At 35.9% G+C, this 64,677-nt stretch overlaps 2 protein-coding genes and 1 pseudogene across 6 annotated transcripts; all 3 read left to right on the top strand.

Annotated features, from left to right (window-relative positions):
* The first annotated feature begins 6,476 nt into the window (after positions 1 to 6,476).
* On the top strand, positions 6,477 to 28,875 carry GFAT (putative glucosamine-fructose-6-phosphate aminotransferase). Of its 3 annotated transcripts, none has more exons than XR_016082362.1 (12): positions 6,477 to 6,924; positions 7,754 to 7,926; positions 10,576 to 10,687; positions 10,950 to 11,095; positions 11,681 to 11,845; positions 12,918 to 13,278; positions 13,389 to 13,639; positions 13,731 to 13,845; positions 13,947 to 14,202; positions 14,292 to 14,460; positions 24,865 to 25,016; positions 28,497 to 28,875. XR_016082362.1 is itself a non-coding variant. In XM_088897582.1 (12 exons), exons 1-11 carry the CDS (start codon positions 6,678 to 6,680, stop codon positions 27,427 to 27,429), a joined length of 2,016 nt encoding a protein of 671 aa, XP_088753708.1. In that variant the 5' UTR covers positions 6,477 to 6,677; the 3' UTR covers positions 27,430 to 27,463; positions 28,497 to 28,875. The 3 variants fall into 3 exon arrangements, 2 of the variants coding, with proteins under 2 accessions (XP_088753708.1, XP_010244880.1); XM_088897582.1 differs by lacking the exon at positions 24,865 to 25,016 and adding an exon at positions 27,409 to 27,463; XM_010246578.3 differs by lacking the exon at positions 24,865 to 25,016 and having other exon boundaries at positions 6,478 to 6,924.
* LOC148802034 (HMG1/2-like protein pseudogene) lies at positions 18,171 to 24,836 on the top strand (annotated as a pseudogene). The gene has a single exon (XR_016082363.1). The product of XR_016082363.1 is annotated as an HMG1/2-like protein pseudogene (transcript).
* A 6,094-nt stretch (positions 28,876 to 34,969) lies between the features above and the next one.
* On the top strand, positions 34,970 to 45,970 carry LOC104588587 (cuscuta receptor 1-like). Of its 2 annotated transcripts, XM_010246579.3 has the most exons (6): positions 34,970 to 35,467; positions 35,564 to 35,719; positions 35,825 to 35,899; positions 40,018 to 40,164; positions 40,263 to 40,409; positions 43,668 to 45,970. In XM_010246579.3, exons 1-6 carry the CDS (start codon positions 35,119 to 35,121, stop codon positions 45,809 to 45,811), a joined length of 3,018 nt encoding a protein of 1,005 aa, XP_010244881.2. In that variant the 5' UTR covers positions 34,970 to 35,118; the 3' UTR covers positions 45,812 to 45,970. The 2 variants fall into 2 exon arrangements, with proteins under 2 accessions (XP_010244881.2, XP_010244882.2); XM_010246580.3 differs by lacking the exons at positions 40,018 to 40,164; positions 40,263 to 40,409 and having other exon boundaries at positions 34,973 to 35,467.
* The last annotated feature ends 18,707 nt before the right edge of the window (positions 45,971 to 64,677 follow it).

The raw sequence follows: 64,677 nt of genomic DNA, 5'->3' as shown, positions 1-64,677 counted from the left end.
TTGAAGTTGGGCTTTTTCCACAACCATGCCCAACTTGGGGGAAGGGGTATTGGAGAATCCTACATAGGCCGGGTTGGGTTTTTATTCTTCATAAATAGAAATTTGTTAGACAAGCCCGGCCCGACCAATGGGCCTACAATTTGGGCCTGAGCCCGGCCCTGATAAAAAGCCCGAAACCTAACCTAATAAAAAGATTGGGATTTTTCCCTATTCAAATGGAAATTATCTATTTTAATTCAGATGGTTTTTTTTATCAATACTTCAGATGTTTTTTTTTTCCTACAACATGGTTTTTTTTCCCTTTCTTCTACGTTTTAAAGCATAGTTTTACATTCTTAAATTAAAAAATCTATTCAAATGGACATAATCCATTTTAATTTCATTCTTTTTTTCTTACAATCAAATGAATCAACAACCTTCTTGAAGATTGTTTAATACATTCCCTGTTGTTTGGTTGTTTCTATACAATCAAGGCAAACCTGAAATAAAACATATGATAATCCATTTTAACTCCTACAAAGAATTCATTTTAATTTCATGTTTTTCTTACAATCAAGTGAATCAACAACCTTCTTTAAGGTTGTTTAATATATTATCTATTGTTTGGTTTTTTCTATACAACCAAGGCAAACCTGAAATAAAACATATAAGATAAGGAAAACCTGAAAATAAAACACATGAGACCAAATCATATAGCTTCATATTCCTACAAATAGCATGATACACAAAACTAAATTCATATAACTTCAAGTTCATGTTCCTCCAAAATCATAAAAAAAAATCTGAACAAGACAAACAAAATATATAAAACATGTTCTCCATCTAACACTTTCAGCACTTTTGAAAGACAAACTAAGCCAATAAATATCTATAGTGAATCCCTAATGCATCATGTTTTTTTTATCATTCTCTAACAAATCTCTAATAGCATTCAGATTTAGGACAAACAATAGCATTCGACTATGTAAATAGTAAACACTAAACACTAAACACTAAACCGCTAGTGATTGTGTTTGCCGGAGCTGAGTTCGCGGTGAGCTGCAATTTTAACAGTGAAAAACGTGTCAGTTCATGTCAGAGAGAGAGAAGACTCACTACCGCCGCTGGTGCCTGTATTCATCGCCCTGCCGGTGTCTGAGATTTGAAAGAGAAGAAGTGAGAAGAAGAACGAGAGAGAGAAAGAAAGATATATATATATATATATATAGAGAGAGAGAGAGAGAGAGAGAGAGAGAGAGAGAGAAGGAGAGGACTCACCGCCGAAGTTGTTGCGTCGGTGAATGTTCGCCGCTCACCGGTTGTGTGGCTACTTGAGAGTGTGAGGACTGAGGAGGATGTGAAGAGAAGAGAGGTTCGGCTAAGGGAAAAGAGGTGAAAGAGGATATTAGGGTTTTTTAGGTTTAGTCTATAGGTTAGGTTGGGTCGGGTCTGGCTATTTTGGCAAATCCCGAGTCCGGCTCGAATTTGGCCGGAGGTTAAGCCCGTGGGCTCATTTGCGAGTTCAAGCCTGTCCGGGGGCCGGGCTGGCCCATGAACAGGTCTAATCATACATAACGATAAGTAGTTATCTAAATATTCTAGCTAGAATTTTTTTTTTTTTTTGCAAAGATAAAACTGGACTTCATTAAAGGGAAAGTTAAGAGAACATTTGGATTCCTTTACATGGTTCTACAAAAAGATGAGTTCAGTTTACTGAGCTAGCATAACTATTTAAAAAAGGGTTCATATGTCGAGCTATCCTTGCTAGTTTATGGGCTAGCAAAACAACATTCCCTTTTACATACAAGATTTTAATATTTTCAAAAAAAGAAGTTCAAAAATATGATCCTGTAGTGCTTGTTGGTCCCACAGTATCTGCTTGTCTTTCCTTTTGAGCTTCGTTAGCACTGCTTTAGCATCTGAAAACAAAAAACATGTCTTTACACCCATACAAAAAACTTTCTTAGTCTTCTAATCACTGTCCAAAGCTTAGTTGTTGTTGGGGATCTTGCCAAGCATGGTTCTCCTTCTACAAGGATAAGATGAGACCTGTGAGTGAACATATATATACCAGTAGATGTAGTTTGTGTGAATGGATTCCATGAGGCATTAACAAGAATGATCGGAAAGTTTGAGGAATAAGCTTGTTGTAAGTCCCATTTTGATTGAGGATCTGATGGATTGAGGAGTTTATGCCCGGGTTCTTTATAATTGTAGTAATTTTCAACCTTTCTCAATATTTGAAGAGGGTCTGGGTTCACTTTGTTAAATATTTGAGCATTTTTTGCATCCCATAGGCTTCTGAAGATGGCACATATTTTTGCAATGTAGTTATACTTTATCACTTTATTTTCCAAATGGGAGTTATGTTGTCACCACCATTGAATTAGGTCTTCTTGGTCAGAATTCAAAAAGATTTTTGGAACCAAACCAACCTAAGTCTGAATCCAGACTGCCCTAGAGAGAGAGCACTGCAGGAAAAGGTGCTCTTAGGTTTCTAGAGATTCTTTACAGAATGTGCACCCAGTTTTTTTCTTTTCTCCTACAACTCTATATTTCTGTCTTAGTTCGAACATCTCTATAGAGAACCTTCCACATGAAGGTTTGGCATCTGTGGGAGTATGAGCTTTTCCAGATTTTGGGTCAGCTTAGAGGGCTTATTTGTGTTTGGAGTAGAGTTTCTAGGAGTGAGTGATAAGTTGAGTTTACCGTGAATTCTCTATTGCTTGTATTCTTTCAAAGAAGTCTATTGGGATGTTGCATGTTCATCAAAGGAATACTTAGTATTGCTTTGGCACTTCTTTCTTCAAATAGGCTGTTGAGGCGGTCAGCATTCCAGATGTGATGATCCATGATTAGCTCACACACTTTCATGTTCAGGACTCTTAGTTCTTTTAGCCAGGATGTTGCTCTCAAGTTGAGACACCCATGGGTCCACAAATGCTGAGATAGATCTATCATCTCCAAACTTCTAAAAAAAATGATTTTTTAGTTCATTTTTAATTAGATAATACATTTCCACCAAATCATTACATTGTAAATATTGAGTTTTATTCAATGAATATTTCGAGTACTTTTTCCTAACCGAAACAACCATTACATTACTAATCCAATCTCATAATTAACTCAGGTTAATTAGCTGATAATGTAATGGCTATTATTTAGTGGGCTATATATGGAACCAATGAAATTAATGCCCCACGCTAGTATGGGGCCCATAATTCATAGATTGAATTGAATGATTCAAGTCCCGCCATGTATTTTTATGGCTGGTGCGGGGCGTTCTCATAGGCTCCATAGCATGTTAAACTACAATTAATTACATTCAATTAATACAATCTCATAATTAATTAACTCGAATTAGTTGAACACTATGGTAATTAATTTAGCAAGACTGTGGAATCAATGATAATACTCCCATGGGTAGGCTAGCGTGGGGTGCTGTCATAGGTTGTTAACAACCATGCATTGTGTTCAGCTAACCTGATCTCATAAGTAATTAAATTGGATTAGTTGAATCGATGATAATGCCCCATGCCAATTATAATAAAATTCATGCATGGGACCACAAGTGAAAGAGTGGCATGTATTTTTATGCATGATTGGTTGGCGTGGGGTGTTTGGATCTCATAGCTAAGTTCCATGACATGCTAAACAACCATATATTGCATTCATCTAATCACATCGATTAGCTGAAACGTAAACGTGATGGCTATTTATGCCATGCCAATCATAAAATGAATAGAGCCCACGGTGAAAGATGGAATGATGGATGTAGGTTCCATTCCATGTATTTTTATGGTTGGCATTGGGGCGTTTTCAATGATATTGGTTTTCACATCCCGTTATACAACCAACCATTGTGTTGAGCTAATTCCATAGTCATTTCCGTACTGGGCTGACCAACCCTACTTGACATCTCCAACTTTCTTCCTTCAAAATCCTTCCTATGATTTACCTTACCTAGGGCAAAAGCAATAGAAGATATACCCTTTGTTTTTGTTTTTATTTTTATTTTCAATGGTGCTTCACTTTTGCAGCTTCAAGTTTCGCTCCCCGGTGACCGTTGAGCTCCATAGTCCATTCTGTACTTCTAATGCAATATTAATGTTTTTGTTCCCAAACGTCTTCGTTAGTCTCTTTTCATTTCATTTATTGGTGCTTTAATGAGGCACACACACAAACACATGAGAAATGTATGAGCTCCATTTGGTTTTAATATATAGATAATTATAAATAATAGTATTATTTATTATTATATTATAATTTTTTTACTATTTATTTAAACAATATTTATTATTAATTAAATAATAACTATTACTATTTTTTTTAAAGATATAATAATATTTTATATAATAGATAACCTTTTTATTCTTTTTAATATTATCAATTCATTTTCAAGGGTAAAATATTAAATTTCACAGTTGCCCCAACTTAAAGATTATATCATTTTAAAATCTCTAAAACGTAGAAAATGTTTCTATTTTTTTTTCAAATTTCAGATTCAAATATCACAAATCAGACTTCAGATTTGTCAAACGACATCTAGATTGCACATTATAAACATTACTAGCGGGGACCCGTGTGATGCACATAGGGGTGAGCATTATTTGGTTAAAACCGAATAATTGAACCAAAATTTTCGGTTTCGATTTTTTTGGTTTAGCTTTTTCGATTTTTTGTTAAATCGGTTTGGTTTTTTCGGTTTTTGAAATTAGAATTTCAGTTAACCAAAATTTTTATTATTATATGTAATATATAATATAATATATAATATACTGAAATTTGATTTCATAATATATAGTATATAATAGATTATATATTATTAAAAATTGGTTTTAACCAAAAACTGAACCGAAAATTTCAGTTTCGGTTATTTCGGTTTCAGTTTTGGTTTTTTATGTTTTTAATTTCATTTTTAAAATTTCGACTTATTCTGTTCGGTTTTTAACTGAATAAACCGAATGCTCACCCTTAGATGCATGGGATTTATTAAGCGAAAGCTAAATAATAAAAATGGTCATTTACTAAAATATCCCTTATAGTTTCATGGGTTTACTAAAATCTACCCTATAGTTAGCATTTTACTAAAACACCACTTATAATTTGCAATGGATTTAATTAATCTTCCATTAAATGACACTAGAAAATGACAGTGCTAACCCCAATGCTCATTTAAATAAATTTAATCAAAAGAAAATAAAAATAAAATTATCATTTTTTCCATTGACATGGACAATTGTTCTATTGTCTATATTTGGTCAATTTTGTTTTCTATACAAAAAAGTGTTAAGGGTATTTTTGAAATAAAAATCATGGGACTAATGGCAAAACAAACACTCCTTAATGAAAGGTTGATTAAGTAAATAAGTTGTAAAATATATGGGATGTTTTAGTAAAATGAAAACTATAAGATGGGCTTAAGTAAATATGTAAAACTATAAGGTATATTCTAGTAAATGACCCTAAGAGAAACACATAAGAGTATACAATTGTTTTGTATTTTCAACTTTTTAAATAATTAATAATTATTCATATTTTATATACTATTTTTAATAAATTTTTCATAATACAAAAATAACTATAATTAATTTCAGTTAGGTTTATTCATCAAACTGATGAAACTGACCGACCCGATCAATTTGACCTGAGTTGGTCGGTTTTATAGTATTTTAGGTTGGTTTTGGTTAAAAAATTTTCCAATTCAACCAAGTAGGATCAGTTTCACTTTGGCCATTTGTAAACCAACCAAAATTGAATGACCTATATATATTTAAATATAATTTTTAATATGGAAAAGTGAGAAATTTCTCATATTTCTTAGTATAAAATGTTTTACATCTTTATAAATCTAATTTTTAAATTTGTTTTTTAATAATTATGCTGTCATTTTTAAAATTAAATTAAATTTTTAAGTTTAAATATTTTGAACCGACTGACCAAACAAAAAAGTTGACCCAAACCGATACAACTTAAGTGGGTCAGTTTCACAAAAGGTCAGCCGATTTCAGCTGACCAACTCCCCAACTTGGCCGAGTCAATTTGGTTGCCCAAATAGCCTATGACTGAACCAAACCAACTCATGAACATTCATAATTTCAGCTAAATTAATAGTCTCATCTCTAATAAATAACAATAGTTTAATCTCCAATAATTATTGAAAATATATAGTGAAAATGCATAATTATTAAAAATATATTTATAATGAAAAAATATAATAATTATATCTTTTTATATTTTAATAAATATTTTAAATTTATTGTATAATTGTTTTAAAATATTTAAATAATTCTTGAATTTTCTAATCTAAACTTTTTTAGATAAATATAAACAAAAAAAATAAATAAAAATTAAAGATAATTTAGAAGAAAAACTCTCTACTAAATTTCTTTCACTTTCTTGTTTTAATATACATATACATATACAGATGGCGTGCGATGATGACGTGTTTTGAATTGTATGAGAGGTGCAGCTTTTAAGTGCATGCTAAGAAGTGCAGAAGATCCATTCCGGTCTCGTTTTCGTCAACCACTTCGCGCGAAGAAACGTACTGGAACGTGGGAGGAAACCGCCATCGTTTCCCTCTTCCTTTCTCTCCTTTGAATGTGCCTATCTCCCTTTTACTCTTCTAATCTCTCTCTGATCTCTTTTCCTGAATTCGGACAGAAGAGAAGAGCAGAAGGAGGAATTTCGAGAAAATGTGTGGGATTTTTGCGTACTTGAACTACAACGTGGCCCGGGAGAGAAGGTACATTCTCGAAGTTCTGTTCAATGGCTTGAGGCGATTGGAGTACAGAGGCTACGATTCTGCTGGGATTTCTGTCGATTCTTCTTATTTTTATGTGGGTTGTGAGGATCATTGCGGGAATTCATGCAAACCTCTTCCACCGCTTGTGTTTCGCCAGGAAGGAAACATCGACTCGCTCGTTAGATCGGTTTACGAAGGTAATTGCTTCGGACTTCTTTTGTGAAGAAAAGCGAAATTTTGGATTTTGCTTGATTCCCTAGATTGATATTTGTGCTGTTTCTTGAATATGCCGTTTTTTTAATCTCTGTTTACATTAGAAGACATGATTTGGATTTAAAGGCGATTTCTAGCACTTTCGGGTTTCCGTTGACGTTTTATGGCAGATTCTGAGAGAAAAAGGCGATTGGTTTTAACTCTTAAGATTTTTCCCTTTTCAAATTCTTCATCAAGGATTGTTTGGTTGGAGAGAACAAGTTATCTCAGAACCATCTTTACTGGAGAACATTGAGAGGGGAATTTTCGTTTTTTGGTTTCATTACCTTGGTTGAATAATCGGGGGAGAGGTTGAAGAGAATGTTGCCCTATCAGGAAATAATATGCCAAAAAAAAAAAAAGTGGGGCAAAAATACGAATGTTGAGATGGGTGAGTGGAAAACCGGTTAAGAAATGAACTCATATAGTGAGCAAAGATCTATATTCTCATTCTTTAACATAAAATAAGGCCTTAGAGCAGAACAGAAAAGTGCATTTTTGTATTATCAACCCCACTTAGGTGTAACATGTCTGTGATAATAAGTTTTTTGTTTGCATTTTTTTATAAATAAAAGATAGTATATGATAACAACTTTGCAATAAAATCCTTTTTGATAGCTAATAAAATTGTTTCTCTAATTTTACCTTGGGATCTCAAGTTAGTTCTTGGTTTCTACCTAGTATTTATTTATTTTGTTGTTTCTGTTCTTTTATTTCAAAATTCTTTTTGCTGGCCTGGGGATAATTGTTGTGTTTTTTTTTTGGTGTTTTTAGAGGTTGCTACAACGGATTTGAATTTGGAGGAATCATTTCCTATTCATGCTGGAATTGCACACACCAGATGGGCAACACACGGAGAACCAGCTCCTAGGAATAGCCATCCACAGTCTTCTGGCTCTGAAAATGACTTCTTGGTTGTTCATAACGGTGTTATTACTAATTATGAGGTTTTGTGCTTTTTCTCTCTTCTCTTATATAGAAGAACTTGTCTTTCATTAGTGATATGCCTCAAAGCTTCATTTTACTTGATATTAGGATTTTACATGTAAGATATAATGAAAATATTCAGGAGACCAGTTATGCCTCACCAGAGGTTTCAACTTTTTTTTTATCAATAACCGTTGCTTTTATTAATTAAAGAAAGTAAGAAAAAGTAAAAGTTATAAAGTAGTCATTGAGAGATAAACCCTCTTCTCTCTCCACAAGATCTTACTTTTTCTTACAACTTAGCCCAAAACAATTGATTCTCTCCACCCCTTGTTTGGCTAAAGAATCTACCAAACTATTGGCACTTCTTTTGACACGATGTAGTCTCATGTGCTACTCATTTTTGGAAAATATTTGCTTTTTCATTGCTATTCTACATGCAACGGAAACACCATGAAATAACAATTTTCAGGGAGGTGTTCATTTCCTTTCGTTTTATGTGAGACCTAAAGAAGCCTGATTCTAAAATCTGCACTATTTCTTAAACATCAATACCATGTTAAACAATTTATTTTTTAATTTTTTCCTACCTCTTTCTTTTTAGTTTTAGTTTTTTGAATTTTATTGTTAAAGCTTAAATTTAGCAGAAAACAGTAACCAAAAGAACAGAAACAGCAAGGAGTAGTTGACCTCAAAAAATCCATCCCCTCAAAGGAACTCTTAAAATTCCCATGAACACCATCACAACTTTTATGCAAAAGAGGTCCCAAATATGAAGAAAGCCCAACTAAAAGTAGTACCCCTCCTTACCAAAGTCCAGCCACTAAAGACACTCACCAGAACAATGCATGCAACCACATAAGCATGAATAGACAGTCACAGAAGAGCAATCGCCATGCACCTCCTTTAAGTGGGTTTCTTAGATCCCTCTCTCCCTCTTCTCCCTTTGGTACTCTTAGATGACCTTCTCATTTAGTTGACCTAATCAGCCTTATGTGGTGTTTGGGGGGCTTAAAAAGCTTATAAGTTATCAATGAATGCTTCTTCTTGTGGATGCTTTTTGGTTGTAAATGGACAAAGATAAGGAGAGAGAAAAAAAGGGATTTGGGTTTTTGAAGTCTCTGAGAACTTTATTAAATTTGAATATTAACAAACCATTGGTGGGAAAATTTAGAGATTTTAAAAATTTTTTGAGGGGTCAGTAGTAATTTATATTTTATAGTATGCCTTTGAGGCCATTATTGGAATTTATGAAGGAGCCTTAAGGCCTTGGAAAATGTTCATGTTTTTACTGTGACACCAACAATTCAGAAGCTAAAATCAGGAAAAATTGCTTCCCCTTAATATGATAAAATAGATATTATGAGGAGAAATCTATCTGGCATGGTGGCCTGGGTTTTAACTTCTTGAATATGAGAATTCAGAAGCCCAATATTAAATTCAGACGATGAGGTGGGTGATTCTGATTCTGGGAGGGCTGAGGAGAATGGGATTGTGAAGGTTGATGGAGATGTTGGGGAGGGGAAGGTTTGATTGATGCTCAATTTTTTGAAAAGAATGCAATATTTGAATTAGAAAGAATCAATGAAAGAACGGAGGCCTACACGAAGATGGAGAAAATTCCTAATGCAGTAAGAAGATTTCGAAGAGGGAAAACTAATCAAAGGATGCAAGTCTCAAAAGCTTTTGCCAGGTTAAAGTTGGGAGTTTTTGGGACGGGACTAAAGAAGAAGGGGAAGAAGACAAAGAAAGTTTTTCAGATGAGAAGTGAGAGCTACGTTTTAGACAATGGATATGCAGAGAAAATGGATAAATCTTGAGTTGTGTTTTTCGTTGGAAATAGCTGGTGAGGATCGAGAGGTTTTCTTCTGTTTTTTTTTGGCAGGGGTTGGAAGGGTGTTGGACCTGCAGTTCCTGCTTATCTATTTTAGTTATTGGTGGAGGGGTGTGCGTGATATTTCTTTGGGGTTTTTTGTAGCTGTATCTTGTTTGGATTTCTCAGGGTGTACTGGACTTTATAGAGCTGATTTTCTATTTTATGGTTTTTTTTTTCTTTTTTTTTTGTTTCTGACTGGGTTTTGTTTTGGTGGGTGATTTCTTATCACCCTTTTGTATAATCTCTTTCCTTTTTTAATTAATAAAGTTTATTTTATTTTATTTATCTTAAGAAAAAAAAACTCAGAAGCCTAAAAGGGCCAGTCAATTTAGTCTTCTTGTTTTTCCACTACTTCCAATCTCTCCCTATTAAGTTTTGTCTCCACCAGATCTCTACCATAAAGCTCATTCAATTTGACTGTCAAGTTAGGCAATCTTAATATTAAATATGCATACATAGGTGACTTGATTGATTTACTTTCCTCATGTGTTATCATGCAACTCCATCCAACCTGACATTAAGGTTTTCAGTAGGAAAGAGCTAATTTGAACATATTAAAATTAGAAATTGTATGGAGCGAAGATAATTTTGTTGTTGTTCGAAAATTAGGTAAAACTAGTATACACTTGCTTTAGCAAGAGTTTCTTGTGCATTAAATTAAGATCCTGCTGTTTAGAATTTAATGATGTTCTCTTCTTGCTGACTGATCTCATTGACTTATCCATAACAGAAGTTTGAGGTTAAACATGTAAGAATTAATGCTGAAATATTCTTTTATTTTGAACATGATCAGGTTTTGAAGGAGACGCTAGTTCGACATGGATTTACCTTTGAGTCTGAAACAGATACAGAAGTAATTCCAAAGCTTGCAAAATTTGTATTTGACAAGGCAAATGAGGGAGAAGGTAATTTTTATTTGAAAAAGCTTTATGTAGTGATTCCCTGCAATATTTTACTCTCTTGATTGACTCTTGACCATTGGAGGCAAGAGCGAAATATGTGATATTTAACATCAAGTTAGTGGCTTGGGTTCACATCTTGTATGGTCAAAGCAAGCTTTTGGGAATATGGCATTGTTCATCATAAATGTATTCATATAGACAGAATTGTGTGTATACGTTCCCTCATTTATTATCTTGTTTTGCCATTCATGTGTTTTTGTTGCAGGTGACCAGACTGTGACATTTAGCCAAGTTGTCATTGAAGTCATGAGGCATCTTGAAGGAGCATATGCGCTCATATTCAAAAGTCGGCATTATCCAAATGAGTTGATTGCTTGCAAACGTGGTAGTCCACTACTCTTAGGTGTTAAAGTAAGTTATTTTTGTATACTACTATTCTGCTTTGGCAAATATTGAGCCTCATTTAACTTGGATGCCTTAAATAAATCTTTTATGATAATAGTTAGTATTTTTTAGTTCTGTAACATTTTTGTAACCACAATTTGCTTGTCTGTGATAGTAATTTATATGATAAAATTAAGGTTAATTGATGTTGTTTTCAGAGTTGTGTACTTTCTTTGACATACTGAATTCCACATTATTTTTCACAATTTCCTTTACTTAAATGTAGATTGAAACCGGAAATGATATATGTGAATTTGCATCGTAGCTGACTTTTCCTGTTCTTGTAAATGTTATGGTTGTTTTGTTTTTGTATGCCAGGATATAGGCTTTATGGATATGAAACTTGATGTTTTGTTTTGCATGTACCATGTTCTTTTTTTTTTGCTTTTGAAATACTCTTTTGTAGATAGTATGAAGCAATGTGTTCAATTTATTATATATTTTGTTATACAACCCTATCAAAAGGTTATTAACACCATGTTATTTCTTATGTACTTAGAATCACTTTATTGTGGAGATGTTGGTTTTAAAAGCATGATATCTTTATAACAGGAATTAAATGAAGATAAAGGCACTGGTGCATCATTTCATGATGTCAAATTCCTCACAAATAGTGGCCAGCCCAAGGAACTCTTCTTTTCTAGTGATGCCCAAGCCCTTGTGGAGCACACAAAGAAAGTTCTGGTTATCGAAGATGGTGAAGTGGTACATCTTAAGGTAGTCCCTTTTCTTTGTATCAGATGCAAACTTGTTCTCTCTTTTGCTTTTCATGTTGATTTTGAGAATGTTAACATAGCAAATATGCATATAATAAACATATACAATAAATATTCTTTATTGTTGAAAAAAGTTGAATTGCCAAAAGAATGGAAACTTTTGAATGTATTCGTGATTATTTTGATTATATGTATTCATGATTGTTATTTTTTTTTATTTCAAGAAAAGGTAACACCTTTCATCTTGGAGCTATTAAACTAAAAAATGTATTAGAATTCTTGTTATTTGAAAACTTGACCAGCAATAACAGTGTCTTTTTGTGCAATTAATATAAAAAGGGGAATAGCTGGTTGTGAGAGATATAATCTTGCTCTCAATTGACAACTTCGCTCTTCCACGATACATTCTTTCTCTTCTTGTATTATTTTTTCTCATCACATCTTCATTAATTATCAGGTGTATGTATATATCTGTAACCGATCTTCTTGCACCAATTTTATTTGATGGAATCATTTACCTTATTTATATTATTTGAATCTAACTGGTAATGAACTTTTTTACACTTTATGTTTGCCCTGTTCTGAATTTTCTAACTAAGCTTTTATGTAAATATTTTCTAGATTTTTTATTTTTTTGTAGGGAACTATTAACAATAATACGAATAAGATTGCAAATGGTTTATCTGAAAATCAATTTGAAGGTTGATGACTTTATCTTTCTTTCTCTATTTTCAATAGAAGCTGAGGCAATAAAATTGTTTCTTAACTTCACAGAGGAGAGTTTGTTTTGTACATTTCTTATTTAATAATTTTTTAATTTTACTAAAAGAGATGAAAAGACTATATTTTAGTGTCGGTTATGCTTGATGAGATTCGACACATGATCTGTGTATTTTATCCTTAATTCTAAGGTTATAAACATCATGACATAGAAATTGCATGTGCCTTCTCATATGCTGTTAATGAGACCACACTGTATGAAAAATTTCTTCACCTAGCTTTCTACTTTATATTCATTTTCAGGCCATTTTATGAAATCAGGATGTACTCATTCTTGATGATCATAATTGCAGGATGGAGATGTAACTATCCTTAAGTTTGATAATGACAAGGGTAAAAGTAAAGGTGGTCATACTAGACCTGCATCAGTTCAACGCGCATTGTCTGTTCTTGAGATGGAAGTAGAACAAATAAATAAAGGAAAGTATGAGCATTACATGCAAAAGGAAATTCATGAACAACCAGAGTCTTTAACAACAACAATGAGGGGGCGCCTTATACGTGGAGGATCTTGCAAAGCTAAGAGTGTTCTTTTGGGTGGAATTAAGGATCACCTTAAAACAATTAGACGAAGCAGGAGGATTGTTTTTATAGGTTGTGGTACAAGCTATAATGCTGCCTTAGCTTCAAGACCCATTCTGGAAGAGCTTTGTGGTGAGATGTTTGAACCAAGATGTTTTTTTTTTTGTGTGTGTGATTCTCAATTTTGAGTTTATGATGTATTAACTTTTTCTTCTACAATTTTTTCTTTTTCTAAACTGAAGGTATCCCTGTTACAATGGAAATAGCAAGTGACTTGTTGGACAGGCTGGGTCCAATATATAGAGAAGATACAGTTGTATTTGTTAGTCAATCTGGCGAAACAGCAGATACTTTGCTTGCATTAGAGTATGCACTGGAAAATGGAGCATTATGTGTGGGCATAACAAATACTGTTGGCAGCGCAATAGCCAGGAATACACACTGTGGTGTTCACATCAATGCCGGCTGTGAGATAGGTGTGGCTAGTACCAAGGTAAAAAAAAATCTTTCTACATTGTTTGATTTGATTTTTATCCATTTTGGGTTTGTGGATATATAATGTGGTTGGCATCATAATTCAACAGGCATACACAAGTCAGATTGTAGTAATGGTTATGTTGGCTCTAGCAATTGGAGATGATACAATTTCCAATCAAACAAGAAGAGAATCTATAATAGATGGTCTATTTGAACTTCCAAGTATGTTTCTGCAAGCTTCTTCCATTTAAATTGCATACCCTCTGAAACTTTTCCTGTTTATATGCCATTAAGTTGGTTTGTGTTCTCATTTCTTTATGCAGGTAAAGTCCGAGAAGTTTTAAAACTTGACCAGGAAATGAAGGATCTAGCAAAAGAATTAATGTCTGAGCAGTCGCTTCTTGTGTTTGGAAGAGGTTACAACTATGCAACAGCTCTGGAGGGTGCTTTGAAGGTGAAAGAAGTTGCGCTGATGCACAGTGAAGGAATACTCGCTGGTGAAATGAAGCATGGTCCTCTAGCACTTGTGGATGAAAATCTTCCCATTGTTGTTATTGCTACCCATGATGCTTGCTTCAGGTTAGTTCTTCTTGAATCAGGTGAAGAAATATGCAATTGATATTTGTATTTTGTTTTTCTCTGATATTTGCATCTTTATTTTACTGCAGCAAGCAGCAGTCTGTTATCCAGCAGCTTCACGCACGCAAAGGTCGTCTGATAGTTATGTGTTCAAAGGGGGAGGCATCATTAGTTTGTCCTGGTGGATCATGCCGTGTGATTGAAGTTCCTCAGGTTGTGGATTGCATTCAGCCTGTAGTAAACATTGTCCCATTGCAGGTGAGTTGATGCAAAATTCTTTGTTACAAGCCACTAGCATGTGAATAATGATTTCATTCACGAGGGCAATGTTTTCTAACCTCGGTCCTAGTGTGTATGCCTTATTTTAGGATATTTTATTTAAGGTAATGGATTGGGATTTGGGATTACTTATATGGTTCAATTGATGCTCAACTTTTATGCTAAAGTATTTCATTGGGCTACAAGAATTTTACTTCCGAGTGATATTGTAATTAGGTAGTTCTGAACATACCTGTTTTAAATTCTTTAGGAAGGGGTCAACTTGTACTCAATACTTGCAGTTGCTTAAATCTGGTTTGAATTCTTTCATTTGGAAACTTCTAGTAAATATACTAACATTTTTCAAGTTCATTAGGCTCTGTTCCTTGAGATTTCCAAGGATTATCTGGTCTGGATCCGTACCTTTTCATTGGAGAAAATAAATCTCAGTCAATTAATTTGGTAATAAGATTTAGAATGAGGACAGTAGTCGATCTAGACTACAATCAGTCTTGAATTAAAAAGAAAAAAGGATGAAAAATTGAAGAGAAGAAGAGAAGAGAAGAAGAAAAGAAGTACACGAAGAGAGTTTCAGAAAAGAGAGAGAGTAGGTCATAATTTCTGCCGACCCTCTCTTAGTATTTATATAACTATTGGCTAACTTTTAAAGGGCTGAATTGCCCTTATTGCTTACATGGCAAATAGAATAAGAAATAACTAATAATAAAGCTGAAATAACTAACTGAAATAACTACCAACTAGCACTGTCATATCTAACAGAAATATTGCTGCCATACGAACATTGTGGGGACCACATCAGTGGGGTCCATATCAGTGTTCTTTACACTCCCCCTCAAGTTGGGAATAGATATTTGTCATTCCCAACTTGCATAGATCTGCCTCTAACTTCTTCCTTGGAACAGCCTTGGTGAGAAGATCTGCAAGCTGCATGGTGGAGGTGATATACGGAAGATACACTTCTTGAGATGAAACCCTTTCTCTAACAAAATGTCGGTCTACTTCAATATTCTTAGTTCTGTCATGCTGTACCGGATTATGAGCTATATTAATAGCAGCCTGATTATCACAATACAACATTAAGGGCTTCTCATAATCAATACCCAACTTCTCAAATAGTGATTTCAACCATAGGATTTCAGCCACACCATTAGCCATGGACCTGTATTCAGCTTCTGCACTAGAACGAGAAACAACACTTTGCTTCTTACTCTTCCAGGAGACCAGGTTACCTCCTACAAAAGCACAATATCTAGAGGTAGACCTTCTATCATCAATACTCCCAGCCCAATCAGCATCTGTATAAACCTCTATCTTCATGTGATTATTATTCTGTATACCTTTACCTGGGCACCTCTTCAAATATGCTAATATCCTCTCAACTGCAAGTAAGTGAGTAGTCCTAGGAGAGTGCATATATTGACTAACAACGTTGACCGCATAACTGATGTCCGGTCGTGTGAGACAAAGATAGAGGAGTTTTCCAACTAACCGCTAGAACATAGCTTTATCTTCAAGTGGCTCTCCACTCTTTGCACTGATCTTGTGATTTTGTTCAATAGGTGTATCCACAAGCTTAACACCTAACTTTTTAGTTTCTTCCAACAAATCTAGAACATACTTTCCTTGGGAAACAAAAATCCCATCTTTAGATCTAACTACCTCAATGCCCAAGAAGTATCGTAGTTCTCCCAGATCTTTCACCTCAAATTCTTGATGAAGGAGTTGTTTGAGAGACTCAATCTCACCATTATCATTCCTTGTCACTACAATATCATCCACGTATACAGCAAGGTCAAGGAAGAGTTCACTCTCTTAATGAACAATGTATGGTCTGACTGGGCCTTTACACAACTGAACCTTTCAAGGGCTTGTTTGAATTTATCAAACCAAGCTCTGGGGGACTATTTTAGTCCATACAAAGCTTTATTCAACCGGCAAACCTTCTTTCCTGTGTCTGCATCATAAAATCCAGGAGGCAACTGCATGTAGACTTCTTCCTACAAGTCTTCATTAAGGAAGGCATTTTTGACATTCATCTGGAACAAGGGCCAAGAGTAACTGGCTGCAAGGGACAATAAAACCCTAATAGTGGTCATCTTTGCTACTGGAGCAAAAGTCTCCAAGTAGTCTATACCATAAGTCTGAGTAAATCCCTTTGCAACTAACCTAGCCTTATACCTTTCAATGGAACCATTAGCGTTATGTTTCATAGTAAATACCCATCTACATCCAACCAGTTTCTTCCCTTTAGGTTGGTCAACTAGCTCCCAAGTATTATTCCTTAGAAGAGCATCCATTTCAACCTTCATACCATCTTTCCACTCAGGAACTGACAAGGCCTCTTGCACTATTCTGGGGATTTGAATATCAGCAATAGATGTGAGGAAGGACCTGTAAGAGGGGGACAAGTGATCATAGGACAAGAATTGGGAAATGCAGTGGGCTGTGGATGTGGTGCAATGCCGTTTGCCTTTACGGATTGCAATGGGGAGGTCAAGGTCATCCAAAGGAGGTAAGGGCTCAACAGTGGAAGGTATTTCAGTGGGAACCCGGATTTGATAAAGGAACTGTAGTACTTGGATCTGGATCCGCAGAAGGAACTAGGGCTAGCTTGGACTACTGATGACCGAAATCAACCAGCTTCCACCGCCTGTGGTAGACTCTCAAATCCCGACACCTCTGACACCCCTCCCCATTACATCCCTCGTCACTCAATGGAACAGGTAAAGGAACTTCTGATGAGTTAACCCCACGCTCACTACTCTCCCCTTGAGGAGAAACCCCAGGATAATAGGGTACATCCTCGAAGAAAGTAACATCCATAGAGACAAATCTTTTCCTAGAAGTGGGTTCATAGCAGCAATATCCCTTTTGAGTTTGTGTATAACCGAAAAAAATACATTTGGAAGCCTTAGGATCAAATTTAGAACGATGAGGTCTAAGAATCTGAACAAAGCAAGTACAATCAAAGGTTTTAAGGGGAACAGTAAACAAGTCTTTATCAGGGTATAGGAGGGTAAATGGAGGCTTCATGTCAAGAACCCTTGAAGGAACTCGGTTAATGAGATGCACTACTGTAAGAATAGCATCTCCCCAAAAACAAATAGGCACATTGGAGTTAAACATGATGCTTCTAGTCACCTCCAATATGTGCCTATTCTTCCTCTCAACAACCCTATTCTGCTGTGGTGTATGAGGACAAGTACTTTGGTGGATAATCCCATGGTCAAGCAAATAGGAGGCTAACTGGTTAGCAAAGTATTCTTTTGCATTATCGGATTTGGAGATTTTGATTTTGACCCCAAGTTGGGTTAAAATCATCTGATGAAAGATCCGGGTCGAAGTAGGAACCTCATCTTGAGAACTCATAAGGTAAGCCCAAGAAAACTGGGTATAGTCATCAACTAACAACAAGAAATATCTGTGCCCCCCATAGCAGTGATGTGATAAGGACCCCAAACATTGGTATGCACAATATCAAAAGGATTATTACTTATTTTATTACTCAGTGAATAAGATGTTTTACAATGCTTTGCAAGCTCACAACTCTCACATCTCAAATTGGACATCTGAACAAACTCAAATAAATCAGGAAACAAACTCTTCAAAGACCGGAAAGATAAATGACCCAACCGATTATGCCAAAGCATAACCTGACTAACAGATTGAGAAACAAAAGACTTCCTATCTTCCCAATGTGAAATCTCTCCAAGCAGATAGATCCCATTCGTCTCACGGCCAGTCCCAATCACCTTCCTTGTCTCCAAGTCTTGAAAAACACATTGGTCAGGGAAAAAGGTTACTGAACAATTTTGATGTTTTGTAATGCTATTGACTGAAAGCAAATTAGTATTAAGCTTAGGAACATGCAAAACTGAAGATAAGGATATGGCATTAGACAACTTGATGTCTCCCTTTCCAAAAATGGGAACAAGGGAACCATCAGTGATGAACACCTTATCTCTGCCAGAAGATAAGTGATAGGTAGTGAACAATAATGGCAAGCCAGTCATATGGTCAGATGCACCTGAGTCTATTACCTAACAAGGTTTAGTGTTACCTGGAGCTGAATCATTATAAGCTGAGGCCCGAGTACCTGAATGAGCAAAAGCTGATGTGGGAGATGATGGTGGCTGAGATGATTGAGCTGAATTGCCAACTTCCTTTTCCAACTGAGTCAAGGCAGCCCGGACAGCAGCTAGGGTGTCTAGGAGTGTGCCTTTTGTGCCCAATGAGGAGGCACAATTAGTATTAACAGGCATATTAGCATTACCCCTTTTGTTCCTGAGTTTTGCTGGGACTAAATGAGGGTGCAGCTTCCAACAGGTGTCTTTAGTATGCTTGGGTTTCTTGCAATGTTCATATTACTAGATCCCGCTTGTCTTCCATCTTTATATCCCTCTTTGTATCACCCCCGGACTTATGTTTGACTGCTGCCAAGGCTGGTGGGAAGGGCTGATGTTGCATCATAACCTTTCTCCTAGTCTCTTCATTGTGCACTAAGGAGTAGGCTTGTGATAGGGTCACACTGTCCCTTGTCAGTAGTTGCTGTCTCACAATATCATACTCGGGATTTAGATCAGCTAGGAACTCAAAAACCCCATTAGTCTCAACTTGCTTTCTACGAGTCTGTGCATCCTTCTGGCTTTCCCACTCAAGTGTTTCTAGGTGGTCAATTACATGCCACAGAGATTCAGTGTAGAGAAGTAAACCAAGACTGGTTTCTCTCCTTGCTTAAGGTTGTTAACCTCACATTTCAGTTCATAAGCCCTAGCAACATTTAGGGGTTGGGAGTAGGTCTCTTTCATGACATCCCAGATTTCCTTAGCTATTTTCGCCCACAAATAGTTCTTACTGATATGTGGCTGCATAGAGTTGAACAGCCATGTCATAACCAAATAGTTCTCCTGAACCCATTTGGTATAGGTTTGGTCCTCCTTAGTTGGTTCTTTCACATCTCCCAACAAGTAGCTCAGTTTTCCCCTACCCCCAATGGCCATCATGGCCGATTGAGCCCATTCTAGGTAGTTTGATCCATCAAACTTAACTGTTGTAATCTGAAAGGTATTCTCAAACATGTTACCAGAATTGCTAGTCCCAAAAACACCTTACCCTTGACTCTTGAAGTCCATTCTTGATCAAGAATTAATAAAAAACCCTTTTTACTTTATGAAAAAATCTCTGGCCGCCACCTTCTGGCTGATGCAAAACCCTAATCGTGAGGATCTGAAGCTTCTTCTGATTCTTCCTGACTATTGGAACTCTCCCAGACTTCTACAATCTCTTTAGTAGCAGCCACACACTACCAATAACCTCCAAGAATCAGTTGGTCCTCCTTCATTGTTGAAAAAACTTCCAAACCTAGGAGATTTTCATGCAGTCGGCTTAATCAGACTAGCATAAGAGCTCCTAGGTCGGCTCTGATACCAAGTAGTCGATCTAGACTACAATCAGTCTTGAATTAAAAAGAAAAAAAGGATGAAAAATTGAAGAGAAGAAGAAAAGAAGTACACGAAGAGAGTTTCAGAAAAGAGAGGGAGTAGGTCATAATTTCTGCCGATCCTCTCTTAGTATTTATAACTATTGGCTAACTGTAAAAGGGCTGAATTGCCCTTATTGCTTACATGGCAAATAGAATAAGAAATAACTAAGAATAAAGCTGAAATAACTACCAACTAACACTGTTATATCTAACAGAAATATTGCTGCCATACGAACACTGTGGGGACCACATCAGTGTTCTTTACAAAGACTATTTGATAACAGCCGAATTGACTGAACTGATTAACTAAATAAATTGTTAAGGAGGTTTAATGCTTAATGCTTTAGTAACTAGTAAGTAAATTATTAAAGAGGCTGAGTTCCTTAATTACTTAAGTTGGACTAATTTCCATACCCTTGAATATTTTATTATTAAATTATTTTGTACACTAAAAGACAAATCAATAAGTTTTCAGTTTAGCTACTTCAGCTGTTATTGGATGGCTGCTAAAGCTGTATAGGTATGGAGAAGATAACTTTTTTAACAACAAACTTAAAAGGAGGGGAAGGATTATGTGGAGAAGTGCTAGAGTAGCAGTAATATGGACTCTGTGGGAAGAAAGAAACCTTAGAATATATATTTTTTTCAGGAAAGGAGAGATGTAAAGAAGCGACAAGAGATTTCATAATGGTAAGGGTGAGACATTGGCTTAGGACGCTGGATTCTTTCTTGCTTTGGTCCTTTGATGATATCTGGAGAAACTGGGAAGTAGTGGCCAGAACCAGAAGCTCTTCCAAAAAGGAAAATGAAAAGACCTTATGGAAACCCCCGGCTGAAGAACTTGTAAAACTAAATTTTGATGGGAGTAGTCAAAGCAACCTAGGCCCCTCAGGCATGGGAGGGGTGTTGAGAAACAAAGAAGGAAATCTCATTGCATTGTTTTCTGGTCCCATGGGAGTGGGGGATTCCATTAGGGTGGAATTGTCCTCAGGCATAGGAGAGGTGTTGAGAAACAAAGAAGGAAATATCATTGCATTGTTTTCCGGTCCAGTGGGAGTGGGGGATTCCATTAGGGTGGAATTTCTTGCTACAATGAGAGGGGTACAGATTGCAAGTGAGATGGGCCTGATAAATGTGGAGATTGAAGTTCATTCAAAATTGGTGATAGGTTGGCTGAAGGATCCAGAATCTATAACCTGGTGCTTTAGAGATGAGATGAACAAGTTTTAAGTTTAAATGACTAACTAGAAAAGATGAACTTGGATTTTCTTTGTGTTAGGAGAGCAGCTGATGGGTTAGCTAAACAAAGGGTAAATAGGGACAGTTTGTATTGGGTTCAGTTGTAATTGATTCTTGATACTATATTTTGATGTTTGTATGAGAGGTAGCATCTTGTGCCTCTCTGTGGGATGCTTGTAATGCCTATTAAAAAAAAAAAACCCTTAAAAACTGCAGGATAAAATGGTAGTTAGAGTCTCTAGGGTCTTGCCTTAATATGAGTTCTAGATTGTGGTCACTTCATTCATGCAAAATGTCTCACCTTTCTGATGGTTAGTTCTTTGCTCCAAGGAAGAAACAAGGGCTGTAATCATTTTCCTTGTCAACTATCTTTTCCATTTCTTTTTTTTCTTTTTGATAAGTAAGAATTAAATTCAAAAGAAAAAGAAAGAAGAACAATAAGAAGGTGATAAGAAATCACCCGAGAGAAGACAGACACTGAGACATCAACTCAACCACCAAAAGAAAAACAGAAACAATCTAGACCTTAAAACAAACTTCACACCTTAAAACAGACTACAAAAATTGGAACAGAGAACCAAAAAAAACCCTATACCCCTGGGTCAGAAAACCTTTAGGCCTCCATCTTAAGGAGGAGCATAACTCTAACAAGATTGTCCTCTACTCAAACTCCTCTGCGGGCCTTTCCTCCCGACTTTTTTTTTCTTTGTTCCACTTCTCTCCCCCTCCCCTAATACCCACTTTCTTCACTTTCTCTTCTTTCCATTTCCATTCAAATTCCTCAAAAGCTTTCCTAGCAAAACCCTCCCCTCCCCAGAAGAACAGACCAAGCTTTTTGCCAATCTCTACATTTCTATCCACTTTTTCCTCAATTGGTTGAACTCCTTCCCTTGCCGACTTCTCTTTGGAAACATCTCCAAACCTTGCTTAGCATCATCCACCTGAGGTTCAGAGAATTAAGAATCTGAGACCCAAACCCGCCTATGTCGTCTATAACCAGCCCAGCTTTTGTCAGACCTTTTATCTTATAAACCTTCTTGAAATTATTAGGAGGACCTGCCCCCACCAAACCTAGTTTCATTCGAGAGAAGACTTTGTTTACATGGATAATTTAAGTGTTTCTTGAACCTCGAGTTTTCCTGGTGATCACATTCTCTGTGCTGTCCAATGTCTTCATGTCTATCTTCCTGCTTTGTCCTATATTCACCCCTAACCTCCCGATCACCACTTCTTCGAAACTAAAAAGATTGGCAGTTGATGTTGTATCTAGTGGGATACTGCAGACTGCTTGTCTGCCCATAGCATCTTGTTGTACATGACTTTTTTAAATTAACTATCCTTCCGTGTTGCTGATCCAAAAAAAAACAAGATTGGCAGTTGATCTCTCTAGCTCATTACAGTCCCTACCACCTGCAACAATAGGCGATCTCCCTTCTTCTCTTACTTCCACCACTCTTCCCACCTCACCCTCTTTACCCCCCTCGCAGCTTCCTTTTCCTGCGCCCTTAACCCAAAACTCGCTTCTTCACACCCTTCCCCAACAACCTTCATAGGCTTCTGGCTAGGGTTGCAGTCACCTTCCTGAGCTAAAATGGCTTCCACCCCTTTATCTTCCTCTACTTCTAAGATCACCTTGGAGTCATCCGCCAACTGACTGCAAGGAAATGAAACACAATTAGCATTAGAAACACTTTGTAGAGCTTCTCCTACATCAGCTTTCGATTCTTCGTTTGGAATGATCTTCTTACTGTTAAGAGTCATATTTGAAAATCTGCCAAACCCAGCTTTCAATCCTCCCTTCTCGTTTGTTCCTCGAGTTTACTCCTTGTTTCCCTATACTTTTGATGTCTAAAGCAAATGAAAAATCTCCTGCTAAGCTTTAGATATGAGATTCTAGAAACCTTTCCATTATTATTTTTTTTTTTTGCATTCAGGGTGTGGGCCCCATTTGAGACTTCATACCTCCTCCCTTCCTAAAATATCTCTTCTTTTTCTAATGTTTGAAGCTTCCCCACTTAACTTTGGCTGTTGGGACCCAACAGCATAGGCTGTTGAGACAATTTCTGGGTTGGGCACGTTCTGGGCAGTTCACCAATTCACACCTATGCTTTGGTTTTTAGTCAAAATAAATTAAGATGTAATTACTAATTTACCCATTCTCGTGGTAACGTTGCATTTCCAGAAATTTTCTCAACAGTATAGTCTGTTGGCCCCAATAGCTAAAGTTTTTCTCCTTTACCCTGCCCCATGCTTCCTTTCTTTTGGCCCTCCACGTGGCCCACAAATAAATACTCCTCCCTACCACCTCCTCCCTCGAAAGAATCTCCCATTTCAATACTTTTCTCGAGCAAAACCGAATGTGCCCCACCACTTACTTCATTTCCCAAAGACTTACTAGTATTATAATTAGGGTAAATTTCTTAAACTACCCTTATGGTTTAGCTAATTGACTAAGTGTACCCTTACTGTTTCAAAATTGACTAAAACTATCCCTACCGTTTCTGACAATTGACTAATACATCCCTTACCAGTAGTGTCTGTTAACAGAAAGACAAAAATACTATTTTGCCCTTTATTCTTCTTCAAATTTTCAAAATGAAACTTTCGTCGTCTAAGTCTTCGGATCTGAAACAGGGGCAAGTGGGAAGCAACGAGGGTTCTCTATACTTTTTCGCCATTCTCGTTGTCGGTAACATCTTCTTCCACCACTCCCTGTTCTTCCTCTTCTTCTTCGGATGAACTTTCTTCTGTATCTGTGTCCCTCTCTATAACTACTCTAGGAAACCTTGTCCTCCTCCCCTTCTCACACACACGCAACATAACACATCAAACGATAATCTCCTATCTCTGACTCACTCCTTGTGAAACCCTAACCCTAAGGAGGATTCACCATGAAAGGAGGTAAATCGAAGGCGGAAACTAAAAAGGCAGACAACAAGCTTTCTGTAAAGAAGAAAGGCGTCGGAGCCAATAAAGTTAGCAAGAAAGCAGGGAAGCAGGAGAAGGCAGCTAAGGATCCTAACAAACCTAAAAGGCCTGCAAGTGCCTTTTTCGTTTTATGGAAGAGTTCAGGAAGCAGTACAAGGAGAAACACCCTAACAACAAATCAGTCTCTGTTGTTGGCAAAGCCGGTGGAGACAAATGGAAATCGATGACGGAAGCCAAGTAGGCGCCATATGTAGCCAAAGCAGAGAAGAGGAAGAGTGAGTACAATAAGAGCTTTCAGGCATACAACAAGAAGAAGGCCGAAGGAGCAAATACAGCTGAACAAGAAGAAGAGTCGGACAAGTTGAAGTCTGAAGTGAATGATGAGGAGGACGAAGATGAGAGTGGAGATGAAGATGACGATGAGTAGGCAAAGGGGATAGTAGCTTGTGGATGGAAGAAGGGGGGCTAGTTTGTGTAGGGACCTCTGTAGGACTGTGATCTCCATTTTCTGTTACTCTATCATCAACGAAGAAAAAAAAAGATATATGTTTTCTTTTCTTTTTTTTTTGCTTATTTTTCTTAAAAAGAAAGGTTTCTGGAGCTTTTCCCAAAGATTTCAAATCGCCCTGTACTTACTTTTTCCATTGCTTCTTGATCTAATGATTCAATTTTAGGCACTAATTTGTATTTTTGCTGCTGATAAAAAAAGGAAACCTCGTCCTCCTTGTTTGCAGGGGCATTTCTTAAAAACTTCAGGGGATTTGAGGAAGAAGATAAAACACTCTGATGAGTCTGAGAGCCGTGAGTGTGGAAGAAAGTGAGAAAGTAGCTGAATTGAATTTACGCAAGAGGCAAAAATAGTCACAGGTGTTGGGAACTGTCACGGGTGAGGTGACCTCATCGATAATGTGCCTTTGGGTTTTTGTGACGGTGAGGATCAATGTTCAGTGGGTGCTGGAGCAGGTTTTCCAAACGATGCCATGTTGAAATGAAGGGGATGAGGGTAATATTGGGTTTTAAAATAAATTTATAGGTCATGTGGAGTCACATGTGCATAGATCGTGACGGAGTATTAACGGATGCTAACAGTAGGGGTAGAGCTAGTCAATTGTCAGAAACAGTAGGGATAGCGTCAGTCAATTTTAAAATAGTAAGGGTACACTTAGTCAATTAGCTAAACCATAAGGGTAGTTTAGGAAATTTACCCTTATAATTATTGCAATCCATCAAACTGTCTCCAGCAGTACAAACTCTTTGTAATTCCAAAAATGTCCTTCAACCTCGAGTCCTTCAGCCTGTTTATTCATCTTCCCGCCATTTCCAGAAAAATACTGTGAATTCCTACTCACTTCCTCCCTTCTTAAGTCTAAATTTTCAACCCATCTCGATGGATACGAGCCTTCTACTACAAGTCTTAAATCGTAACATTCACCAGCAAATCGGAGGACAAGAGAAGATGGGGCCAAATGAATGTCGTCGACTTCAACTAGAATGCGAGCAACAGCAAGATTCCTCCAAGAAATCGTTCGAGAATCCACAAATCTGTATCTCCCACAAACATTCCTCACAGCTTTAAAGGTTTGGAAGCCTTCTACTACAAGTCTTAAATCGTAACATTCACCAGCAAATTGGAGGACAAGAGAAGATGGGGCCGAATGAATGTCGTCGACTTCAACTAGAACGCGAGCAACAGCAAGATTCCTCCAGGAAATTGTTCGAGAATCCACAAATCTGTATCTCCCACAAACATTCCTCACAGCTTTAAAGGTTTGGAAGGATCAGATGTGCAAAGGGGTTCCAAAAATGTTTAACCATTACCAAGTTTGTGTGACCCAGATTCCTGATAGTGCCAACCAGAGGATTCCAATGTCCGATTCTAAGCTCTGGAGAGCGAAACTGGTTTTGTTATTCTCAAAATATCGCTCGTCTCTGCTTCACAACTGAATGTGAAGAGAAAAAAATCCGGAATTCAGCTTCCTAACCTGGAATGGCATACTTGGATGCCATGCAGTGCTCACCCAGTCACCAACACTTTCTACATCTGCATCAGAATTCACAAATTGCCCAACCAAACTTCTGTTCAAGACCTTAAGTCTTTCAAGAATATCTCATTGGATTCACTGCCACTTCCATATCCCCCCAGAAACAAATCAGAATTTGAGACAAAAACCAATAGAAGACAGTCTGCTCCAAACCTGAAATGCCTTTCTCCGGCACTGTTGTGGAACGCTGGCAATCTTTCCCCTCGACACTCATGTCCTCTAAGAACAGGCAATCAATTGCAAATCACACCTGCATCTTTAGAATATTCCCTTGGCAGGATTGGTTTTGGTTCCCAGTGGGATGAGATAGTCAGACAGAACTTGTCATTGAAGTCATTGCACAGTAAACCTTGTATATTTGTTAGATGTGTTGAAAAGACATCTCAGGCTGGAAAATCACTGTAATTCATTCTTATACAAGTCATCATACAGAACCCATGTCATGCCTTCTTTGTGCATGGGGGCCATTATTTGGTTTAATGGTGAAATCTCAGGTTGGCAAGCATGAGAATGCGGGTTTGAGTCTGAGGGAAGCCACTTGTACAAAAGAATGTCGAAGGTTAGGACTGTATCCAGTCTACCCCTCCCAAGGCCCCAGTTCTTCAAGAAGAAAGGGACAGTTGTAGGAGAAGGCAACTCTAATTGAATTTAGTTACTTTTCTGTCCCTTGGAGACTGGGAAGAGGTGTTGGAATATGGGGGGAGGGGGGAGGGGAGTTGAAAGTCAAATTTAAGGGGGATTGTGGGGTTTTGCATTTTAAGGGTTGGATTCAGGGGTCACTTTTTCCTTTTTTGTTGGTGACTTCTTATCACCTATTATTGTACTTCAGTACTTTCTTCTTCTTAATATATTTTTCTCTTTTATTTATTACCTAAAAAAGATCCCATCTAGCTGTGATCAACATTGGATAATGGCTTTAAGTTTTCTATGTGCATGGATGTTCACTTGGAGTGGATTCTTTGCCTATATTGTGCACTTCTTTTCCCAGGATTGGTTTTACTCATTGAAATCATTGCATAGTAAACCTTGTATATTTGTTAGATGTGTTGAAAAGACAGTCTTCTCGTGTTTTATTTTCTTGGTATAAGGTGCGCAGGGGTTTATGAAATGTTGCTAGGATGATGCTGGAATGTTGGATGAAACAAAAAACTTATTATTATTATTATTGTTGTTGTTGTTGTTGTTGCTGCTGCTGCTGCTGTTGTTGTTGTTGTTCTTATTATTATTATTCAAAAGGCGCATGGATGGTGTGCCTAGGTGTGCGCTTGATGCGCCTTGCGCCTCAGCCCAGGTGTGTGACTTTTGAAATTTTGATTTTTATTTTTTTTGCTTTTTCTGAACCTAGTGGATGGGCCCATAATCCAGTAAACCTCTGGAATGAAACCTGTAAACTTGGGAGTTTAAGTTACTGTTTCTGGTGGGTGTCCTTCAGATTCTGCTATCGGTTGGTTGACTGGTCACTAAGGTGTAGAGAGGGGCCATTTCCCAATGATGTTCCTGGCTATCCAGGATCTTGGGAGGGATTGGATATGAACCTATGGCATTCTTTTTGTGTTTTGCATGAAGTGGCTGCTTTTAGACACAAAGCCTCGTTTTCATGCTTGTCAGTCCTATATTTTTCCATTTTGCCAAGGATTGGCTGGTAACTAGGGTGTAGATGACACCAATTTATTGAAATTGTCATATATTAAGTACTGCGTTTTTTACTTCTGGTTTAATCTTCTCTCTTTTAGCCTGAGTTTGACCAAATTTATATGTATTTATACAACTATCATGTTGCAAGTCAAAACAGCCAAAGTCTTCTGAACAGTATGCGGCTAAGTTTTGCTGGGACAATGTCATGGCATGCAAACTCATTTCAGTTCCTTACAGTGCTTTAAAGCATAGACTACTCATGACTAGTTAAAACTGGGTTATCTGTTCAGGGCAATACAGCCTGCATCATTCACTAGTTTGGTCCATACCAATGATGCAGATTCTTGTGATGATCAAGTGTTAATTATGTTGATCAATGACTACTTGACTACAAATTTGTTTTATTATCATGTTTGTGTTTATCTTTTATTTTTTAAGATAATTATATATGATATTAAATTCAGGAATTATTTTTTTGGTGTGAAAAAATCTTCAGCATATGGCTTACTAGTTGAATTCTTCATTTCTTGTGGAGCAAATTGAAAATTGTTCCTCCACAATTGTCAGTGATATCTATATTAGCCCAAATGCAAGCCTACATATGTAATTTTATGGAGAATCTTATGCTTTTTCTTTTTTGTTGTAACATTCTTTGATGAATTTTGAACTTACCATCTGTCTCTTGGCAGTTGTTGGCATATCATCTTACTGTTCTAAGGGGATACAACGTCGACCAGCCACGGAATTTAGCGAAGAGTGTAACAACACAATGAAGGCAAAAGACCCTTATTCTTTATATTCTTTTTTCACCACTTGCGCATTTGGAAGTATGGGTTTTCAGCTAACTTAACCTACTCTACCTCTCTTTTGTCCTATTATTTCCTTGTGCTGTTTGGTTTCTACTTTATGCATAATATTTATAAAGCAGTTTTATTACTTTTCCTTTTTATACGGGGTTTCATCACTCTTATTTCTTGTAATTCATGGCTATCACTTGAGTAGGCATTGTAATTAAACTTCAGCTATGTGGTTCTTGTGAATAGTAATGGCTTAGAGCTTAGTATCAAATTTTTTGCTGCTGATTGAATCCTTGGCACCCAAAACCACGGATGTGCTAGAATTTGCATCATTCAGTATCGCCCATTTAGCCACAACTTGGGCTTTGGAACCACCTACATGCTAAGCGGATCTATAGCACCTGGCCCTTATTAAGAATATATGGTACTTGCTCCCAAATCCATAAACTCCCCAATCCTTGTGCATGCGGGATTTCATCCCAAGTCTCCGCTACAACCAGCAGGAAATCTTACCAACCAGCCAGTTGGTGTAGAACGGCCAGTATATCCCAGTAAACTAGGTAAGTGATTTGTCGAATTGGTTAATATAAAATTTGGATCTTTCAACAGCACCCCAGCGTGCACGAGAAACCCAATTAACTAGTTCTTTCATAAGCTTGGATGCATGGTCTGATCATGAAGGGACGAATTGGGCCAGGCTGGTTGAAATCATAAATGCCTTTCTGCATTTCCATCTTGCTGGATGACCTATGCAATGTACTGCCCTTTTGCAGAGCTGCATTCTCTTTCCCCCCCTCTCTCTCACAGTAAGCAGGCAATTATTTAAGGATTGTCTTGAATCTGTAATCTGAAGAATCTTTGTCAAGAAAGAAAATTTACAGTGCGATTATTGAGTGGAGTGGAAATGCCTTGGTTTTTAGTCAATCCTCTTTACTTGAACAGAGGATAATATTTATATATTTTTTAAAACTTAGGGCCCGTTTGATTCATAATCAGACTCGGAATCGGAATCAGAATCAGAATGGTCCATTCCCAGTCTGTTTGGTTCAGGAATGGGAATTGCAATAAGCTGGAATGGGATTTCATTTCCAAGGGAGGGGCAGTGGCCATTCCATCAAATGGGGGAATGCCATTTAAATAGGAATGGGAATGTGATTTTGATTCTACCCAACCAAACAGTTGCTATCAGAATAACCCATTCCTGTGAACCAAACGGGGCTTTAAATTTTAATTGTTGATAGCTGTCCATGGTTCTCGACTGCCGATAACCCAGTATTAGCAAAGATGATTATTTGGCATGGCACCCTAATGTTTTTAAAAACTGACTCAGGCTGAACTGTTTTTGCCTCTAAGTAGCGGGTCATTGGTTCAAATGTTAGGGTTGAACAGGTTAGACCGTGAAACCTCAGTATTTTATGTTTATGTACGTATGTATGAATAAAATGATTTATAATTATATTTTATATAATATATGTATATATATATTATTTTATGTTTAGTTTATATATTTTATTTTAGTTTTTAATTTTTAGTTATTTAGAAAAACTGCTAAAAATGAGTATTTGAGGTCAAAAAAGTTTTTTGGTCCAATTGAACATACAAATCACTCGGACAACTGAGCATAAAGCTATAGCCTTTAAAGTAGTGTGTAATCCATGACCTAGTGTGATGGGTTGAATGTATTTTGACCAAGTCTTTGGTTTTTGGTCAAATTATGACCAGGTAACAGTTTGAATGGTTCAACAGTCTGATCAATGGCGGGTTGAAAATACTGATGCACTCTGCTCTGCCCCACTGCTGATTCCATGAAATGTGTATTATATAATAAAAAAAAAAAACAAGAAAAAAATACCTTTCAATGAGCGGGAAAAAAAAGAAAGGCTTCAGATTGTTTCTAAAGGAATCTTAAAACTTTGAGCTGTTCCCCATTTCTCAACTGTTAGAAGTGTGATAACTTGTATGCATAGATGGCCATTTGTCGAGTCATGTCATTATTTGTTAAACATTCGGTATTCGGAGTTCTCTTTTTCTCCATCGGGCTTATTTTACTGAAAACTCCATATTAACCGTGTAAAGGTTATCATTCTATCTATGCATACTAATAACACCCTCATCCAATATCCCACAGAAACGTAGACTCAAATTCCATTCATTTGTTTTTGTGGATATGGATATATTTAATTGGTCAATGATTTTTCCGCTATCTTACCTTTCCCGTTGCTCTGTAAAGTGGGTTGTGTCGCCCATATGCAGCACGGCTCTTCACTATAGTAATTGGGCTGGGCTCATGCCCTTGGGCCATACCAGATTTGGGTTTTGAGGCCCGTGCCCACGTCCTATATATATTGTAATTTTTTTTAATTTAATTTTATTATTTCATATATATAAACAATTGTATATATCAAAATATATATAGAATTAATTCAGATTCTTGTCTGTATTATTAATTTATTTTAATTTTTTCAATTTTTTCAAACTTTCTAAAGAAATTGTGTCACCTACGGCCCAACCCAGCGTGGCTTGTTCCTCTTGGGCTCATGCCGCAAGCCCTGCTGGGCTTATCTTTTGAGGGTTCCGGGTCTGAAAGGCACGGCTTGCTACAGTGTGGGCAGTCTGTAAAAGTGGGCTATTATGTGAATCCTAAATTCGGCATATCATAATTTCAGATCCAATTGATCAGATTATGTCTAAAATCTAAATAGATCTTCAAATCCAACTAAAGTCAATCGGATTTGAATTTGAATGAATTAAAACCATTTGCAACCCTACAAACATTTTACAAGGAAATGAAAGGTGGCTCAATTGGTATATTAGCTGGTTTATTCCAGCATGTTCGATTCCACAACCACTTACTTTTGGGGAGAGGAGTTATTAGTGTGAACCTTGTATCACCAAATAAACAAAAAAAAAAAAGAAAAGAAAAATGAGCAGAAGCATCAAGTGCTGCTCATCGTCTGGACTCTAAATTTCCATTTACATGGGGTACTATGAATGATCACCTTGTACTAATTAAGGGGAAATTGTCCTTTTTATTTTGTTTGAGATTCACCACTTGTGTGATAAATCTGATTGAATTTCTTATTTAATTTAGGAAATTAAATTTATAACCAATGATTTATATGGAGCCTATGCCTATCTTTTTCTAAGAGACTAAGAGTGGAGTTAAGCATGTTTTCTTCTAATTAAACATATATAGTGCATTTGCGAATACTACTAAACATATATAGAAAATCTTCTGCATTTGCGAATAATCGTTTACTACGTCATATAATTCCGGTCTCCTTAACTTTTAAGAGGCATTTCTGACTTTTGAATATTATAATAAAGGGTAAATTTTTTAAATTATACTTATGCTTTAGTTAATTGACTAAGTGTATCTTTATTGTTTGAAAATTGATTAACACTATCTCTATTAGATTAATATTTTCTTTACTGTTAGTGACAAAAAAATTATTTTATCTTTTTTCAAACTCAGTGGCTCTTAGAAGATCTCAGCACTCGTATCTCTATCATTTTTGCACCTATAAACCCCTTTGATAATAATGGCAACAATGAGCACCGTCGAGTTGATGGTGGATAATGCAAAGGGATGAAACGGCAACAATGAAAACCCCTTGATCTGTACGGATTTGATGGCGGATAAAGCAAAAGAGGCCTTGCGAGAGATGAACGCTGTAAACCACGGGTGTTGATCTGATGAACGCCAAGCTAATATGCGAACATGGGATGATAGAGGAGCAGGGGAGAGATTGAGATCAGTTTCAATTGCGGCAATGACGAGAAAGCGATCAGTTTCACGTCCATGAAGTCGGTATTGAAAGAGAGCGAGAAATTTAGAAGGCAATATGCCGTGTTCATTGCAGCGGTGGCAGCGATGACCCCCCTTCAAACGAAAACAGAGGAGTGCTGTTGCAATGAGTTACAGTACCTTTCTCACTCATCTCCTTCTCTCACGGCCTCTGCGTCTGCGGTTTTGAGCTTATAAAAGCGCATGGGGTCTCTCACTCTCACCCCAGAACTCGTCAGACCGAGCCACCATGGCAGAGACTTCCCAGAAACTCTACAACTTGTCTATTTTCCTTCAGTCGCCATCGACCTATATTCGGTTTCCCCGTTACAGCTTGGTTTCAACGAGTTGCAGGGGAAAGGAAATGAAAGAGAACGGAAGAGAGGAAAGGGGAGAAGGGAAGGAAAGGGAAGAGAGAGAAAAGGAGGGAGAGGATTGATCCACCAAAAAACTAACTCGAGCTTCTAACTAGTGCGGTTAATATAGTTGGCATTACAACCATTACAACTGGACTGACAGACTAGCCAACTGCTTAACAGACCATCTTTTGAACTGATATAAGTTTGAAAACAACTATATTCCAGGCAATTCAAAAACGACCCCTTCTTCAGTTGCAGCTGCAACTGTAACAGAAACATGATGGTTTCTCAATCTGGTTTGACAGATGCCTTGGCCGGTATTGGATACTCGCCTGCAACTCACATTGAGAGAAGCTGAGAGAGAGAGGAGTGAGATAAAGCAACTTCCCCGCCGCCGTGTACCTGATCGGGAATTGCCGTTCAACTTGCAACTGCTGGAATGAGATAAAGCATCTGTAACTTCCGCTCCGCTGCTGGAATGAGATGAAGCACCGTCTCCCTGCTGAGATAAAGCAGAGATGATGCTGTCACTTCCGCTCCGCTGCAACTTCCTCCGCCGCCGTGTACCTGATCGGGAATTGTCGTTCAACCTGCAACTTCTGGTTCAATCGTTCGCCTCCATGAAGAAGGAGAGAGAGACCAGAAACAGAGGCAGAGGTGGAGGTCTGAGAATGGAGAGAGTGGGGTTCCGGGGTTCCGGCCCAGAGGACGCATGTGTGTAAGAGTACACTTAGTTAATTAACTAAACTATAAGAAATTTATCCTTTCTTTTATTGTTGTTGGTCGTTTTTCCTGGCTTGCATAGTCTAACCATTTATGAATGAAATTTGTCTTTTAAGATTAGAAAACCTCTCTTAAAAAGATTTTAATGTGTTGTTCCAGTCTTTAAGATAAAACCCATTTGATTGAGACTTTATTTTTAGTGTAAAATCTATAATCCCTAATCCAAAATTTCTTATCCAATTGTTGACAGCTTTTTGACCCTCACCAAGCGTGCTACAATAAGTGAAATGAAAAGAAAAAAAAAAGTAAAAACCATACCACCAAATATCAAAATAACTTTAACCAATCAAAATCCTCCATCAATTTGATAAATAACAACCTTTCTTAAAAAAATTTTAATTTGTGTTGCTCCAGTCTTTAAGATAAAACCATTTGATTGGTTGCTATCTTTCCGGTATTTAGCCGAAGGTTTACTGGGGCGTTTGGTATCGTGAAGTCCATGACCCTTTCTCCTGGTGATTGTAAAAAGAACACTAATGGATGCTAACACTCCTGGTGAAGTCCATGACCGTTTGGTATCGTGAAGTCCAACCCGAACCCGACTTCATAATATATATTATATAATAAAATATATAAAAAATATATTGCAATATTATTTTTGGGTTTTGAGGAATTTTAATATAAATAAAACATTTTTTTATTGAATAAAAAGAAAAAAAAACCTGTTTTCAAATTTTTGACTAGGCTTGGGATTGGACCCAAGTTTCAGAATTTATATGAGGGTTGGGCTCGGGCTCAAGACCTAAGCCCAATGGTCAGATCGGGCTTGAATGTATTCTGTCAGCTCAACGTGGCCTATGAAAAGGATTGGTTCCAACCTTATAAAAATCGGAACAATATATCAAAAACCGAAACCGATACATCAGTTCTACTTTTAAGGATAGTAGATAAATATATAGTTTTGGCCAAAACACTTGTTTTATTTTCTAGTAAAAAAACATATAAATAGTTTACTATTTTTGTGTATTTTTAAGGTTATATTATCAAAATTAAAAATTTAAATTGTTAGTATCCATTTATATCATGGGTCATCATAAATCTTAATTAGTTTAATCAAGTCAGACTTGATAGGCAGTCCACTCCGATTCCAGATTCGACCAGAAGTTCCAAACCGATCCAAACCATTACATTGCAAGCATGACATCTCATGACCAGACCTAAAGAGCATATATCTCAGGGCCGACATTAAACCAAGAAATACCAAAATGACTCGTGAATCGTGAAAGAGAAATCTGGTCACTTGATCAGTGGTCAAGAGGCATCTACTGTTTTCCGACGCGAATACAACAATGTCTATTCTGATTGGAAGATATTAGGCAACTTCTGTGGCCTACACTCTATTGATGGATCAAATGTGGACCCAACTTCAATTACGTCGATGGTTTCACACCCAATAATTGTCAAATTTGGATGGTTCAGATGATTGAAAAGGATCTAACATTTCGTCTGACATTTTAGGATGAAGATGATTCAGTTCATTTGGTCCATAAATGGATTGCAATGTTGGTGGCACTGGCAGTGTACCCGCTTGGGGAGGTAGAGAGTTCTTGTATGTACAAGCACTGTAGTAATCCGAACTCAGAAGATGGGGTGGTGGTTATGGTTCTGGGTTTTGCTTGCTTTTGTTGTTGAGTTTCAGGTTCATAAGAGTAATGGGTGCCTGGAGAAAGAGAGGGTCGCTCTGTTGGAACTCAAAACTTCAATCTTTCAGCCTGATGGCTCCTCTTTGTCAACTTGGGATGACGAAGAGGGTGACTGTTGTGAGTGGGAGGGTGTCAAGTGTAACAACACAACAAAGCGAGTTATCCAGATTTCACTTAGCGGAGCAAGGCAGGGTGACTGGAACCTAAACGCCTCTTTGTTTCTTCCCTTTGAAGAATTACAGAGTCTCAACTTATCTTCTTGTTTGCTTTCTGGTTGGGTTGAGAATGAAGGTACCACATTTCTCTGAGCACATTGCAAATGTTATCTGCAAACTAACCACTCTGAATTTGTTTGGCATGAGTTTTTCTTTCTCAATTGCTCTACAGGTTTCGAGAGATTGTCTAGATTGAGAAATTTGGAGGTGCTTGATCTAAGTTGGAATTCCCTTAATGATACAGTCTTTTCATCTCTGAAGATGCTATCATCCCTTAAATCTTTGAATCTAAGTAATAACGCTATATTTGAATCTACTCATATTCAAGGTGCGTATATATTTGGTTGTATCTCTCAAATCTAGCTTGATTTTTATTAACTAGTTATAAAATGGTGGTTCTTTCTATGCATTTAATTACTTGTGTTGTGTGCAGAACTGGCTGGTTTGATCAACTTGGAGGTGCTAAATCTGGGTAATAATGAAATTGGCAGTTTCCCAACCGTTGCAGGTATGAGAAAATCCACTTCGTGTATTTGTAGACAAAAAAATTATATTGTGTTTTTATTAATTCTTATGATCTATCTTTTCATTGATGATCTATATTGTGTTACGCCCATATTTCATAATTTGACTTAACATATCCTGTGTTTTTATAATATTAAAATACCTTGTGGGTTGACTTCACGGAACTTAAACATACCTCTCTAAATAAAACGTTAATAACCATTAAATATGACATCATGCAACCTATTTAAAATTTTGAACAATTTTGCCCTTCTGTTAATAGCTGGTGACCTCTCTAAAGTGGTTTGAATCGGAGGAAAATAGCTGATCCCCTATCTGTTCGACTAAATGTCTGAATGGGTCAGTCGACAAAACCTATCTCCCACCCACCTGCACAGTCCCCCATGGGCCATGGCAGTTTTATTTGATTCCTTTTGAATTAGTTTCACCATCTATCGATCAAAGAAGTGATTGGCCAAAAGAAAAAAGGTGACCAGCAAACCCATAGCTACGTTTGAAATTTTATAAAAAAATGAAAATCATCTGTTTGTTTTGTACGTTAACATGCTTATCATTCAAATTGATATCGATCAATCACTGCTATAGGACACTTGAAATAATCCTCTTACCAAATTAGGATTTTCACGTGTTTCTCCACATAGAGAGTATGTTTTAAGATTATTTTTATTTCTAAATTCAGTTCGTAGGGAAATCATTCAAAAACAAGGAGGGTTTGAGTCTGCCTATACATGTTTTAGCCAGGGCAAAATTGTTTTTGTGTGATCAAACTGTTTAACATAACGGTGGTAAAGTATGTTTAAGTCTACACCTCCGCCTCACAATGCCCCACAGCATATCGCCGCCGTGAATTGGGAGCATCTCTCGATGATGATACCATCGGTTTTGATATCATTATCGGGAGATATTCCCAATACACGAGGCGGGATGTGCTGTGGGGCGGAGATGTGATCTCATATTTAAGTATTTTACCCTGATTTTTTTACAAGTTATTATAGGTTATACTTTAAGTAAGGATTTATACATACATATAAGGCAATTAGGCAATTAGGCAATTAGGCAAAACAAAAATTGCATTAAAAGGAGAAAGAGATATACAAAAAGTAACAGCCAACAATAAAAAATTAAAGTGGACGCTCAAAGCTATACAAATAAAACAGAAAAGACCACCTACCTGAGCTTAAGAACCAGGAAAAAACCTACTGAACCATCACGATAGGACCGACAGAAGAAAACCATCCAAGAACCACAACTCACCCAACAAGGGTCCCAAGAGTAGACAAAACCAGCTATACTCATTTACAGGAGTGAGTATTTGATTTATTAAATTGATTAAAATTCAACCAACAAATAGAGTTTTTTAATCAAAATTGTAAAATGAAAATCGAACAAATTGAATTGAAGAAAAATCGAAATAATCAAAAATGAAATTTTCGTTTCGATTTTTTGGCTATTTTGGTTAACCATGTTTCAATTCTGAAAACCAAAACCAAAATTTCTAAAAAATGAATTAATTGAACTGAAATAATTGCAAATTGCTGAAACTTTTCTTGAAGTTTCTGACCGTTGCTTCAATACCCCCTGAAGTTTGGTAATTTCAATCACATCCCTTGAACTTTATGACAGTTGCAAGTAGACCCCCTCTGTTCGAATCTTCTAACAAAAGATATGAAAATGTCTAAAATACCATGCAATTATTATTGAGGCTGGTTCCTACAGAAAAAACAATACAGACTTTATGAGAAAAAGAAAAGGAATTTACAGGTGCAGCTTTACCTTTGTGTGTGATTGATATAAAGGATAAATTTGAAAAATAAATCAATTTCGAAAAAGAAATCGGTAGAATTTGGGGTAGTGGTTAATATGAAGAGAAAATTTGTAAAATAAACATTTTGGTCAAAAGTAACTATATGGGTATTTTTGTGTCATGCTGTGCCAGGCCACTATGCGGGTGCGTGTGCCAACGTGCCATGCTAGGCCATGGGTCATGCTATCATAGCCCACATTCTCGTGCCATGCCATGCTAGCTTGTGGGCCTTAAAACCTAAGCCTAACATGATCTAGGGATATGGGTCAGGCCGTGACATGGCCAAGTTGCTACAATGACCAGGCTTGCTTAGCACAATCCATATCGTGCTGGGTCGTACTAGCCCAAGGGTGGCACAACCCGCTTTAATTGGTATTTGCCACAAATGAATGTTTGGGATGCTAAGTGTCACTACCACTAGGGTACATAGTGGCAATCTGTAATTTACCCACGTATAAATGATCCATAGGATATGTGACACTACACCATATACCACACATGTCAATTTGGCATGCACATGTGGCATCAAAGTCCAAACCCAACCCCCCCTGCGGAAAGAAAATAAAATTTAAGTTAAAGCGAATTAATCTTGCCAAACAAGAAAAGAAAAAGTAGGGCTGAAACGGATCGGATCGGATTCGGCAAGGGGTATATTTGATTCGACCCAATGAGAAATCTGAATGATCCGATTCCGATAACAATCCATAGGATTTTCAAGAACATGATTCGAATTCGAAATTGAATAGATATCCAATTCGAATCTGATCTGATTAGAATTGTAATAAAAAATTTTGTGATATAATATGAATACTATATTATAATATATGATATATATAATTATATAAATAATATGTAAAATATATATGTCATATACATATAATATATAATATTTTATAGCTAACAGATTGGATCGGGGTATATCTGAATTCGATCTGTTAACTAAATAAATCGAATTTTCCAGTCCGATCTGATTTGTTAGGATCAATGGAGGTATCCAAATTCGGCTCTTACCGGATCAGATTCAGATTCAAATTGGATCTGATCCAACTTATTTGCATTCCTAAGAAAATATATATATATGTGTAGGGCTGCAAGTCGGGCTGGGTTAGGTCAGGTTGGGGCCAACCCTAGCCTAACCCTAAGTTCTAAACCCCAACCCTAACTCTAACCCAATCCGATCTCTCTAACCCTAAACCTAACTAAGTTCCTTCAACCCTAACCCAACCCAACCCAAATTCAGATTGGGTTGGCTCGGGTTGGACCCAACCCAACCTTCTTCCCATTCCTTAAAATCTTGTAGAACTTGTCAATCGCATATTTTAATTCAAATTTCACTACATATATTGATCTATGTTTTATTAGTATTTGTTTGTTGATGTTTTTATTAGTTCTTTTAGTAAAATAAAACACAGAAAAGTAAGCATTTGAAATGACTAGTTTATTATGAGTTATGACTTATAGGTAGGAAATGACTGAGAGGAGAGGAAGAATAGAATATGTTATTAGGGTTTTAGTCTTTTGGATTAGGATTAAGTGAAGTGATTATCTTAAAGACATGATAGTATGTGATGGGGGCTAAACAACTATCATGCATCTAAGCAAATCTATATATGATATATGATATATAATATATGTATTTATATATGACATGTACTATAGAGTTGGGTTCAGGTTGCCCAAGGGGTCAACCCTAACGCAACTCAAAGTAAAGTTGGGTTCATGAATTTCAACCCTAACCCTAACCCGAGCATCAGCTTGGCCCAACTCAACCTGACTTTTAAGTTGCAGCCTTATATATGTGCTGTATGGGATAAAATTCTAAAACATAATACTGTATTTGGTTTGATAAAAGTAAGAGAGAAATAGAAATTTGAAGTAAAGGTCATAAGAATTTTATGAACGTTTTAACCTCCATTTTCTGTTTTTCTCTTATTTCCTATCAAACCAAACATAATCTAAAGGTTTATATAGCGAAAAGCAATGGATAAAACAGAAATTCTTATTAAAATACATATAATCCTTATATCATATTTGTCATTTTGGTGCCTAGATCAAAAGTTATGGCTGGGGGGGTGGACCTGATCCCATCTCCTCTTTTCAGGCTATTTTCGTCTTTTCCAGCTTGTTTCTTCTAGTTCAACTACTACTGAAGTTCACGACATTCTAAACCACATCAAAAGCTTGGAAGCATAAAATCAATAATCAAAATATTTTGAATCTTCTTATAATATATGTAGGTTTCCTTGGTTCATTACATGCACCTATGTTTCTGAAATTATTATTGTTCTGACGTTTAGGGCTCAAAAGCCTAAAGAAGCTGAAGGTTCTAGATCTACGTGGTAATAGTTTCGATACAAGCATTCTACAATCTCTTGGCGCACTTTCATCTCTTGAGATACTCTATCTTAGTAAGAATAATTTGAATGGCTCAATTGATATTCAAGGTGCGACCACTCAAAGTACTTTCCTTAATTTGTGTTCTTATACATAGATTCTGGGAATCTCCTCTATTATTTCTTTTAATTGTTCCTCCATTTTGTAGTGTTAGATGCTTTGAGCAATTTGCAAGTCCTAGGTTTGGCATCCACCTCGGTCAATAGAAGTATTCTTCAAAATATAGGGGTTATGACATCTCTTAAGGTCTTATCTTTGAGCAATAATGGACTCAATGAGACTCTATCAGCTGAAGGTAAAGTTCTCTTGATCATTTTCCTTAACTAAATCTTAGGGCTTAGTTTGACAAAAAATCTATACTACTTTAAAAAGCACCAATGGCCTCAAGAATATTTCTGGAATTTTTTAAGGGCAGAATTTACCCCTCTATATTCAAATTTATGATAAAAAAATGAGGGCAATCAGTTCTTGATATTAAATGAATTGAAAAGAGGTAATTTAAAGAGATTCAAAGCATTCAATTCTCTCTCATTAAATCCAACATTTAAGTTATTAACTTGCATTCATGTTCATTGAATCATATATTTAAGTCATTTTTGTTTCTTCTCATCATTAAGTTCTTTTAATTAAATCCATACTTAATAAATTAATAATTCCAATAACATAAAAGATTATACTTTTAAAATCTACCTAGAAAAAATAGTGTTTTCATTTAGGTGGTGGTAACAAATTAAATCATTTTGGGTCAAATGGGTTAATCCATGTTGCCACGATTAAATAATAGAATTAAAAAATAGATAAAATGAAAAAATAGAAATTAAAAAAATTGGGAACATTTTTAGCATACATACTAAACAATAATAAGTATGATAAATAAGAAATGTTTTTATTAATGATGGAAATGGAATGTAAAATTTAAAACCTATTGGAAATAAAAATATTTTCCTATTCTCTCTCATTAAATCCTATATTTAAGATATCTTTTTCTCATCATTAAATTCTTGTAATTAAATCCATAATATTAATTTTAATAGTATAAAAATAAATGTTTTGAAAAGTAATTTGAAAACAAAACCATTTCCTTCCCTTCTAGTGGTGGGTAAGCAATTCGACCATTTGGGGTCAAATGGATTAATAAATAATGCCATAAATAATAAAAATTAAAATAAATAACTATGGAATGTAAGAAGTATTTTTATTAATGATGAAAATGGAATGCCAAATTCAAAATCTACCTAGAAATGAAATAATGTCATAGTCAAATAATAAAATTTTTAATAATAGAAAATACAAAGAATCAAAAAAAAAAAAGATAGAGAAAATTTTGGGCACATATCTAATGTTATATCTTTATAAAAAATAAAATATTGGGTACATTTCTAATATTGTACATTCATTATATTGAATCAAATGATACCATAGACAAACAAAAATCAAGTGTGATAAGTAAAAAATATTTTATATAATGTAAATGAAATATATAATTTAAAGGAAAATTTATAGTCAAAGTCGGTTGTACATTTAAAATTAGGTTACAGGTTGGTCCAAAAACCAACAAAGCTCTAACAATCGGCTCTACATTTCAAATTATAAAAGCCCACGCCATGTCATTGGAGGCTTATGTAGTTGTTGCCAACATGAGACTCTTAGTCCATGTTGGACACAGCAAAAAACCTATACCGAAAATAGGTTTTAGTTTCTCTCCCACTTCCTCTGTCTCTCGATCTCCATCCCTTCTCTCTCACTCTCACAATCATCTCTCAATCTCCCGCTTCCTCTGTCTCTCCCACTTTCTCAGCTCCGGTCTGTAGCCAAATCAAAATCTCTCTCTCTCTCTACTATTCTCCCTTAATCTTTCTCATTCTTCTCCTTCACTTTGCCTCTCGGTCAATATCTCCTTCTCCCTCAATCTCTATCGTTCTCCAGTTGGTGTAAATTTCATAGCCAAGAGTTTCTTGTGAATTTTTATCAAATTTGTGTAATAATTTTTTAGCCATACCAAGGTGGTCTCATGTTCTTTTATACAATCTGATTAATACCATATAAGTGTGTAAGAAAATAAAAAAAAATGAGAGAGGGAGCGGGAGAGAAACTAAGGGAGAATGGTAGAAATTAAGGGAGAATGAGAGATCGACTGAGAAAGAGAATGAGAGAGATTGAGGGAGAATGATATATATAGAGAGAGAATTAGAGAAATTGATATAGAGAACGTAAATATAGAAGCCAAAAACCATTTTTATTTATTTTCAAATCACATAGTCGTTGAGCAGATAAAGATGATTGTGAGTGAGAGAGTGTGAGGGAGAAAGAGAGAAACTAAAAGCCTTTTTTTTTTTAATTTTCTAATCACCCAACATTAAAGGGCAATTTTAGTATAAGCTTTTTGTTGTCTCCAACATGGATTAAGAGTCCCATGTTGGCAATAGCCACATAAGCCTCTGATGACATGGTGAGAGTTTTTATAATTTGAAATGTAGAGTCGGTTGTCAGAATTTTGTTGGTTTGTGGACCAACTTGTAGCCTAATTTTAAATATACAGCCGGCTCTGACTATAGTTTTTCCTAATTTAAAACTAATCCAATAGAAAAACTATTTTATTATCTAAATGGTGGGTCAATGATCCAACTTTTCAAAGAAACCTATGATATCATAATTGAATAATAAATATTTAAGTTTATTTTTAATCATATTGTTACTTTTCTTAATTTTCAATTTCTATCTTAACTATGATATATCTAAAATTCAAGTAATTATATGATTAAAAATTTCTCACATGCATGTGCTTAATTACTAGTAAGAGAAATTGAGAGAAAGTTCTTAAGGTTGCATTTGGTTCCAGTGCAAATGAAATTTGCATTGGTGTAAATGAATGGGAGTGCAAAAATGGCTGAATGTAAATTCTGGTTTTCTTTTGCTTCAGATTTGACATTATCTTGTATTTTTGGGTTTTTATTCTTGTTTTGCTTCTGTCTTTTGGTTGTATCTGTCTTGCTGTGTCTATGTGGGTTTATGTGTGGATCCAACCTTGGGTGGTCTTGGGATCTTCTGTGGTTAAGCTTTTCCTCTTGTATTTTCCTTTTCTCTTTTCTTTGTGGATATATTCTTATTTATCTTTTCTATAAAAAAAAGTAGAATGACATGACCATGACAGAGAATGGAGGTAAGAGGAGGGTTATCCATCTAGGAGTAAGGTAGGATGCAAAATGATGTGGTGCCCACTTTATATGAGAAAGAATTGAGGTAGGAGGAAGGTGGCGCGAATTTTTTATCAGTTTTTGGTATGCAGTATTTGCACTGCCAGTGAATGCAAAAGAAACAAATGGTATATATCTTGTATTAGGTAGGAACGCAAATTATACTTACAAAAACAAATGAAAACATAACTGATGGGTACAAATTTTGTGCATGATCAAGATTTGCACTGCAATGAAAGCTTTCAAGAACTTTTCCTCAACTTTCTGTTACACTTATTTTCTAAATACCAAACCAAACATAGCCTTGCTTAAATACTGGAGGAGTGCATTACTGTGATCACCTGTATTCATAATTGTAGGTTTATGCACATTGAAGAACCTTGAGGAGCTAGATCTTAGCATGAATGGTTTTGAGGGGAACCTTCCTTCATGCTTAGAAAACTTGACATCACTTCGTGTGTTGGATCTCTCTTCCAATCAATTTGGTGGAAACATTTCCTCATCTCTCATTACTAGTCTCAGATCTCTGGAATACCTTTCTTTATCTGATAACCGCTTTCAAGGTCCATTCTCATTCAGCTCATTAGCTAACCATTCCAAACTCGAAGCATTTGCAAACAGCAACAATGAACTGGTACTGGAAACCGATTACTCACCTTGGGTCCCAACCTTCCAGTTGAAGATTTTGCTTTTTTCCAACTCCACCATCAAGAGATTGTCTGGTTCTATTCCCAAATTTCTTCAATACCAATATGACTTGAGAGTAGTTGATCTTTCCCATAACAACTTTGAAGGAGAATTTCCAAATTGGTTGCTGGAAAACAATACAAGACTTGAGATTCTGAACCTAAAGAACAACTCCTTGACAGGTCAGTTTCTTCTTCCATCCCATCCTAATAGAGATACATCCATATTAGATATCTCTAGAAATCACATTTCAGGAGAAATTCCAACAAATATTGGCACAATTCTACCAAATTTATTGGTGCTAAATATGTCAAGCAATTCTCTTAGAGGTAGAATTCCTTCTTCTTTGGGAGATATGAAAAGGCTACAGGCTTTAGATTTGTCGAACAATCGTTTCTTGGGAGGAATACCAGAAAACTTGGCAACGGGTTACACCTCATTGGAGCTCATTAAGCTATCAAATTGTAACTTAAAGGGCCAAATTCTTCCATCATTTTCCAACTTGACTCGCTTGCACTACCTCTACTTAGATGGAAACCAGTTTACAGGGGAGATTCCAGATATATTGTCTAACAGTTCCGAGCTAAAGAGACTGGATATCAGTCATAACAATATATCCGGCAAGCTGCCGTGGTGGATGGGAAACATGTCATCATTGGAGGCACTGAAAATTACCAACAATCATCTTGAAGGTCCAATCCCGGTTGAGTTCTGTTCACTTAATGATCTTAGAATTATAGACCTCTCTGAGAACAATCTTTCTGGCTCTATACCAGATTGCTTTAGTCCACCTTTCTTATTTCATGCACGTTTTCAGAAAAATGGGTTCACAGGACCAATGACAACTGCTTTCTCCAAAAGCTCATATTTGGTGACACTAAACATTGCAAAAAATTATTTGACTGGTAGAATTCCAGATTGGATTGGCAAGCTACAGAGTTTGAGCATTCTACTTCTGGATGAAAATAACTTCCAAGGCAAAATTCCCACTCAGTTGTGTCAATTGTCCAAGATAACCATACTGGATCTTTCTCACAATAATCTTTCAGGTACTATACCTTCTTGCTTATCTAACCTAACATTCAAGGTAGGTTTTCGATCTGGAAAATATCGTCTCCAACAGGGTTCTCCAATCTACTCATCATATTCATTTCAAAGTCTAGTGAAGGAATCTGGTGATTTGGATCTGTACCAAGTTAATTTTTATAGCTATATTGCTGTATATGAGGTGACGGAGATGGAGTTCACAACAAAGACTAGGTCCTATAATTACAAGGGCAACTCTCTTTATTACATGACTGGAATTGATTTCTCATCAAATCGATTAACAGGTGACATCCCACCTGAAATTGGGAACTTAGGAAGACTTCGTGCATTTAATCTTTCTCACAACCTTTTAGCTGGACCCATTCCTACATCTTTTTCAAACTTAGAGAAGATAGAGAGCTTGGACCTTTCTTACAATAACTTGGCTGGGACTATTCCTTCAGAACTAAGCAACCTGAACTCTTTAGCAGTCTTCAGTGTGGCGCATAACAATTTATCTGGTCAAATTCCAGATAGGAAGCAATTTGCGACATTTGAAGAGAGCAGTTATGAAGGCAATCCCCTTCTATGTGGATCTCCATTAGAGAAAAGTTGCAGAACACTTGAGCCAACCCCATTTAATAATGAGAGAGAAGACAAAGATTTCATGGACACAGACAGCTTCTACCTGAGCTTTGGAATTTCATATACTACTGTGTTGATAGGGTTTATTGGAATTCTCTATATTAACAACAGCTGGCGACGGTTGTGGTTTAATCTACTTGATTAATGTATCACCTCTTCAAGAAACTTTAGTTCAGACAGATTCCACTAGCTGTTCATCTGGGTTGCCTATAAACTTCATGGTTGTATGTATAATTCTATATATACATTTTATTGATACATATATAAATGTTAGTTGTAACTTCCAGAAAAGCAACGATTTTCATATAAACCCACATGGTTCTATATCTATGGCAAGGGCCGAATGAAATAAAAAAGAGAAAAATCTATTGCAGGGAAAATGCTGGAAAAATGTGTATTAATGCAAGCAAAAATAATGTGCAAGAAACCTATAAAGTATAAAAATGACACTTGTAATACATATATCATATCATATGATATTTTATATTCTATATTGCATATGATATTTTATATCATATCATACGATACACTTATAATACATATCATATATTATTTTTATATTCTATATTGCATAAAATAAATTTTATACACATATTAACGGCATATAAAATATTATAGGGTGAATTAATTACAGACAGGTACCCTATAAAATATTATAGGGTGAATTAACGGCTTAAACTTTCAAGTGTGACATTTTAGTATCCTGATTTTTTAGAAATGTAACCTTGAGTCCAACTAACATTTCATTGAGAGTAAAATTCCAAAAATGCCCATATTCAAATTTTCTTTTTTTTCATTGTTCTTCGTTGTTCCATTCAAATGCTTTTATTCTTTGTTGAAAAGATGCATAAAGATGATTTCATATGAAAAAGAAAAGAGTAAAATAAAAGTTCAATGAGCAAAATGAAATCTAAATATGGCCATTTTTGTAATTTTGCCATCGTTGTAACATCAATTTTAACAGAATTGGACTTAAGTGTATATTTCTAAATATCCCACTTGAAGGTTCAAGCCTCACTACCCCTAAAGTACAAAGTACCTATTTATAATTTACCTAATATTATATATAGGGTAAAAGACTTAAACCTCTCCTGATATTTCACCTAAGTTCTAAAACATTCCCTCACTTTTCAAATTGGATTTAGAGTTTTAGACGTGTCCTATCAGATTTATAAACTGTTATCTCAAATGGGGAAAGAAAGATGAGTAGTATACCTCAAGTTAAATTTTGGACTAAATTGGTTTTAGAGAAAAAAACCCGTTCTCTTCAACATTGAAACAGTGAAAACTTAGCACCAATGGAGTTGCATCTATCCACTAATCCACCTATTACCTGCTTGGGAATTAATTAAAAATAATCTGAAATCATAAATCTAATGGAAGAAGGGTACGTTTCACATTCACATTTGTTTATGTATATACAAAAACAATAGTGTTTGCAAAGACTACAAAAAACAGATCTTTTAATAAACAAGGTCCTCTATTCAAGGGTGCCTTTTGTTTGTATCCACGTAAGACAATCAACCATTGCAAAGAGGTAACAAAGGGCATCATTGGGAATTTCATAAAAAGTTAACTGCACTTGATGTCGAAGTGCTAACAAACATGAAGAAAGGAATTCTAGCTCCAACTAAAAAAATGAGGATGTTTTCAGTATTTATATATTCAATATTTTATACATATATAATATTCATAAGTCCGGAATCAGTAACTCAGCCTAGCCCATGATCACCTCTATCTCAGGCACAGGCCTTAGGCCTATATTTTAGGGTTGAGCTTGGGTTGGCCTTAAACAAAGGGTGGAATTAATGAATGATTGGGAAAAATAAAGGAATATGATTCAATGCTGCCAAGACCTAATATGAGATGCTGTCTTGGAAGTGAAATTTTCTCACACTCACCAAGCTGTGTTTGGTTTGAAAGAAAATAAGAGAGATAAAAAAAGTTGGGGAAAACTTCTCAAGGGATTTCACAAAATTTGTTTGAGATTTCCTCGGACCTTCTTTTTGTCTCTTAATTTTCTTTGAAACCAAACATAGCCGAAGGCAACTGGCCAGATGATTGGGTGGTGAACAAAAGTTTTGCTTCAGAGTTTTATGAGGCTTCTAATGTTAGGCTTGTCTAGTTTTTCGTTATTTTTTCTCCCTTTTTACGAATGCCACTTTTATGATACCATTTGAATTGAAGGGAGGAATGGATTTTTTTAACCTCTCTCTTTTCATCATGGAACAATCAATTAGATGATTAAATGAAGCTTTTTTTGTGTTTTCTCCCAATTTTTTTCAATTGTCTACATTAACATAATAAGTTGTATTGAATCAGGAAATGCTCTTAAGTTCCTTATATTGATTCATTTTAAGGTGTTTTTTCTTGATGATCATCGGGCCAATCCGGTATTCTAACACCCTACCAATGTAATACTATAGGGGTTGTACTTGGTAGGACCATAGGGGTTTGGAATGCATTTTGTTGGCAGGAGATCTAGACTCTTCTATATAAATTGAACGGATGTTCGATTTGAATCCGAATATAAATGAATCAGGATCAACCAATATCCTGACGCTAGCCGTTAGATATACAAATAATGACCCCACCATTGACGAGCAGAATAGCAGGAGGCAAAAGGCCAATTGTCATCATTCACATATGAAGCGAAGACAAATTCTAAAACCCTAGTTCTCTCCTTTAAGCCCCTCTCTGCATAGTGTATATCTTATTCATTCCCCCTACTTTACAGTAGGAAGAAGGAAGAAGAAATGGCATCTATCTTATCCTACACACCTTTCTCCTCAAAATGAAGAAAATAATTTGCCACCTAATCATTAATTCAGATTGAGAGTTTTCAATATGATCAGCTTTAGATGTGCTTCTTAGAGTTTATGCTTTACCAGTTGACCCGGATGGTTGAGCCATTCAATCTGGAAACTAGTCAGAGGGAAAACTTATCTATATTAGTCTTAGATAGCTAAGGTCAAACTAGAAAAAAACTAGGAGACAAAAGGGTGCAGAAAGAACTAGAAACTACAAAAATATGAAGTTGTCTTAGACTGGTCCGCCCCCTCCTTTTTTATAACCTCTTATGGAACTATCTCCTAATATAATTAAGAAATAATCCAGATTTAAAACAAATATGGACTCTAATTAGAGATATACCTTGTTTATTTATAAGATTTGATTCTCCATATCGAGATTCACCCCATGTCACATGACAACATGTGGCAGTTTAATTAATCATATTAATTTTGGGCCTTAGGTTCATCAGCTATAAGGCTCACAACCAAAAGGTGTTGCATGGGCAACTTAGGGCTAATTTGTATGGCATGTGATGACCTCACATAAGTCCACATGGGTTCGGCCCAGTCTTTGTGAAAAGCCTTGGCCAAATTCACTGCTAAACGCAATGAACCCCTAATCACATCACTGTGGGCTCAATATAGGCCCAACATTTACACTTAAACGATCTTTGAATTCAACCATCCTATAAAAACCCAAAGATAATGGACTTAAGTAAGATAAAGCCCATTAGGTAATCAACCTTTAATGGTCTCTTATACTTAACATCTCGGCCCATAATAATCACAACATTGTCCGATAGTATAGGACATCTACCCTGATTGTAAGCTATAGTGTAACATTCTCTGCTCGGATGGATCCGGAAATTAAAACCTTTTGCAAACATTTTTCATAAAACACAATATATATATCATATAAATATATTTTGCAAAACCAGATCTTAAACACAAGTGAAATCCACTACCAATAATTTAGGTTTCCATTAGAGAGAGTGTAAGCCCTATCATTCACTTTGTCCAACAAAGTGGTCGATCCTATCACTATGATCATCCACCCAAGTGAATTCTTAGACTGTCCCAACACACTCAGGTTTTGACCCTCAATAGATTTCATTAATTGGCATATCAAAGACAGCCCAATCCAACACCTAGTACAATACTATAATCAAGTGTAGGGATTATATGTAACTTTTCAGTTTTTCCATTAATCTCCAAGGTATAGGACATAACTGAAAAATGGTTCGGGTTTAGTGTTTCAACCAAACACACACTGCATGTGCTTTGGGTATAACCTTATCAGCTGAAACAAGCTATCCCAACTTCTTTGGCAAGAACATCAATGTTGGCTAACACACACTACATGTACTGAATTGTCACATTTTAAATTTTGGGGACCAAAGTAACACTAGAGACAAAGTACAGGGTACTAATCGAGAATATTCCCCCTTTTTTATGAACATAGAGCTCCATTCTCATCACTCGGCCCCATTATATTAAATATGAGATTTGAAATATGAGAATGAAATTGGTGGAAAGTTCTTTGTTTCTAACTTGAGAGTGACTAAATAGATGTAGCTTGTGGAAAATTTAATTCTGAGCTTTAAATTTTGTGGCCTTTTTTCAATTTTGAGAGTAAGTAAATAGATGTAACGTGTGAAAAAAGAAAAAATAGGTTTCTAACTTGAGAGTGACTAAATAGATGGATTTCTTCCCCAAATCCACTAGTGTGAATAATTCTAAGCATTACTAAAGTCCTCTTGTTGGTTCCTGAATAACCATTGTAAGTTCCTAATTTACTAGTGTGAATACTTGGGAAGAAATCCATGCCGTTGTAAGTTCCTAAATAACCTAAGGGCATTAACGGTAAAACCTGATTTACATAGGCCATCAACTATGGTGTTATATGTAGTTGGAGATGGAGAAACATTGCTTAGGATCATATCGCAGAAGATTTTGTTAGCTTCTACCGATTGTCCAGATTTAAAGAAACAGATCATCAAAATATTGTAACTCTATATGTTAAGAATGATATCATTTAAAGCATTTCTTCGAACAAATTGAGACATAGTGGTAGTAAGCGATACCTGGTGGCACCAACAATCAAAGCATTGTAAGTAATGGCATCTGGGTTGATCCCAACTTCCCTCGTTCTACCAAGAACTGTGTATGCTTCATCAACTCCAATTAATCGACAATAGGAGAGAGAACTGAGAAGATAGAAGACCTAGTTCTAAGAAGAGAGAGAACTGAGAATGAGAAGAAAGAAGATGAAAATGGTGCTGGCTGGAGAGAGGGAGAGAGACATCATCGCCGAAGAAAGAGATGACTACTTCTAGTGGTGTCGACCACCGGTGACTAAGTTCACAGGTACAGCTAGGTTTGCTGGTTCTGAGAGTTGAGAAGGAGAAATGAGAGCCGCTTCTGAGAGTGAGAGTAAAAAAGGAGAATGAAAAGAAATTTTTTTAAGTATTTAGGGTTAGGATTAGGCAGTTTAGGCAGGCTACCCAGCCCATGAACAAATATTGCCACAACTAATTTATTATAAGTTACCACATCTGGGAGACACCCTAGTCGTATACCATCAATTAAAACCACTTGCGTTTTTTCTAATTGTCACACTTTACACAAAGAAGCTACACAGATATTGATTAAGCAAGTCAAAAAGTCTACGGACGATTCCATGAAATAACTCTAGAGAAATCCAAACCTGCATAAGATGGGAGCATTTCATATCAAACGATACTAGAAAATGTAAGAAAAACTAAAGAAAGGCATCCAAGCTTTTGGAACAAAAACAAAATTTACCCTAACTTCTCTCTTTTTTTTTCAAATCGGTACTGGAAAACACACCCAAAGCAAATTTCCTTTTCTTGATAGTTTCTACATGACTTTATAGTAGTAGTCATTCTTGTAGAAATAGAAGAAATATGGTATCGCCATGGAGGCTTCTCACCTATGGGGTGGGGTCGGGCGGGGTGAGTGTGTGAGACCACTTTTTCCTTCTGTGTAAAAGAGTCAAAATCACTTATGATAAGTATATTTTTAAAATGTGAATTAATAAATAGTAAGTAGACCATATAACGTCTTTAATGTGATTTGTTTAAATTTTGATGTAACATTCAAGTAAATATTTTTAAATACACTTTAGTTGGATTGTGCAGTTTAGGGAGTCAAATGATATCCCTCAAACTAAGAGTTTACATCACCTTTAAAATCTATTTATTTTACTTTAATTTCCCAAGTCTCTATGCCCATCATCATAAGCACTATTTATTTGTTGGTATTTAGCAAGGGACAAGTTGGTTAAATAGGCAATTGACCACACATCTCTACATTCACATATTACTATATTGGGTCCCACGGTAAGTCAAGATAACGGAGAGTACCTATTACCTCAACAACTAATACCCTTTTGGAGGGTGGGTAAATAACTTACTCGTGCGCTGATAATGCTCCTCCCTCCTACCTCTCTTTTTACTTGGTAAGTAGCTTATATCACACAAGAACATTGGGATTGAACTTACCCTCACAAGTTTTACTTAGAAAACATTTTCCTAGATAAATTCATTTACCTAAGTAAGTGAAAACGAACGGAGCCAACTTAAGGTAAAAGACTTAAACATCCCTTGGCTTTTTCTCCAAAATATTAAAACTTCCACTCTCTTCTCAAATTGGAGTAAGACCTCACCCATCATATGATATTATTTGATAAAGACCTCCCCTCCATTAAAAATCCATCAACATATGACTAAATTTTGTTAATTTTTTTCAAAAATCCAATATTGTGCCTCTTTTCACACAATTATATGAAGGAATCTTTGAACTGTGATTTCTCCCAATCTGAAGGTTGAAAAAATGGGTAGGATGTAATCTCATGAACTAGAAAAGAACACAACACTGTTCATCTAGTTACATGTGGCCCTCTTCTTCCCAACTACATGACATAATCTAGTAGCCGTCATTCTTGGAATTAAGATGTGGAAGCATGACCTTAGATTTATTAATATGTCCCCACCATGATGTCACCTTATCTCATTCAAGGTGGAGTTGTATCAAATTATCAGTACATCATTTGATTTCCATGTAATTTACGTTAATTGTGCATTTTTTTTATTGAATATAGACTAGCATTTTTTTTTTTTTTGTGGACAGTATGAAGCAATTTAATCTGAAAAACAGATGTAGCAAGAGAGGGAGAGGGACAGGCCCAAATCATGGGCCATGGCATGTTAAATGTGAAAATTACCCAACAGACATGGACACGTAAGATGAAGATGCACCATCACTACTTGTATGTCTTCAATTAGATGTGGGTTAAGATAAAATAAGAAAGACTTGGTCTTGATATTCAAGCCAATGGCAAATAACTACTCCCAAGTCCCATTTGCCATTGACTTGGCTCCTTGTAAACATCGTTTTAAGGCATGCACTTGCATGCATCCATTGAAAAGTCACAATTGAAGCAAAACTAAATGCGACTTCTGTTCTAATAATGAGGTCTACATATAGCTCAAGTCTCAATGGGGTAAAGCGACACAAATCAAAAACTAGGGACAGCTAGATGCTTCTCGTCTTTGTCGGGACCTATGCTGGGGCCGGCCTGAGGTAGTCTTTGTCACCATTGACCAGGTCAACGTATTTATTATTCACATTTTTTTAGAGAATTTAATATAAATGAATCTATATTGATATAAAAAATGATAATTTAAATAAATAAAATTATTAATCATGAAATAATTTTTTTAGAAATTAAAAATTACTGATGTACATGTGATATGTATCTTAGATGTTTTAATAGATTTGAAATATTCTAAAATTATATATTTTTATAAATTATTAATTGATATTTTAATTTACATTTTATAATAATATATTTATTATTTATAAAAATAAAAATATTATTTACTAAACATTTAAGAATTAAATTTTTAGTTGACCTTTTCTGTTAATGTTAAAATTAAAAAAAATAATATAAAATAATTAATTTAATAATTCAAATATATTTTTTCTAAGATTTTAATAAAAATAAAATATTAATGGTTGTGTATATATTAATTTATAAAAAAAAACTATATAACAAAACGCTCCATGTCAACATGTCTCTCCTTGTTCCATTACCCCCACCTTGCATTCTCCTTTCTCTCCTATTCCCTTCCCACCATTCTCATTAACCCATGTCACCATTCCCAGCCTAACTTCCTAAAAAATATTCCTAGAATCTCTCTCCTAAAATATCTCCTCTAGGCCATTAGAAACGTATCATGTTACCCCACTCCCCAATCAATTCCTAGAACCTCTCCCCCCGATCTATATCCACTATCTCTCATTTAAAAGAGGGGAAATGACTTTGAACCCCCTCCACAAAAAGAAAACCTCCTAGCACCTATATGTAGAATATCTAACCACTGAAACCCAAAACTAAAACCAAAATACCATTGCAATCCCCATCTACTCCGAAGACGTGATATGTTAGCCATCTCCTAATTCTTTGACCATAATGCCCATACAAAACCCAGTGATCTGAACACCGGTTATGAGAAACTATGAATCATGGTTTTTAAAAGCGAATCGGTGATTAAAGTGGTTAGGGGTTCGATTACCGGTTCGAGTGGTTTGACCATTCGACCCAAATGGTCGGCCCATTCTAACAAAAAAATAAAAATTTTCAAAAATTGGAAAACAGTCAAAACCGTTCGAACCGTTTGAACGGTTAACCAGCTGGTTTAGTGATTTGTTGACCACAATTAACTGTTTTGGGGGAAAAAGCAGTTTTGGAGGAAAACGGAACCGGTCAGGTGACTGGTTCCCGATTTTTCCGGTCTAACCATCTGATCTGATCCAGTTTTAAAAACCATTATTTGAATACAAAATTCAAAGGCCCACAACTTAGTATTTTTTTTGCTTGTAAATTATTTCTTTAGAACAAATCGTAAATTAAAGATGCACGTATGAACCAGTAAATTTCTGTTTAAGCTTTCCTATTGCCAAAAGAAAATCCAGCATTTATTCAATGCTTAGATGAAGTAATCCAAAAATTGGTGTTTTTGAACACCGGTTATAATTCCCCAACCCATCTAAAAAGAATATTTTTTTTTTTCTGAAAAAAAAGAGAGGAATTAGATATCGTAGCTCAAAGCGTTTAATACATTTTGGCTGCCACCATCTGCCATATACTAATATATATTACATGTTTTATATGCCAGTTCATGGGCAGCAGAGTTTAAATTTGTACGTGCATATTTGATTGATATCGATTCAAAATTAGGGATATAATTGGATTGGATTCAGATCGGGTTCATCAAAATCTGAATTCGATTTGATTAGTAAAATTATGCATTAGGATCCAATTTAATATCTGAATAAAATTTAAGACCTTGGATTCAACTGGGAGGTGGTTCCACTGCCCATCTACCGTCGCCCCCCCCTTTTGGGACCACTTCTTGGAAATGTTAGAATCAACCGAAGGTCGCCTCAGTGGGTGTGGAGGGGGTTAGATGGCCACCAAACTCACTCCCTCATACTGCCACTCACTCATCGAGCACTTGAACACTTTCCGATCGCCCATTGGCCCAATGGCCCGGGTAAATGGTGGGAAACGGTGGTTTTGAAAAAGCATTGTTTCCCACCGACCTTCCTTGTTTGCCTGAGGAATCTACGCCTCCTCTGGGGATGTCTAGGAGCCCTCTCCCCACCACGTGGAGGTGATTCCACCGCCCGTCTATCCCCGCGCCCCTACGGGACCGCTTCTCAGAAATGGCAGAATCACCTGAAGGCTGCTCCGACGGGTGCGGAGGGGTTCGATGGTCACCAAACCCACTCTGTCCTACTACCACTCACAGATCGAGCATCCAAAAACGTTTTGATCGTCCAACGGCCTGGGTCGACGATGGGAAACAGTGGTTTTGAAAAAGCATTGTTTCCCACCGTCGACCTTCCTCGTTGGCCCGAGGCATCTATGCCTCCTTTGGGGACGTTTAGGAGCCCTCACCCCACCACGTGGAGGTGGTTCCACCACCTTTCTACGGGTGCGGAGGGGTTCGATGGCCACCAAACCCACTCCCTCCTACTGCCACTCACCCATTGAGCATCCAGACACTTTTTGATCACCCATCGGCCCAACAACCCGGGCCAATGGTGGGAAACAGTCGTTCTGCAAAAGCATCGTTTTCAACTATTGGCCTTCCCCGTTGGCCAGGGGCATCTCTGCCTCCTCTGGGAACGTCAAGGAAACCTCTCCCAACCTCGTGGAGGTGGTTCCACTGACCGTTTACCCCCACGCCCCCCCTTTGGGACCGCTTCTCCAAAATGGCAGAATCACCCGGAGGCCGCTATGACGGGTGCTGAGGGGTTCGATGGCCACCAAACCCACTCTATCCTACTAGCACTCACCCACCGAGCATCTCGACAGCTTCCAATCGGCCATCGGCCAGACGACACAGGCCAACAGAGAGAAATGATGGTTTTGAAAAAGCATAGTTTCCCACCGTTGACCTACCTCGTTGGCCCGGGGCATCTCCACCTCCTTTGGGGACGTCCAGGAGCCCTCTCCCCATCACATTGAAGTGGTTTCACCGCTCGTCTACCCCTGTGCCCCCCTCCAGGACCACTTCTAGAAAATGGTAGAATCACCCGTAGGCTGCTCCGACAAGTGCGGAGGGGTTCGATGACCACCAAACTCACTCCATCCTACTGCCACGCACCGAGCATCCTGACACCTTTCGATCGCCCATCGGTCCGGGACCGGGCCGATGGTGGGAAATGGTGGTTCTAAAAAAGCATTGTTTTCCACCATCGACCTTCCCTGTTTAGTCGGGGCATCTCCGCCTCCTCTGTGGACGTGTAGGAGCCGTCTCCCCACCCCGTGGAGGTTGTTCCACCGCCCGTCCACCGCCGCGCCCCCCTCTGGGACCGCCCCTCAAACCCACTCTCTTACTACCACTCACCCACCAAGCATCTGGACACCTTCTGATCACCCATTGGCCCGACGGCCTAGGCTGATGGTGGGAAACAGTGGTTCTAAAAAAGTACAATTTCCCACCGTCGGCCTTCCTTGAAGATTCCCCTATATTAGTAGATGGCCAATGGTGGCAACCGAAATGTATTACATGATTTGAGCTATGATATCTAATTCCTCTCTTTTTTCTGGAAAAAAAGGAGTTGTAACCCCGTTTATTGGGTCACTTCATCTAAACATTGAATAAATGCTTGATTTTCTTCTCGCAACAGGAAAGCTTAAACAGAAATTTATAGGGTTCATACATGCACCTTTAATTTACAACTTGTTTTATAAAAAAAATAATTTACAAGCAAAAAACAAAAGACTTAGTTGTGGGCATCTGAATCATGTATCGAGAGTTTTCCATAAAGGGCATTCAGATCACTGAGTTTCATATGGGAATTATGGCCAAAGAATTGAGAGATGGGTGGTGTATGTCACGTCTGCGATTAGAGGGAGTTGCAGTGGTATTTTGGGTTTATTATCGGTTTTTAGCGGTTGGATTTTCAACATTAAGGTGTTAGGAGGTTTTCCTTTTATAAGGGGGGGTTTAAAGTAATTTTCCCTTAAAAATATTTATATTAATTAATAAATAGCTAAATATAATTAAAATTAAATCCATATTCAATGAATAATTTTATTATCAAAAGTTAATAAATATAGTTAGTAAATTACCAAAAATTAATAAATACTATCATTAATTAACTCATCATAACTTTTTAAAGTATTTTGGGTAAACGTTGTTATACTTATGCTAATTAACGGTTTTTATAAAAATTAAAAACCCATTAATTAATTTGTATAAAAGTCATAATTATATTTAATAATTATCAAAAAAATTAAAATTTGAGTTATTATTGTTATTATAGTTAATAATCGTAATAATCGAATGCAGAGGATAAAATAATATAATGTTGGAAAGTGTAACTATTAATTAACTTATATTGAAAAATAAAAGATAAATTATTGTAATTTTGTTAGTAAACTACTTCATAAAAATAAATATTTAATAAAAATTTAAAATAATTTTCAATAAATCTCCATAGTATTTTAAAAAATTTTCATAAAACTACATTTTCATAAAATAACATTTTAGAAATTAAAAGATATAATATTGCACTTTTAGAAAAATTTTGAAAGTTTATTTACAATGTATTAAATGATTATTGTAAATTATTAGAATATTTTTAAAATTTTAGGAAAATTTATTACATCTGATAGACTTTGGAAAGCTATTGAAAAATTATATAATTTTCATTGTTAATTGTTGAAAATTTTTAAAGATAAATGAGTATGGAAAAGGGAAAACTGTAATTTGAACCAATAATTACACAAATTAATAAGATAAATTAGTATAATAATGGAAAAGGAAATTATTAATTAGTTTATATTAGCAAATATAAGATAAATTAGTGTAATTCTATAAGTAAACATTTAAAAAGAAAATAAATTATTTAATAACAATTTAAAAATAAATTTGAACAAGTTTTCAAAATTACACAAATGTAATAAATTTTCCAAAATTTACATAAAATTACTTTTTTTAAAAAATTAAAGACAATTTAATATACTTTTAAAAATTTACCCTATGGTTGATACTCAATATATCCTTTTGATAACTTTTGTCATCAAAATAAATATTGGGTTGACGAGGAGCGGGTGCCTTGCCTTTTGCCCGCTCGACATGGGGGATAGGGTAAGGAAAATTCAACGATTTCCCATCCTTGATGAGGAGTGGGGGCTTTGCCCTGAATTCGCCCGACACAAAGGATAAGGCAGGGAAATTTGAGGACTCCTTGTCCCTAACGAGGAGTGGGTCCCGCCTTGCCTTGAACTTGCCTAACACTAGGATGGGACATGGATGGGGTAGAGTGTCTTGACTGCGGAGCGGAGACAGGGATGGGGTGCTCCACCCCTTTGCCAATCCTACATAATTGTTAATTATTAGTGAAATTAATAAAAATGCTAGCTTTTGTAATTATTTCTATTTATTTAAAGTCAATCAAAGTTTCATTTAAAAATAATGAAAATGATAGTTGTTATTAAAATTCCTACAAATGGTTAATAAGATTAAGTTTATTAAAAAATATTTGTCCATATTAATTAAATTAACAATAAGTTCATTTTGTAACTCAACATTAAATGAAAAATACACGGATTAAAATTTCAAATATTAATTATAACATTGAATATTTTTTGTTAATTAATAGAAAATTTTGATTATTAATTTATTAATTAATTAGTAATAGATAAAATTATTGAATCTTTCAGATTTTTCCATGCATGACACGAGTCCCCGCTAATTAAATATAATTCTTAACATTTATACTGTATATTTGGTCCAGAAGTACTAAAGCAGTCAGTAAAGCTACATAAAAACAGCCTCAATGCAATCTACCAGTCTACACGACTGTGGTTGTAGGACATTTGGTACAAATTTGTCACCTAAATCATTTAATCAGATATTATAGAGTTTTCAATATCAGTTTAAAATGTAATGCATGGAGTGTATGTTTTAATTTACTTTGTGCTACATAAATTTGTATGTGAAAAAAATATTATTTCATGACTAGCCGGAAATAATCGTGTAAAAACAATAATTTTTTTTTTCACTATAGTAAGACGATGTACATTTAAGCCAATCAATATTATTGGATCAGCCTTGATTCAGACAATATACATATAAAAGTAGTTTATATATACCTATCAGGCTATTTCAAGTCGTGTTGTTTATTGTATTTTACTCGATTATATTAATAATATATACTATTTTGATGTTCTGGTTTAATTTATCAATGGCATTCAATATCTGAAATCTAAATTTGCATGTAGATATATTCATAGAAAAGGGGCCTGTCATGTTTACCCTCAAACTCTGATGGAAACGCCAGGTTAAGCATACATACATTTGGAAAGGCCACTTTAATAAGGTTAATTAAGCAAATTATTTCAATCGTATATGATGTCTTAAAGTTAATTAAATAAATTATGATAATTAAGTAAATTAAGCCAATTATGTGAAATGATTAATTCATTAAGTAAATTAATTATGTGAAATGATTAATTCCCCGATCCTTGCCCTGTGGGATCCCCACTAATATATGTGTATATGTATGGATACGTTATATATGTATATATGTACATATAGATCTATATATTAATATTTTTAAAAATATGGTTGAATCTTTTTTAATAGGATTGTAAATTTTAATTATTTTAATTTTATTTTTTTAAATAAAATAAAAAACAAAAAAATGGTTAACATTATAAAAATTCACGGGAGATGGGGATCCCCGTGGGAACAGGGATGGGGATAACCTTGTCCCTGTTAGTGGGGACGGGGATGGGGATTTTCATGGGGAGAGGCTCCCCATCCCTGCCCAGCCCTGTTTCCATTCATGATCGTTACTGTTAATTTATTCTTAATTATTTTTAATTATTTACTATTAAATTAATTATTGTTAATGTAATGACTCTAATTTGATAAAATAATTTAAGTATTTTGCTTTAAAATGAATAAAATTTATTTTTTTAACTAGTCAATTTTTTAAAAATCAAAAGTGACCTTTCAAATTTTATAGTCTAAAGTAGCCTTTCAAGTTTCATTTTAAAAATTATTTAATTTATATTTGAAACTGTAAGTAATAAAATTAAATTTTAATTTAAGCTAGAAATAACAGAAAATTGCATTTAATGAACAGGAATTAGCTAAGAAGATAACCAAAAATGACAAAGTTGATTGGACATGACAATACCATTCTGGTCCTTTAAAATGACAAAGCTAAGAAAACTAAACTAATTAGCTAAAATTCAAAAACTAATTGGTGTTTTGAAAATGAAGAACCTAAATATGTTCTCCTCTTGTAGATTTGATTTTAATCAGAGATGCTAATATAAAATAGCCCTGTGCCATGAACCAAGAAGCAGATCTATGTAGAAAAAATTGCCAAATTCAGGTATTTAGCATAAAAAAAAAAATGAATTTTAAAACCGATCCCCACCAGACTGACTTTCACCGAAAACAGTACATTGCAAACCCAAAGTCAAATATGGATCAAGAAACTAAAAAGACTCAGTAACCATGCCATAAGTTGTTAAATTTATAGAGTTTTAGTATCAAGAACTCCAAATCAATGTACTGATGATCAGTGATCAGTGAAAGACCCATGCCTTAAGAAGAAAAGTTGATTGGACATGACAATACCATTCTGGTTAGGAAATAACAACGACTTTTCATTTTGCAACCATGACCATATATTTCTAAAGTGTGGGACTTACGTCTATCCATCACTTTTATTTTAGGAAGAAATGAGATTCCAATTTTACTTTATTCCAAAATGGGCCCAAAGCCCACTATATTCAAAATTCATTACACCGTGCATCTCCTCTCCAACACACCTAATTAAAGATCTTGGGCCCATAACTAGACTAGAGAGCACCCCTCCAGACAACTTGACAGTTGAGCCTGTGCATCCTCAACAACCACCCAAAGTAATAACTCACCACTTCAATGGTCTTTGGAATATTAGCAATTTCTCTACTCAAAATTAAAATCTTCATTGAGTCTAATATTAACCAAGAGAGATTAGCTTAGTCAGCTTTAATAAACCCACCCAAAGCGAGTTTGACTTCTTTAAAGGTATAGCTGAACACAAAGGATGGAGAGTGACACCAAAAATTTGCACCCATCACCGTCTATAACCATTAGAGAAAGTGACTCTGACATTCAACAATCCTAGAGCCTCAACCGACGATGAAAAGTTAATAAAGAGCCATCTAAAAACCCTTCTGACACTTCCACACCACTCCACCTCTCCCACATCATATCTAGATGCCACTAGAGAACCAACTAAACACCTACCGAAAAATTCCTCCCTCTGATAAATGCTAATAAGATCAACAACAATGGTGTTGGCATCCCCCAACTTCATTCATGCTGTCCCCCAACCAAGAACCCCAAGAACACTTATATCAACTATCTTCACCTATCGTAAGGGCTCTCAAGACGCAAAGCTATCTTAAGCTATCGGCCGGTCTTCTAGGTCCCTGATATGCTAAATAATAGTTCCATTCAACTTCTCCTAGATAATCAACTAATAATACTGTAATATATAGTTCTTTCTTTGATTACCTTCATCATTAATTAAGTGCTAGCTAGTAAATGTTATTAGAGTTTGGCTACTTTGAAACTATTTACTTTGATTAGGTGTTCAAATCTTTTAATATAAACTTGTCGTTTCTATTGGTGTTTTCTATTTTGACTCCAGATCTCAAAAAGTTTAACAAGTTGGAGGACCTACACTCAAGTGACAACAATTATACAGTATATTGGCCTGCTTGCACCAGTTAAGAAATTATATCTCCGTAGAAATCCACTGAGTGGACCAATCACCAGTGAAGGTATGTATATAGTTGTATACAGATAATAGGTTTTTCTTCAATTTAAATTTTCACTAATAAACTGCAACATTTTTTTAAACCCCAAAATTTACTCTCGGTGGAGGAGCCGAGGAGAGGCCACCTTAGGATTTTATTTTGTTATCCATTGTCAAATGCTAGTATGGTAAATACAAAAGAGGACTTATTCCACCCTGCGACAAACCCATTGAACATCTGGTGACTTATTCCAAGTCAAGTCATCTAATCGGCCAAACAAATTGCAACCTGTTCGAATTTTCTCTCAACTTCCTATCTCTTTCTTGTTTTCTGTCAAAACTTCCCGTCTCTCCCTTATGTATGAGAAATGTAGAATCTAAGAATTGATTAAAACTTTGCAGAAAGGTCCCTACATTAGCAACAACTGAGTGAAGCCCCAAAGCGATATTCGCACTATCGTCCAATAGGATTTTAAATACCCTCTATCCCAAGGAGTCCAGATCTGTTCTTCACTAAGCGCATCTCACACAGGCCAATTTAGCACTATCGTCCCAAAGGGATGTCAATCACAACAAGATCGAGGTTCAATTTAACAAGTATGAATGATGTTTCAACCTAAAGCATTTTCATCTTCAATTCAAACGCCAAAAGCATCAAACAGGCAAACACATCCAAAGAAATGAAGTGATAGAGGATTAAATGTCAGTCTCCTCCTAATCAATCCTTTGAAGAGAAGATTCCAGAATCTAAATGAATGGCCTTTGTCACCATGTCCCATCTATGTATGTCTAATATTACTTTTGAGAAAATTATCTGCTAATAAAATTCCTTTTTCTAATTCAATTTTGATTGTGTAAGGAAAGAGTCTGTTATCTTATGTTGTTTTTTACCCCCAAACTTTTCTAGGTGGAGGGGCGGCCACTTGGCTTGTCAATGATGATAACAAAAATTTTAGCCCCAATCCGATATCCGATCCAATTATTTCGATCATATATTTTTGTAATCGGATCGAATTCGAATGTTATAATTTACATTTGATTAATAACAGGGGATTGGATTCGGATTTGATCCAACCGAGTTTATTAAAATCTAGATTCTGGTATATTATAATATTTATTAATTTTAATATATAAACTAGAAGGGAACCGTGCGATGCACGGGGAAATCTGAAAGATTTAATAGTTTTATTTTTCATTTAATGTTGATTTATAAAAAATAATTATTGTTAATTGAATATAAACAAATAGTTTTTAATAAATTTAGTTTTATTAAATATTTAACTTAGCGGGGACCTGTGCGACGCACGGGATTTATTAAGCAAAAGATAAATAATAGAAAGGGTCATTTATTAAAATACCCTTATGGTTTCATGGATTTACTAAAACTTTACCCTATAGTTAGAATTTTACTAAAACACCACTTGTAATTTGCATCAGATTTGATCAATCTTCCATTAGATGATAGTGGAAAATGACAGTGTTGACCCTAATGTTCATTTAAATAAATTTAATCAAAAGAAAATAGAAATAAAAAATACCATTTTGCCCTTAATAAGACACGATCAATCACTTTATTAGCTATATTTGGCCAATTTTGTTTTATGTATAAAAAAGTGCTAAGGGTATTTTTTGGAATAAAAAATCATGGGCCTAATGGCAAAGCAAACACTCCTTAATGAAAGGTTGATTAAGTAAATAAATTATAAAATATATGGGATATTTTAGTAAAATGAAAACTATAGGGTAGGTTTAAGTAAATATGTAAAACAATAAGGTGTGTTCTCGTAAATGACCCTAATATAAATACATAAGAGTATACAATTGTTTTATGTTTTTAATTTTTTAAATAATTAATAATTATTCATATTTTATATACTACTTTTAATAAATTTTTAATAATACAAAAATAACAATAATTAATTTCAGTTAGGTTTATTCATCAAACTTATGAAACCGACAACCTGATTAACTCGACCCAAGTTGGTTGGTTTTCTAGTATTTTATGTTGGCTTTGGTTCAAAAAATTCCCAATTCGACCAAGTTGGATCAGTTTCACTTTGGCCATTTGTAAATCGACTAAAATCGAGTGACCTAACCATGAAAAAGTGAGAAATTTTCCATATTTCTTAGTCTAAAATGTTTCATTTCATAAATCTAATTTTTAAATTTATTTATTTTTTAATAATTGTTGTGAGTGAAGTGGTTAAGCTACGTACGGGAGTCTCCTTGAAGGACAAAAGAAAGCCGAGTACAGGAGGTAGGCTAAAGGCTCGGTTAAATGAGGTGATAGAATGATTATCTCGTTATGAATTGATCCCTATTTATAGAGAGAGATCCCAAGGTCCCGAAAGGAAGGAGCCAAAAGTGTTTAGTTCCCATTAGGAAACAAAATCTTGGATTTGGTGTTAGTTGTTAGGGAAATTGTTAGGGTTTCACCACGTGTCTTATGAGATATTTCTAGGACAAGCTTTCCTTTCATGTGAGGATTCTCATAATACATGTGTGCTACTTCCTTTCGTGACCCTTTTGAAAAGACGTGGCATGGGTGACGTCACTATTTAGTTTGCACACCCTCATTAGGCTCATGGGGTATCTCATCACGCGCGTTATTTAACGATGCATGTATTTCTATTACTTGTTTCAAATCTGCGATGAGTCTATGCTCATCGCGATTATTTGATGACTTTAAATTCATCATAAGTCCACACAGGTCCGGATCCCATCATGGTTCTGTGATGGTTTTAAATGCATCACAAGTTAACACGGATCTAAAGTTCATCGCAACCTGTTTTGGCTATGAGTTCATCACAGATGTGTGATGAGTTATGAACTCATCGCAGATGTGCGA

This window comes from Nelumbo nucifera, chromosome 2 (genome assembly GCF_055504915.1).
Source record: "Nelumbo nucifera cultivar China Antique chromosome 2, China Antique-T2T, whole genome shotgun sequence".
NCBI classification, from domain to species: domain Eukaryota; kingdom Viridiplantae; phylum Streptophyta; class Magnoliopsida; order Proteales; family Nelumbonaceae; genus Nelumbo; species Nelumbo nucifera.
The sequence above is the reverse complement of the archived record's forward strand: the minus strand, read 5'-3'. Positions and strand labels throughout refer to the sequence as shown.

What these genes read in the sequence shown, in the direction of transcription:
- LOC104588587 (XM_010246579.3), top strand. Translation starts at nt 35,119, where the DNA reads ATGGGGTGGTGGTTATGGTTCTGGGTTTTGCTTGCTTTTGTTGTTGAG. An exon ending in TGAATCTACTCATATTCAAG is followed by an intron (nt 35,720 to 35,824) that starts GTGCGTATATAT and finishes TGTTGTGTGCAG; the next exon opens with AACTGGCTGGTTTGATCAAC. An exon ending in CAGTTTCCCAACCGTTGCAG is followed by an intron (nt 35,900 to 40,017) that starts GTATGAGAAAAT and finishes TCTGACGTTTAG; the next exon opens with GGCTCAAAAGCCTAAAGAAG.
- GFAT (XM_010246578.3), top strand. Translation starts at nt 6,678, where the DNA reads ATGTGTGGGATTTTTGCGTACTTGAACTACAACGTGGCCCGGGAGAGA. An exon ending in TGGTCTATTTGAACTTCCAA is followed by an intron (nt 13,846 to 13,946) that starts GTATGTTTCTGC and finishes TTCTTTATGCAG; the next exon opens with GTAAAGTCCGAGAAGTTTTA. An exon ending in TAAACATTGTCCCATTGCAG is followed by an intron (nt 14,461 to 28,496) that starts GTGAGTTGATGC and finishes GTCTCTTGGCAG; the next exon opens with TTGTTGGCATATCATCTTAC.